Below are 72,089 nucleotides of genomic sequence, written 5' to 3'. Positions count from 1 at the left end.
TCAGGTTCTGGAAGGAGATAGCAACTACATACCCAAACTCAGAGCACTCGCTTGATGCCCTCTCTCTAAATCTTGTATCTGGCAGGGATGCAGTGGTGACTGGAAGCTGAGGAATGTGGCCAGGTCACACAAAGGCTCAGAGAATGAGTGCCATCCTTACCTAGTTCACTTCACTAAATCTCTCATGAGTTTCTCTTACCAGCTAGGGATCTTTTCTCAATGATCCCCTAGGAGCCCCTGAGGAGCCTCTTCCTCCTAGTTGGACTGTGAGTTCCCCAGGAGGGAGCTACATCTTTCTCATCTGCCACACAACAGGAGCTCTACACACATGAGTGGAGTCAGGGACTAAAGGATGATCATGCTCAGCCTTAGGAGAATGGCTAGTGTCTAGTGTGGGACCCAGTTCAGAAAAGGAAGGCTTGTCTTAGTGGTAACAGGACTTCTTAACTTACACTTTAGAGTTTAAAACTAAGCATTTCATTTTACTCTGGAGAAACAAAAGGGGTTAGGCTGCTTTTCTTCTGTAGTTTTTCTCAGGCTCACTGCACCCTTGCTGTACTCCAAAACACATGAACCCTACTTTAAGAAGCTGGACTGGGTATAACTTATTCCTCTCTGTCTCTATTTTAGCAGGGCCTTCATGTGTCTCGGGGACAAGCAGAGGGTCATCCCAGCTTTCCCTGAGCACTGCCTTACACTATTGAGGAAGGAGTTGGATCACAGGTTTAGTCACTCAAGAACATCAGTTTCCTAGGAGACAGGGGAAGAAAGATGAAGGTAGACAAGAGGTACAGCCACTAGGCCTATCACCAGTACTGGCTGCTTTCATGCCTCAATGCTTTGAGCACCCTGTGCTAATTCTACAGAAAACAGGAAGCATGGTGCATCAGACATCCCTGTGAGGACATTCTGAGCAGCTCAGTGAGCTGGTATTTGAGGATGAAACTTTGCATAACAAATAAATACGGTGTTCTATCACAGAGCCCTGGCCCAAAGATGCTTCAGCAGCCATGAATGAGTACCTCATAGGCATGCATAAATTCTTCTGGTCTCTTTGGAAACCGCTTGTGCAGATGATAAAAACAAGAGTGTTTACACTCACCTTGCTGAGCCTCTTAGGCAACAAGGAAAGCTTAGCTGCCAGAAATGGAAGCTGGTGTGGAGTTTCACCTTGCTGGAGACTGACCGACACTCATCCAAAAGGGGTTCTCTTGAAAGATGATTGGCTCTGAGCAGCCTAGGCCAGGGGAAGGCATTGATTCCTGTTTAATCACAAAGGTAAACAGTGTGGGGGTTGGGAGCACAGAGATCATGTATCTTATGGCCTAAGACCCAAGCTTTTTATCCTTGAAAAACACGCTTTATATATTGCTGCCAGAGGCAGCCAGCCCCGATCAAGCTTCCAGGCCTATTTCAGATCTTCCTCCTACTCCTGAAAAAAAATTGCAAGATAGGATTTCCAGAGACACTTCTTCCCTGTATCATGGGAGACAACCAGAGGACCACAAGGAGAGCTGGAGCTGGATTTCAGGGGCTTACTGCCTTCCAGAAAGCCAGGCCCAAGGTCCAGCCAGCTCATTCACAAGTACTGTTTGTAGTTCAGAATTCTAATAGGACTCTTGAGGCATTTAAGGTTTTTTTTTTTTCTTTCACGCCATTAACTTACTCCTCAGAGCAGCTATAGGGCAGAAAGATTTCAAGATGACATTTGGGGAGTGGCAGCCTGAGAGGGCAATCAACCAGTAATAAGTATGAAGAGCCTTTGGTATGATAATGTGAAGCGATTGTGACAAGCACCATGTCATCAGCCATTTCAGAAACATCTACAGTTCTTCACTGACTAGGTAATTAAACTTTCAGTGACCAGCCAGCCTCAGTCATTACCATGAAAAATATCCAGTAAATTTTGTAATAAATAGCAGGCCAAGGGCTGCTTAGAGCAGATCTTTGTCTTTCCAAAGAGAACCCCACCATCTGAGTGAGTGTGTCAGGGCGGTCTCTAGTGAGGTGCAACTCCATACCCAGCTTCCATTCTTTCAGCTAAGCTTTCCTTGTTGCCTAAGAGGCTCAGTAAGTTGAGCACGAGTACTCTTGTTCTTAAAGTCTACACACAAACCAAATCACCCTAAAACTGGTTTCCACAAAATAGATTTTGTTTTTTCTTTCAATCCTGAGAACAAGTTTTTCACATCTGGAGCTGCATTCCTGATCAGGGAGTGGACATTAAACACATCAGATTTGATTTGATGTTTTCCCTCAGAACCTGTGCACTTTACAGTGATCCCATATTCCAAGAGAGAGTGAAGGTAGACTTACTGTGTGCCCTGTATGCACCATGCTAAGAGTGGAGGTAGACTTACTGTGTGCTTTGTATGTACCATGCTAAGAGTGGAAGTAGACTTACTGTGTGCACTTGGTGGCCTCCTACTGCTACCTGTGACCTTGGCATGCTGGCTGCCCATAGGACCTTATACTAATCCAGAGGTTGGAAGGAGGGTCTCAGTCCCGAGTTCAGATAGTTGGAAGCATAGGAGAAACTTAGAGTAATGAGTTTTCTTTGGAATTTTGTGTGTGGTCAGTCACTTACTTTTCACAGTATCCCATGACTACCTATGAGGGTCTGCCCCATGAAGTGGTAAGAACTGTAATGAGCTTGTCTAAGAATGTTGCTTTTAAAGCACTTCCATGAACCATGGTGTCACACTTGAGAGTCTGAGACAGGAGGATCTTGAATTCTAGAACAATAGGGCTAAAAAAAGAAAAACAACAACAACAACAACAAAATCTAAAAAACCAAAAAACACAGAGACTCTCTTAAGCAACAAGGACAAGTAAAACTGAACCCTAACCTACATTTATTCATTTAGTTGTTTGTTTATTTATTTATTTTACTCTTTCTGAATTAAAACTGCTTCCTATGTTGCAGTATGGGAAATGAAGAGTGTATAATATTATAAAAACTTTGATAAATGATCACACAGGAGAAAATTATAAAGCATGTGACAGTATAAACCTGACTTAAGACAAATGTTATTAGCACCTAGATGAACACTTACCCAGCAATACTTTCTAGCCCTTGAATTTAGATGACCATCTTGGAGCTCGATTTTAAAATAAACAAGTGGAAACCCGTCCCCCCAGAGGCTTACAGGACACTTCGTGGCTGTTTCTGTTATAAAGTTCAGAGCCAAGATTTTCTATCCCCTGGCCGTAACTATAGAGAGTATCGCAGGGCTCTGCTGGATGATATGCTGAAGAGAACTGAGGAGAACTGCAACACTTAACACTTCATTTGAAAGCTTGTTCCAGGTCATGAGCTGACCCTTTAAGGAGCTGTTTGCTGCCTTTGGGTAGTGGGATTAAGGGAAAATTCTTTTACCGTTCACATGGACATATGCTTTAAAAAAAATTCACTGAAGTGTGTTGAAGCATTGATAAACATTCTTGATGGACGGTCCACTGTTACTAGTGTACAGTTGGCCTTTTGCCTTTATGTCACTCTTATACAATGATGAGCACAATGAGGCTGACACCCAATCCTGAGCTAGATGGCTGGCCCCATCCCTCCCACTCTCCCCAACCCCCTCTGACTCTCTCTGTCCCTTCCTACTATCCCTGTCCCCCTCCTGCTATCTCCATCCAGAGGAGGCAACAGCCTCTACTTTGTCCTAACCTGTCAATCACATCTTTTCTCCTCCTATATTAGTGCTGGATATTCACTGCTTTTCAAAATGAATTTGCAAGATGGCATATGCTCATAATCCCAATACTCAGGAGGCGGAGACAAGAGGGTCACAAGTTCTGGGATCAGTAGAGCTGTATCAAATAAACAAAACAAACTTTAACATGTAAAAAAAAATTAACTCATTGGTGTGATGGTCTGAATAAAAACGGTCCCCATAGTACGATAGAGAGTCGCACTATTAGGAACTGTGGGCTTGTTGAAGTATGTGTGGCTTTGTTGGAGGAAGTGTGTCACAGGAGGTGGGCTAAGTCTCATATGCTCAAGCCAAGCCCACTGTGTCAATCTCTGCTGCCATCCTATCTGGATATATAACTCTCAGCTACCTCTCCAGCACCGTGTGCTACCATGCTTCCCAAGATGATGATAATGGACTGAACCTCTGAACTGTAAGCCAGCTCCAGTTAACTGTTTCCTTATACGAGTTGCTGTGGTCACGGCATCTCTTCACAGCGATAGAACGATAAGACAGCCGGGGATGAGAAGTCTTCTTTGCATAGCGTTTGCTTAAGCCAGTGAGAGAATCTTACTTCAGTTCCTTGAACCTACATTAAAAAGCCACCTTGGAGACATCCACTTGCAATTCCAGTGCCAAGGAGGCCACTGCTTAGCCACAAAGCTACACATAGCTGCAAGTGAATCTGGGAAGTGCACAGTGACCGTTGAGCTCTACTATATCTTGCTGATGTTCTGACACCAAGCTAGGCCATGAGGTGAGTCTTAAATGGATATCTGCAAGCCTTAGGCCCTCCCATGAAATTACAAAAGCAAGCAACATTATAAAAAGCAGGGCAAAGAAACTTCCTTAACTCATAGATAAGTCCTATTTCCTGAACTCAAGGTCCTATTCCAGGTCACTTCCACCCACCCCCATTACTTAGGACCAAATTATGGGTCACTTCTTCTCAGATACCCAAGTTTCCAAAGGGAAATTCTAGCATCTGTTAAAATTTTCGTCGCCAGAGTTGTTCATTACTCCTCTATCCATATTTCTTGATGGCGTTTCTTCAGCCTGGAAAACTACAGTACTACATTTAGTGGGTTGTTCTTAGGCACAGTTGGAGGAAGTCATCTGTGTTTATTCAGATGGTTTACTCAGGTATGGTTTATTCAGAACAGACTCTGTAATCATCCCTTACCACTTAGCCCCAAACTCACCCTGGTCTGGCCACATTGACATCTTTACTCTTCCTGATTTTAAGGTGTGTCAGTTTAGTTAAGCTGAATTACACCTCCCAGAATTCCTGCTGGCTCTTGATCTCGGTTATCTTTAGAGAACAGGGTACGAAGAGTTGGAATGCAGCAATGAAACAGTTGTTAAGGGGCTGTGCAGGTTGCTGTAGGAAACCAGGCTCTGCAGCAGCTCACATGGGTTGCTGCTGATCTGCTAGTTTCTCTGTTGCTGTGGACAGCTGCTGCCAGATTGCCTTTACCCTACCTGCATCCTGAGCTCTGCAAAGATGGGCAGTTGCAGTTCTGTGTGATTGAGGGGAAGCACAGAGACTGAGTGTCTATCTAGGTTCCCACGGGCTCCAATACGACTTCACAGAGTCCCTTTTTTTTCTCTAGTTTTTAGTTCTCCTGTTGCATATTCAGCTTTACTCCCAGACTGCTGGGCCTGCTGGTCTACCAGGACTTTAGATTGTTGCTCAAAGCAGAGGCACTCTTCTATTGGTTTCCCGCTGTCGTAGGAGTTTGGGTTTCATTGCTGTAAAGAGACACCATGACTAAGGCAGCTCTTATAAAAGCAAACATTTAATTGGGTCTGCCTTACAGTTTCAGAGGCCCAGTCCACTATTGTCATGGCGGGCAGCATGACAGCTTGTAGACAGATATGGTATTGGAACAGGAATTGAGTGTTCTATACGTTGATCCAAAGGCAACCAGAAGGAGACTGTCTTAAGTAGGCATCCAGGAGGATGCTCTGGATCACACTGGTCAGACCTGAGCATATATGAGACCTCAAACTCTTACCTCCACAGTGACATACTTCCTCAAACAAGCCTACACCTCCAATAAGGCCATCCTTCCTAATAGTGTCACTTCCCACGGGGCAAGCATATTCAAGCCACTACACCCACCACGGCTTCAGATCTAATCTTCTAAATAAATGCCATATTCCATAACATTCATCTGTCACTTCCCCTGGAATGATCTCTGATGCACATGCTCTCACCTCTGTGCCTTTGCCTTGCCTTCCCCTCTGACAAGATGCTTCTCTTTTATAAATGCCTGACCAAACACCCTGGCTTTCTCTTCAAGTGTTCACCTTTCCAAAGATCCCCTAACTAAAATATTTGAACTCCATACCATTTGGTTCCAGACATTTTGGATAAGGGATGCTCAACCTGCACTGTGGGTCCTGTGCAGGCACCTGTGTGCACGGCATGGTATGCATGGGTCCTGTGCAGGCACCTGTGTGCACGGCATCGTACGCATGGGTCCTGTGCAGGCACCTGTGCACGGCATCATATGCATGGGTCCTGGGCAGGCGCCTGTGCACGGCATCATATGGAGCAGCAACCAGTTCATGACGGTTGTCATGTTCAGAAGACATTGTTTCTCTCTGGTCCTCCCTGACTTCTGCCTCTTAAAATCTTTCCACCCTTCTTCAGAGATGGTCCCTGAGCTGCGGGAGAGTGGATGCCGACGTCCCATCTGTGGCTGAGCACTGTGCTGACATTTATTCTCTGTGCTTTGATCAGTTACGAGTTTCTGCATTATCCATTGTCCACCACACAAAGAAACTTCTGTGATGAGGCCTGAGCGGTGAACTAATCCTTGGGAAGAGAGATACAAATTTCGAGAGAAGTATTGATATTATATTTAGTAAAATAAGAGTGGTAGGCTCATCCCGGGGTCTTTGAACTCCCCAACCCTGCACCTTTGAAGGCACAAATTTCCCCCTGTGGGATGGTCCATAAATCCAACCAGAAAACTGTTGCTTAGCTGTATACCACTCAGCATCATTGCACTCATGGGCATATGTCGCCATGCCCGTCATTGTAGTTCACAGGGCTCACAGCTGGGTGAGACGGTGGGTGGCATTTCTCTCACAGCAGCCTACATAATGTTGTCTGGTACGATAAAATTTTGTTAGCAGGGAGGAAGCTTTCAGATCAGCACCAACTTTGATTTCTCCATATTCTATAACCAAAGCAAGTGGTGTCCTCAGCAACAGGGTTTACCATCGCATTCTGGAGAGCAACCAAGAGCAATGGAAACAGTCTGCATTGTTTTGGGGTCTCCAGGATACCCCTGACCAACAAGTTAAGGATAGGTGTCCCATGCCTAGCACCAGGCTTTTTAATTGGCAATTTAGGGCTTCATGAAGGAGCATTAATTCCTGTGTGGGGGAACTTCAGTTCAACCCTTTATCTGAACAACCCTTACCCCCCCCTTTTCCCCCAAAGCATCCACATTGATTTCCATAGTGCCTGCAGCTGTGAACGGTCCCATCAGAAGCATACAGGGGTCCTTCTCTCTACTTCCGCACTGACATCTGTTGTCATTGATTGTCTTAACCACATCGGTTCTGATTAGAGTGAGATGTACTGTCAAAGCAGCTTAAGACTTGCATTTCAATGATGGCTAAAGGTGCCAGATATTTTTCTGAATATTTATTGGCCATTTGTATTTCTTCCTTTGAGATCTGTTTGTTCAGTTTGTTAGCTCATTTGCTTTGTGGAGCAATATTTTTTATTTTTGGAGTTTTATAAGATGTAGAAATTAATCTCGCCAGATGTTCTGTTGGTACAGATGTCTTCCTCTCTGTAAACGGTCTCATTGTTCTTCTGATTGTTTCCGGTGCCATGCAGAAGGTCTTAACTTCATACAGTCTCATTTGTTAGCTCTGGGGATTATTTCCTAGGCTGCTGCTACCCTGTAAAATGTCCTTCCCGCTGCATAGAGCCTGAATTGCTTTACCTGTGTAGTTTCAGCATTTCTAGTCTTATAATAAGATCTATGATCCATTTTAAACTGATTTCTGTGCAAGGTAGAAGATGTGGATTTAATTCCATCCAATTTCCCCAATACGATCTGTTAGAGGCTTTTCTCCAAATTATGTTTTTATATATTTTACATGTTTGTAAAATATTTAGTAGTTGTCACTTTGTGGGTTTATGTCTAGGTCCTCCATTGGATTCCATTGGTGTACATGTTTGTTTTTATGCCAGTACTATACTGGTTTGTTACTATGACTCTGCAGTATAATTTAAGATCAGGTATTGTGAAGACTACAGGATTTCTTTGTCTATTTAGCATCTTTTGTGTTTCCGTACAAAATGTGGGGTTCCCCTCATTTTTGTGAAGTGCTTCATTGAAATTTTCAGGGGAATTGCATTAAATCTGCAGATTGCATTAGATAATATAGCCATTTTCACAGGATTAATTCTGCCTAGTCATGAACATGGAAAGTCATTTCATCTTCTACTGTTTCAAGATTCTTCAGTGTCTTAACATTTTCATTGTAGAGGTGTGTTACTTCCTTGGTTAGACTTATTATTAGTTTTTTTTTTTTTAAAAGAAGCTAGTATGAATGATTTTTTTCTTGATCTATTTCCAGCAAGTTCATTGTTGGTATATAGAAAAGCCACTGTTTTTTTGTACATTGATTTTTATGTCTTGCTACTTTCTCGAAGGTGTTTAACATTTCTAAGAGTTTTCTTGTGGAGCGTTTAAGATCTTTAAAGTATAGGATTATGTTGTCTGCAAATAGAGATGACTTGATTTCTTCATTATTTATATTCCTTTTATTTCTTTCTCGAGATACTACTTCAAATACTACACTGAATAAGTATGCCTCACTCCTGCACAGAGGAAACACTTTCGGTTTCCTCCTACTTAGCATAACGTCAGCTACAGTTTTGTCTATACATGCTTATAATTTTGAGATATAATCTTCTATCCCTTCCTGGTTTGTCCAGGCTTTTCTTAAATGTAAGATCTTTCCTGAAACTACTGAGGTGATCATGTGATTTCTGTCCTGTGTATTTCTGTGCTGTACTACACTTATCAATTTACATATTCTGAACCATCTGTGCTTCTCTGGAATGAGAACTACTTGGCTGTGGCATGAGGTTCCTAATGCCTTCTTGAATTCAGTTTTTAAGAGCCTTATCAAGAATTTTTGTATCTGTGTTTATCAAGGAAATTGATCAATAGTTTTATCTGTTGTGTCCTTTCTCAGGTTTTGGTATCCAGGGACTACTGGCTTTGTAGAGTGAGTGGCTATGTCCTTCCCTTTCTACTCTGACGGTCTGTGGAGCTTATTTTAAAGGTTTAATAGCATTTGACAAGTGATCTGTCTAGCCCTGGGTAATTATTTGTTGAGTTTTTGTTCCTGTTTCAATCTTGCTGCTATTAAAGGACCCACCGAAGCTGTAACTGTTCTGATTTAATTTTGGTAGGTTATATATATCTAGACATTTATCCATTTCTTCTAAATTTTCTATGTTTTTGAAATATGTTTTCAAAATACTCCCTAGTGGTCCTCTGTATTTTATTGGAATCTTCTGAAACCTCTTTTTTTTTTCCTTATGCAATTTTATTAGTTTGGACTTTTATTTCTTTTCATTAGGGGTTTATTTCTTTTTTTCAAATGACTTTTTGATTGATTCTATGTGTTATTCTCGTTCATTAATAATTTTCTGCCCCATTTTAAATTTTGTAAAATGTTTTATTATTTTATGTGTATAGACATTTTGCCTAAATCTGTTTTCTGTGCACCAAGTGTGTGCCTGATGCCCACAGAGACTAAAAGAGGACATTGGCTCCCATGGACCAGAGTTAGACTACCATATGGCTGCTAGGACTCACACTTAGGTCCTCAGGAAGAGCAACTAGTACTCAACACTGGGCCATGTCTCCAGCCTCTCTGCTCTGAATGTTGCTGCTTGTTTTTGTTTGAGACCTTGAGGTATATCATTAGGGTACTCAAATCATCTACTACCATTGTATCAGGACCCGCATGATCTTTTATGCAGTCAATGTTTGTTTTATGAAATCAGGATCTCCAACATTTAGTGCATATATTGCATCACTAGTGTATATAATAGTATCACTGTTGTTTCATTTTCCTGACAGGTTGCTATAACACACCTGCCAAGGGTCTTTCCTGGGATTGAGACTATATGGCAAAGGTGCTCAATGTCTGTCAGAACTGTCTGTAGTAGTTGCTTCTTTTTGTGTATCAGAGTACCTTCCGGCCACACCTAGCTTTGTGGTCTGTGAGTTAAGCAGGTTATCCCTCTGAGGTGGTTTGAATAGGAATGATCCCCACAGTCTCACCTTTTTGAATGTTAGTCATCAAGGAGTGACAAGGATTAGGAGGTGTGGCCTTGTTGAGGTAGGTTTAGCTTATTGGATGAAGTATGTCATTCAGGGTGAGCTTTGAGGTTTCTTAAGCCCAAGCCAGGCCCAGTGGTTCTCTCTTCCCACTGCCTGTGGGTCGGGGTGTAGCTCTCAGCTACTTCTCCAGCACCATGTCGCCTGTATGCCACCATGGTCCCTGCTATGACAATATTAGGCCAAACCTCTGAAACTGTAAGCAAGCTGCCAATTAAATGCTTTCTTTTATCAGAGTTGCCAAGATCATGGTGTCTCCTCACAGCAATTGAGCAGTGATTAAGACACTCACTCACCCTCCTGAGATTCCCGCAGACCATACATTTGTGGCTAATGTGACATATAGAGGTTAGTGTCTTCCTAATGCCCTGTACAGGGGAGGCAACCACAGCAGCACTAGAATTTATGTAGGTGGAAGACCTGCCTCTGTAACTCCCAAAGCCTCCTGAGTGTTGAACCCCTGCTATAGAGATGCAGTTATGGCTGTGGGTGCCTCATTCCATTGAAGTCTCAGACTTCAATGCTTAGACACCATAGCAGTGAATTGATAGTCCATTTATTCCACCCACTGACCTCCAGAACTCTCTGCTGAGGAGTCTGCTCCCTTTCCCTGTGCAGTCACTGCCTAGACAGAGCTTCCTACTCCTACATTTTTTCGCTTCTCAGCACCTGTAACCCCCACCCCCAGCCCACTCTGCACAGATGTCCCATGTCTCTCAGACTAGGGCTCTGGTGTATTGAGTTCAGCTTCCCTGACTTGTGGTTGTTCCAAAGATCTGATCCCCAAGGTAGTTCACTTTTACACATTTTCATTTAAAATGGCACCTGGCTACTGTTCTTTGAGTCATGTGGAAGGGTTAATATGGGATCCTTCTTCACTCCTGGCTGAAGGAATTACAATCTCACCAAAACCTGTAACTTCTGGAGGCTTTGCTTCCTCTCTTCCTGCCAGGAAGCTGCACGGTTGGGCTGGGTTAGCTTGGCTTACTTTATTCATGGCTAGTATAGTTTTACACCTCAGCTCTTCTGTTAGTGACCTTCTGTCGAAAGCAGGGACTCTTAGTGTTACGAGCAGGCTATTGATAAGGGGTTGGAATCCCCCTCAGGGAGAGGAGCGACTGGTCCTGTTCCACTCAGGGATCGTATACTGGATTTGACTGTGAGATTTTCACATGAAAATCCTCCCTCCATGAGAGGGCGGAGAGAGTACACCAGAAAGACAGAGGTTTTGGAATTCAGTTACTTTTTAATGATGCACAGCAAGCAATCACAAACACAAATGCTAAGGCTATTGCTACAACAAGATATTGTCACATTTCCTATGCATTGCCTTTAACAATATGCTCAATAGACACAAATAATAAATTGCTAATTACCAAAGAAATAAGCACAACAATAAACACATCACTCATTCATGGATTATATGACCTGAGTCCTTTTGATGGTGTCTGGTTACAGGTCTAAGTCTGTGAAGGCAGGGTCACGCTGCAGCTTCCAGATAGTTGAGTTGCTAATTTGACCTCACAGGGTGCTTGACCATGAAGCTGGGGGGTGTTGTCTCTTGGCTTGAAGTCAGAGCTTGACCACGAAGTTGGAGGTGTAAGTCTCTCCGTTGACTGGGTGCTGAGGAGGCTTTGTCTGGAGGATCACATTGGCCAGTCATGGCTACAAGTGTGATGAAGTGCTCCTCTTTTTGTTCGATTTAGCGTTACTGGTGACGTGCACGGCAGATAACCACTCGTGTCTGGTTATCGCCGGGCTCTGATCATTTCCAGACTTGTCTTTACAAGTAGCAGACATGTCTTTACAAATTTCCTATTACAAAATGGAGTCGGTCCTGTTTACGGGCCTGCTCCTTACACCTTCAATTTCTAAAGCTCTTCCTTTCCTTCTCCCTTGGGGTACTCGATATTTTTTCTCAATCTGACTTCTTTGCTGGCTAATACCTGGCAGCTTCTAGTCCACAGCCTTACTTGGGAGTCTTGGAGTCTCTTATAATTGTTTGTGTAGTTTGGTACATTTATCTTCCATCCCACTATCTCTCTAAGCTACTTCTGATGGCTGAAGCTCATCTTGGGTCTCTTGGACCTGGGCACTTATTATCTACTAACAGTAATAGCTTAGTTTCTCCTTTTGGATAGTTTTTTTTTTTTCTTGTCCTGTTGCATTGGCTACAATCCTTAGTACAATCTTAAAACATTTTCAGTACCATGGATCTAAGAAAGCTCCAGCCCCAGTCATTAGTTGTTTTGAGATGGGTTCTCTCTCTAGCCTACTGGCTTTGGACTTCAGATGGATGGTCTCACCTCCACTTCCCACACGTTGGGATTACAAGTGTTCACCATGCCTAGCAATGCCTTTTAATGTAAATATCCTGATTTTTTCCCCCCTTGCTCACCGAGACTGTATATTGCCTTTCTCAGGTGATGGTTTTGCTTATTTTCAGAACATAGACATAAGTAAAGAGAATGTTCTTTGCCCACTAAATCTAAGCAAGTTCTTTAAAAAGTCTGTTTTAGGCAGGGCTGGGAGATGGCTTACTGGGCATGAGGATCTTGGTTCAATCCCCAATATGCATGTGAAAACTAGATGAATACAGTTGCCATGCCAGCAAGAGGGAAGCAGAGCTGGGTCTTTGAGGCTCACAGTCTGCCTAAAGAATCAGTGAACTTCAGTTTCAGTGTGGTGACTGAGGAAGACACAGGAGGCATCAACCATCTGGCCTCTAAAGACATTCACACACATGCACTTGCACACACACACACACACACACACACACACACACACACCAGCAAACACATGTGCACAGACACACAGTTCTCTCCCAATGCAATGGACTGTGTGTGCTTCCACCAAGACAGCCTTTCCCTCAGGTACTGAATCCCTGCCTTTCCTCCTGTCTCTGGCCCTGCAGTCACCTGTCCTTTCTTACCCTTATCAGCAAGCTTTTTAAGTTATAAAGGGAACCAGGTTTGTTTTTTTTTTTTTCAGCTTAAAAAAAATAAAACCCTCTATTCTAGTTCCACTTCCCTTCACAGCAAGGGATTTCAAAAGAATTTTCTCCTTTTCATCCTCTCACCTGGTATTCTGTTGTATGACTCTAATTAGGCCAGTCCTAAAATTCCATTGAAATTGTCCTTGCTAAGGATAATAACCAACACATTGTCAAACAAATGCAAAGGTTCTCATCCCTAACCCTATTAATACTGTCTCAGCAGGAGAGGACAGAATTGCCCTTTGGGCCCATGTGTAGAGGGTGTAAATGTCTGGGTAGACCTCTTCATTTATATATTTCAAAACAGTAAGGCATTTGGCTAATATGATACAAGTAAGTGTGAAGTCACCTGAGGATCTTTCTTTATTGGCAAAAAAAAAAAAAAAGCCTTCCTTGCTAATTTAAAACTTTAGTGTGTTAGAAGGTATACAGTATTGGGGCTGGGAGTGTTTTATATATAGCAATGGAAGCAGCAGCTGTTGGTTTGTAAAGGAGGCCAGTGCAGTTCCCTTCATTAGTATGAAAGAGCTCAAGGCCTAGAGGTGGGAGGGAGAGCAATATAGGGAGATCTAAACTCAATGTGGCCTTAAAGGCGTAGAGAGATGATTCATTCAGAGAATGATAAAGCGGGCTTGAGAGGGATGGAAGTGGGGTAGGGCAAGGAGCCTCTTCAAAGCCCCACCCCTGCACCCCCAGTAAGGAATCTCTGACCGATCCCCCAAAGGAAAAGTCTGACTTCTGGGGTAGCAGGAAGTTCCATATCCAGCATAGTTAGTTCAGCATAGGGTGTTTTGACAGAGAGGATGGAAGAGCCAGGTGGTCCCCTAACTGCCAGCCTTCAGCTCACTGCAGTCAGCTTCTTGACCCCGTGCAGAGAGCACATGTTGTCCTGGTCAGGATGTGGTACCTGGCCTACGTGTGCAGGCTAAACGGGGCAGGACTGAGTCCAGGTGTACTTCCGCTTTGGAAATGACGTGGCTGCTGCTCTCTCTCAAGCTTTACTGTAGATCCTATTTACAATGAGGGCACGGAAATCCTCTGCACTTGAATTTCTATTGCTATGTTAAAACTCCATGATCAAAAACAACATGGAGAGGAGAGGGTTTATAGACACATCAAAAGTAAATCCCTAAGGGAAAATACAATTAAAAAAAAAATCCCCAGCACAAAACAATTAAATCTGCGCTTTGAAAGACAAAACGAAGAAAAATACAAGCAGGTTTATTTTTAGAATCAGAACCACAATGGCACTACTACACACAGCCCCAAACAATTCCAAATTCTGACCATGCTGCCTACGAAGATGTAAAGAAACTGGAGTCTCACATACTGATGGTACATACCACTACGGCAGCTTCTCAAGTTAGTGTCACTACTGTATGCTCCTGCATAGGGTTAGGGCTAGGGTTAGTTTTCCTTCAAAATATTTATTTTTTTGAAAACCTTCACGGGTATATATGTGTCCACATGTATATGCAGTGTCCATGGACGACAGCATAGGACATTGGATGCCCTGAAACAGGAGCTAGATGGCTGACACAGACACTGGAGACTGAAGTGTTCTTAAGTGTTGAGCCACCTCTCCAGCCCTACTTTTGTGTGATGGGGAGGGTGGTGTCCTGTAACTGAGGCTGGCCTTTAACCCCAGATCCTTTTGCCTCTACTTCCCAAATGATGGACTGGCAGGAATGCATCATGCCCAGGACTTTACTATTAAAGTATGCTGCCTCGGTTTTTTTTTTTTTTTTGAGACAGGGTCACACCGTGTCCTAGTTAGAGTTTCTATTGCTGTGTTAAAATGTCATGACCAAAAACAACTTGGAGAGGAGAGGGTTATGCTTCCACATCACTGATCATCACTGAAGGAAATCAAGACAGGAACTCAAGCAGGGCAGGAGCCTGGAGGCAAGAGCTGATACAGAGGTCATGAAGAATGCTGCTTACTGTCTTGTTCAACCTGCTTTCTTATAGAACCCAGGAACACCTGCCGTGGGGTGGCACCACCCACAATGGGCTGGGTCCTCTCCCATTATTAATTAAGAAAATGCCCTACAGGCCTGCCTTCGGCCCCATATTATCTAAGCATTTTCTTAAAGGAGACTCCCTCCTTTCTGATGATCTAGCTTGTGTCAGGCTGACATAAAACTAGCCAACACATTATGTAACTAACCCTAGCTGATCCTGAAGTCACTGTGTAGACCAGGCTGGACTTGGATTCAGCAAGATCTGCTTACTTCTGCCTCCCGAGTGTGGAGTCTGAAGTTATGTGCCAGGATTAACACTTTTTGTGTCATATTGCAGGTTTTATTTCCCCTTTTGAAATAGGCTTCCATCATACGGTCCAGACTTTCTTCAAACTCACAATCCTTTTGCCTCAGCCTCTCAAGTACTGAGATTTTAAGTATGCACCTAGCATTAGGACTTGTAAATGTTTATAAACTGTCATTAGCACAAAGCTCCAAGCAGCCTATTTACCAACAAGGGAATACACATGCAAGTTGTGGGAATTCACACACACAACACTCAGAAAATTATAGTATAGGATGAACTCAAGTGAGTTCATACTGACATCCGAGAGAACACGCAGTGACAGCAGTTGCTGGAGTTGGTAATCAGAGGGATAGGGGACACTCTGAGCAGTAACCGATACTGGTTCACTTTCTAGATGTGCTGAGCTTCACCAGATGCATGTCAGTATTAAAACTGTATACCTCAGACATGTGTCATGTGCCAACTATGCCTAAACAAAACCAGCTTAAAGAATCCAACCATATTCGTTGTAATTCAACAAGCTACTGAGGCTTTGGTTCTAAATGCCATTTTTTTTTTTTTTTTTTTTTTAGTTTTTCAAGACAGGGTTTCTCTGTGTAGCCCTGGCTATCCTAGAACTCACTCTGTAGACTAGGCCTCAAACTTGTAGAGATCTGCTTGTCTCTGGCTCCTAAGCACTGGGATTAAAGGCATGTCCCACCACTACCCAGCTTTAAGTACCATTCTTATCCAATCGAAGTCAAACAAATTACAACCCAAGAGATTCATATGACCATTCTTACTATGATTGGTTTGATTCAACTATTATTTCCCACTGTGGAATCAACTCTACAAAGAAACAATTGATCTGACCAGTTTATGTTACTATAACTACCAATATACAACAGCGTAAATCTGTGGTTACAAGTGATGTATTGAAGCAGTTACCAGTCAGTGTGTCAGGTAAATATGTATTTTCTACTGCTTTAAAATAGATTTTCTTGATGATCACTTTATAATTAGAGAATAATTAGAAAGTTTAGTGTAATTCCAGACATAACGGTAAAACTACCAACGTTTGTAGACGATACACATTATATACTAGGATAATTTACATATTAAAAATTCAAGATTTGAAAAACTGCCAACTTCTATAATTATCAGTAGGTAAAAATCCATGTGTTGTTTATATATAACAGCAATGGACAATTACAACACAATTCAAAATATAATTTACTGTAACTGTGTAAACATCAAGAAAACACTCAAGGCTAAGTATAATCTTAAGTCTTTATGTAGAAAATTACAAAACTTTATTGGAAAGCATAAAATATAAATGCAGAAATATACCATGTTTTTAAATACAAAACTGTAGCATTATAAATTTGACAATTCTTCACAAATTAATTGATGTATAAACTCAATGCAATTCTTCCCAAATGAAACCTCACAAAGGGTCTTTAGGAACTTGACAAGAGGATTCTAAAATGTATATAAGAATAGTGATTTCACCATCGCAGAAAACTAAAACCCATGAGGAAGTTACATACCATTGAAATGAACAAGTTCATATGACAAAATCCAGTGAAAATACAAGCCATAGATGGGAGAGCACTGCAGCCATGTAAATGCCAAGGGGTTACTGGCAAGGTGATGCAGGGAACTGCTTATGTCCACAGGAAAAGTCTCACAGAAGAAAACTAAGCTAGGGGTTTGAAAAGAGAATGCAGGAGAAGCAGAGGAGCTAGTAACTACAGCAAAGGAAGGCCAACCTCAACAGCAATCACAATCAGGTTTTAAAACAAAGATTACACTTCAAACTCAGAGCAGTGATGAACAGCCCAGCAGCATCAAGTACAGATGAGAAATTCATTTCTGTACCAACTGTAGGGAAAGTTGTTCTAGCAATATTTTATTTCTTTTAAAACTCTGGTTTATCTAAAGCGCTTCTGTATGATTTTATACATTCATCTATTTCTGGAAATAGTATATAAAAACTTATAATTACATCCCAAACATAAAACATTATGCAATGCCACCCTTACCTTTTAGATTGAAAATCTTTATCCATGTGAACTTTTTTAGATTAGTAATGAGTCTGTTTCTAAATAGCTCTCTGCAGTCTATCTTCTGGGAAGTTAAAGCTTTTATGGCTTTTGTCCTAGAAATTGTCTCTGTAATGTTTCCTAAGAAGCAGCGGGGTCGGGGTGGGTGGCTAACAGAAGCCCTTTCGGAGTTTATGCTCATTTCAATGGACTACTACTTTTTAATTTCATTAGCCTTGCCAACATCTGCACCAACAGAAAGATAAACACACATAGACTCTTAGGATTGGTTAAGGAAAACCCAACTGTAAACACTACAAAGGGAGAAACTTAGATGCTTGAAGCTCTTCCCCCCGCTTCTCAGCCTGTGCCCTCTAGTCCCTTGGACTCCAGGCTAACAGTCTTAGAAACAGCTAACATTCATGGAGAACCTATGTGCTGAAGAAGGCATTTCACAACCTCTATACCCATTTTGCTTTTCATATAATTTTTGAAGTCAGTTTAAGAAAAAAAAGGTTTATGTGTGTTTTGCCTGCATGCATACTGTCTGTGAATGTATGTAGTACCTGTAGAAGCCAGAAGAGGACATTGGATGCCCCTTGGAGTTATAAGAGGTTATTAGTTGTCATGTGGGTCCTCTGGAGGAGCAGCCAATGCTCCTAACCCCTGAGCCCTCTCTCCAGCCAAGGTCAGTATTCATATTTCCATGTGTTCAAATACAAATGTAGGCTTCGACTTACTAGCCAGCTTGTGAGCTAGCCAAGGACAGGTTCAAATCCTAGCAGTTTAGCTCTAGGATGGGAAGGTGAGGAGGAACAAGGAAAAGAAGTAAGAAGGGAGAAAAAGATGGGGTAAGAAAAGAGAGAGCAGGAAAGGCGTACACCTGACTTGATATATCCCAGGCTAGCCTCAAACTCCCCAAGGAGGCAGGGATGACCTTAAAAAGTGGAGTGCTGAGCTTGAAGGCTTGAGCTGCTATAACTGGCTTATTTATGCAGTAGTGCAGAGGAATGAAACCAGGGCCTTGTGCATGCTAGACAAACAGTCTATCAACTGAAATACAGAAACAGGTCTGGAAGTTGTATCTTCTCAGTCAGTAATCTTTCCTGTTTGAATGACCAATGAGAAAATATTTACCAGGAAAAGAATCTAAGAGTTATATTTTTCAAACAAGAATGAAATATCTGAAGCATTTTAGTCTGTTCTATTGGTATTTAAAAACACTATTGTTAAATTCTATCTCCTGCTTTGAAAAGAGGTTCCATTGTGCAATGATTATACCTTTAGGATGAAGAGTTCATTGTAATATAACAACAGGGCATTCTTTACTTTAACTTCTTTATTGTTTGCTTATTAAACACACATTCTCAAACTGACACTTTGCCATGAAGAAAGCAACAAAAATAAGGCAATATCGTAAGATGTGCGTTACATACAAACATCATCTTGTAAGACTAGGAAGTCTGAATCCATGTACAACAAAAAAAGCCAGGAACAAAAAGCACTGTATTCTCAACATACACAAATGCATGTGTAAAGACAGTACATACACAATACAGCTTACTCAGGTTCCTTTATGAGCATAATTCCTTATCACCCTTTTATGAAGAATGAATCTTAAGAAATAAGAAATCTGTACTGCATTTATTTTCACAATATCAATGTTAAACTCAGGAGAAGCAACTTCATTGACTAAATGTTAAATGTTTCAAAAGTAAAAGGCAACCTTAATTTTTAGTAACCCTCTAAACAGGGTCTGGGAAAAAAAAGTAGGTTTTTTTTCCTCTCTTGGTATGCACAAAAGATAGCAAACAAGCATCATTGAGAACGCCTACATATAAAACACCATCTTGGGAACCATGCTCTTTGCAAGTCTAAAAAACCACCAGAAATAATGACTATACCCATGTAACACAAGTGCAAAGTGAATTCTACACATTTGTTACAATTTTCAAACTCTTGCTTCTACGACAATTTTAGTAACCTAATAAGTACAGCAGGTCATTTAGAAAAACAGAAACAAAATATATACCCAGACTTTTCAATTCAAAAAAAATTTTTAACATGAACAATATTCAAATATAAAATTGCACTAATTTTTTTCTAAATATGATTTACACAATCAAGGTTTTCTTAAACAAGCCAAGCCTTAAGAATATGATGTGTACAAACTAACAGTAGTGTATATCCCAAACACATCCTTCCTATATTATGATACGACATAACTGTTTTCTGAATGAAGGTTTATGTTAAAGTTTAAGGTGTAAACACTTTAGAAGCAACTTAGTTAAATTATTGTTCAGTTAAAAGTAACATCATCTCATAACAGGCTCCTGAATTTTCAAACTTACATGTAAAAATACATTTACATCTTAAATTTCTAGAAAAGGCACGTTTTATGTAGAAAAGCAGCAAAATTTTAAACCCACCAATTTACTGAAAAAGCCATTACTTTTTATTAGAAACAATAATGCTTCTCAAGATGTTGGCAACAAGGCATAGTATAGCACACATTTCATACAGTTTATTTCTCCCTTTAATTACATTCCAGAAGTGGGTGGGACACCTCCTTGGCTGTGGGAAGCTGACGTACTTGATGGACTATGTAAGCTGGTCTCCTTGTACACAAACCAAGCATTTCCTCCCCAAAGTATCATATTCAGAAAGCCAAAGATCTATGAAAGAGGAAAACATATAAAAATCTAGTGTTTGCTTTAAAATACATACAAAGTAGAATAAAAAAATGAAAACTACATACAGTCCACTGTACAAATTACGGATGTATAATGACTTATACACAACATGTCAAACCTCTATATCTAACATAAAACAACAAAAACGAAAACCTTTTATTTCTGCAAGCAGAACTTCTGATTACAACAGAGAAAAGTGAGACCCTCCCTTTACTACTCTGAATTTAGATTTGGTATCCAGGGAAGAGGGTCAATGGGAAGCTGAGTCTCTACCTTTTCAGTTTTCACCTTTCTTCCATTTGAAATAGTCTGAATCTCTTATTTCCTTCCCTCTTCTGACTGCTTGCTGCTATCCCAATAGCCTGAGCCAGAATTTTACTTTACATCCTGCACTGATCAACACACGAGAATTTTCTTTCCACATACTCATAGGACTAGATGAAATTTCAGAGGGGAACAAACTGAACAACCTACCTATGTTATTTAACAAAGTCCTTCCATCAATCTGTGGTGTGACTTATGGGTACTATGTAACTAAAGAGCAAATGCTTTACATGTCTTTGTGTAAGTGCACACAAACTTCTTCTGAACTTGTTCTTCTCAAAGCACTCTGTGAACACAAGCTCCAAGTACTGACTTTTCATTCCAAAGTTATAAGCACAAATCTGGGGAAACTGCTTTATAAGGCAGTACTGGTTTCAACTTATATAAAAGTATTTTCTTGAAAAAGCCTTCCAAAATAGAATATGCTCAACATTACCGACAATAAACTTCAGTTTGATGAAATAGAAAAATATTCAATGAATTACATATATTAAATTTTACAGATTTAACAAACTTTAAAACTATTAGAGTTTTATGCATTCTTAGTAACTCAGACTTAGGAGAACAGGGTCAAAGTCTGATCTGGTTCAAAAGTTGTGTCTCCTAAGAGGAATGTAATGGAGGAGGTACATACGTTTTCTCAGTTGTACAATGAAGCTAACACTTCTGCCTTTCATAGTCCTCTCTGAGTGGCTGAATAACTTAAGATACTATACCACAATGGGTAGCATGTCATTATTAGTTATCTTCTAGTCTTTATATCTTGGATATATTTCTATAAGTATGTGTGTATATATCCTAAATTAGAACCCAAATAGCTGAATAAAATAAGAATCAACTTATTCAGATTATTGAAAGTTACTGCTTTCTTAAATGTTCTAGTAAATGAAACAAACTGTGTGTCAGACACTTACCACAGACACATTGAGGGATCCCATACTCGTCACAGAGACAAAGTTACATGACAATCCTGACTTGTTACAAGGATCGAGTTCCTCAATAATCCTGGGTCCAGTAGCTATTTTAATATCTGTCAGAGCTTTAGCCCAGGCCGAGGAACTCACCAGCCACAGAAAAGCAGCCACAATAGTAACAATAAAGTCCTAGAGAAAAACAACCAGTTAGTGCACAATCAACTTCAAAGTAGCATATTTCATATCAGCAATAGAGAAATCAGGATTCTGTTTAATTCCATGGTACCAAGAAATGGTTGGTTTTCATGACTACTCTGTACAAAAGGTCACATTCAGTCTAATCACCATTGGTATTTACTGTTTCTAGCACCAAGCCAGAGAAACAATAAGACTTAGCTATTTCCTTAGAAGTCTGTAACTTAAACTTTTATCTATATTTGAGGCAGTGTTCTGTTAGTTCTGAATTCCGAGCAATCTTCTTGACTCCTTGCAAGAATGGGTGGATATTCCTTTTTCTTTACTTTTTATTTTCTATCTTTATTTTTAATTTTGGTGAATGTGCACACCTACATGTGTACCCATGGAGAACAGAGGAGTGAGTCAGTGTCTTCTTCTGTTGTTCTGAACCTTAGCTGTTTGAGATGGGGTCTCTTACTGAACCTGACATTCCTTATTTTGAATTAGGTTCTCTAGCTAGCAATCCCCCAGGATCCACCTATCTCTATAGTCCACACTGAAACAGAGGCCCACATGGCATGCGTGCTGGAGATTTAAACTCAGATCCTCTTGTTTTCACAAGTGCTCTTTATCCACTGAACCATCTCTTTTTATGGATCTCTTTCTACCATCCACTTTTTTATGGAAACTTAAAAATAAGTTGTCACCAGAATCTTGGCCATCTGCTCCTAGAGTCACACCTTATTTAACTGTCAACAAGTAAGAGCATTTCTCTTTATCTTTTTTATTTTGTTTTTTTGAGACAGTCTTACAATATAGCATTGGCTGGCCTGGAACTGAATATATAGACTAGGCTGACCTCCAACTCACAGAAATTCACCTGCCTCTGCTTCCAGGGAATTAAAGGCATGCACCACCAGACTGTGTGTTTTTTCATTCCATAATCCTTGTTGATCCTCATTATTGGAAGTTGCTGACCCTGCTAAGACCTATAAACCGACGCTACCAGTTTTTCTTTTTTAATTGTCACTCAACTTTACTTGCATAATTACTTCCTTTAATTATATTGTTACAACCCCTTGCATACACAAATCAACTCCCTCATCCTCCTATATTCAGATAAAATTCTCCGTCTTGTCAAAAATAATTCTCCAAGAAATCAATGAATGAAGTAGTTCAAACAATACAACCAAGTTTTTTAAGTTTCATGACTATGAATTTTAAAAATGTTCATTGTATTAGGAGCTAGAAAAATGTCTCAATGGTTAAAAGCAATGCCTACACTTCCAGAGGACCCAACTTCAATTCCCAGCACTCATATGGTGGCTCATAACTGTCTTTAATCTCAGTTTCTGGGCATTTGACACACTCTTCTGATCTTTGTGGACCCAGCAGGCATGTGGCGCACAGACATACACGTGGGCTAAACACCTATACATATAAAATTTTCAAAAATTATGGGGTTTTAATTAGGGAGGAAGAGGAAGCTAAATATAGAAGCAGGGTAAAAATGATAGGAGTCTGAAGTCATAAGAAGTCATATTATTATCTAACTGCCTAAAGTTATATATGTCTGTGTATACATATAGTTTAAATGAAAATTTCTCCATTTAGGCCAACAATGTTCCCCTTAAGAGCCAAGAGCTATAACAGACTTGCTAACAGAAACTCCAACACCAGGCATAAGATTTGTGATCAGGGTTGTCCAAGAGACTTCCTGAGCGTTACACTGCTGATGCCTTTGGTTGTCCCCCAGAGACACAAGGTAAGTTTCTATTGCTGAAGACTATGCATTTCTGATACAGAACCCAGAGGACCTGAGCTGGATCTGATCTGAAAACCTACTTGAGGACTAGTTTTTATGATACCAGAAGGCAGCGTATAAAATTCTAAGGGAGGGAAGCAACCAATAGTCGTATTCAGCTATAAAACCTATGAATCACAATGACTAACATGGCATGTATACCTTGGTCAAAACCAACAGTTATTGAATTGAATGCATGGTCTCTTCAAATAAGGAGGAAATCAAGCCTGACTGGAAACCCAGCCAACTACCCAGCTAGAGAAATCACGGATCTCGGAGGAAAACCTTTAACTGTCACTTTACTAAATAAACCAGCATAATCCCTAACTACATTCTAAATATCTATCTCTATATCCACAGAATAAGTGTAGTTCTCACTTCTCATCAAAGAAACCTTCTTTGAAATAGGCAGAGACCATCACAGAAAACTATGACCAATCAAAATGTAGAGAACAAGAGGAGGCAGAAAGACTGTAAGAGACAGAGAAACAGGAGGCTTGCTGTGAGAACTGTCAGAGAAACTACACCTACGAAGTCTATCAACATGGCTGCCTAGAGATCTGAACAAGGATGACACTAATACACATGCTAGTAAGGAAGGAGAAAAAGCTCAGGTGGTCTCAACCCTAGACAAAGAACTACATGCAACCAAGGAATGGTCAGAGGAGGAGAAATAGTCTTCTCGAGTGAAGAGGCCCCTGACTGGTTCTCTAATACCAGCGGCCAGTTGAAATCATCTACATACAAGCAACAATATATGAACTGAGCAGGCTCTATTTATATATTTAGGAAAAAATATACAGCAACAATGAAAGAAAAGAACGCCATGAATTTGAGAGAAAAAGGGGGGATACATGGGAAAGGTTGGAGGTAGAAAAGGGAAAAGGGGAAATAATGCAATTATAATTTCAAAAAATAAAATCACAATAAAAATTTAAAAAGAATGTTCATTATAGTAACAAAAAGATGAAATAGTTTCTTTTGAATTTCAATTGATTTCTTCTGAATTCTGTTATTTATTACATTCCCAAAAATGTAAATAACAATTTTAATATTTAATACTAGATTAGTTTGTATAGAATAACAAGATAAAGAAAGAAAAAAATTAACAAAACAACCAAATTTTCCTTATCTAATCTTTTTTGCTGGGGAACTGAAATATTGTTCACTAGACTGGCAGCAAAGACCTATTACACTTGGAGTAGAACTCTGTACTATGAAGTTGAAGCCCACCTTGTTTGGCTGTCCTATGAATGAATGGAAATGACACAGAGGTTATAGCGTTGATATTCCTCTAAGCATATGGGGCGCATCCAAGGATGAGCTCCTGTTTGTTAATAGCAAAGTTAACCAAACCAGTTAGTTCAAACCCAGAAAGGAGTTCTAGGGATTATCACCAAAGACTTTAAAAAACAAAACAAAACAAAAACAATGGAATGAAATTTTAATTATCTTGGACCAGTGAGATACCTTAACAGATAAAGGTACTTGTCACTGGGGCTGACAACCTGAGTTAGATCCCTGAACTCCTGCAAGTTGTCCTCTGACCTCCACACATACATGACTGCATGTGCGTGGATGCACATGTGCACACACACTGAAATAAATGTTAAAAAAATTAAAAGGATTTGAATTATCTTATCAGCCACCTTTTAGTTGCACAGTGAATATTTGTGCTTAGAGGACAAAACCTAATTACACAAACACGGATATTTGCATGTAGGCTTTCAGAACTCTGGTCCTTTTAAAATGCATAGCTCACAGAAAGCAAGTATCATAGCCAGCATTCTCCCGCCTGTACTCCTGTATTTTGTTCCCTTTCATTCCAAACAGACATTTTCCAAGTACCTTTTTTTTGGAAACCCAATAAAATATCAGAGTAAACAAATTTCCCCAATGCTAAATTTATAGCTTTGATCAAAGTAAGTCAAATTCCTTAATTTTTAGGTATTTACTTCTTTTTGAATTCTTGGCTAAACATTTTTTTTTCTGTTTATGCTTATTTTTGTGTATGTGTATATAAATCTTGTGTATAACCCTGTGTGTGGAGGCCGGAATCGAACGTCAGGTGTCTGCCCCAGCTGTTCTCTATTTGTTGAGACAGGGTTTCTCACTGAGGCTGGAGCTCACAGATTTGGCTAACCTGCCTGTCAGTGAGCGCTAGGGAGGCACCTGTCTGCATACCTTCTGCAGTGCTGGGGTAATAATATGCACTTTCCTGTGACCTCAGACCCCAGCAGTTGCAAAGCAAGAACTTTACCCACTGCAGCATCATCTTCCCAGCCTGCCGGCTCCACTCTTTAGCTCTAATTTGCTGGTAATTACACTAAGGCATCCACATAGTTCAAAAGTAGGAACTTTTCTGGGCCCAGCGCACAAAATAAGCCTCTGATGGATGAAATGTGAGGGATTACTAAAAATTATGTCCTCCTAGATTCTAGTCACACAGCAGCAGTCTAAGAGAACGCTTCTACCTCAAGCCCTGAGATGCAGCTACCTAGAGCTCTGGGCTCCAACCAACAAGCTAAAACATGATTTGTAAAAGATTTTAGAATTTGAAAATCCCTTTTGCCATGTTTCATTTTTGATATTCCTGATTTGGTGTACCACTACGCCATCTGCTACTTAATACAAAAAAGTCCTATATTAAAAAAGAAAACCTAGACTAAAAAATCTGAAACTAAAATACTTAAAATACCTTAGTACAGAATTGAGAATGCAAAAAAATCAACAACTTACGCTTATTAATCAATAGTACCTAAAAGTCAATGCTACATTTAAAATATACGATGATTCCTTTTTATACTTATGATTAAATTTAAATCATTCAAATTTTAATTTAACTTTAAAAGTTTACTTTATTATTTTAAATTTTGCGTGCACGTGTGTGTCTAGGGAGTGGAGGGGAACCCATTAGGGGGCATAGGATCCCCTTGGAACTGGAGTTACAGACAGTTGTGAGCCTCCTAACACGGGTGCTAGGAATTGAACTCAGGTCCTCTAGAACTATCATGTGTGCTCTTAGCTGCTGAGTCATCTCACCAGCTCCTGAATTTTACTTTTATAAATAAAAAGTACCCATTTTGCTGGGCATGGTAGTGTACACTTGCATTCCTAGCACTTAAGAGCAGAAGCAGAAAGATCAGGAGGTTCAAGGTCATCTTTAATTACTTAGCAGGCCAGCCTGTACTATATGAGGCCCTGTATCACAAAAACAAATGAAAACAAAAAATAAATACTTCTCCTATATTATATTAGCAAAAATCATTGATGAGACCAACTTTGGAATATCTCTATATGATCAATAACATCACTCTAATATAGAAAGTTACTTCTGACTCCTTGAATGATGTACAACTAGTTGTTTTGATCATATAGAAAGCTTTCTACAAACTACTTCTTAATATTAAGTATAATGTTTTTTAAATTATTAGATAAAATGTGAGAGGTTTAATTTCTTATTTAGTAAAAAAGGAATTTGTTGGTCCAGTGTCAAAACGCAAAAAATCTTTTATTAGTATAGAATTAAAAAAAAATCTGCAATCAATCTAGTCACTTTTTAAGGCAAAGCCTAAAATGTTCAAAGCTATAGATTCCTAGTTTGTAATGAATAAACATTTTTAAGAAGGTAATTAACAGCCAATAAGTATTTTATGAAACTATCTAGTTTTCTTATACTTATCCACACATAAAAATCTGCATGATTAAAAATGTTTTTCTTCTTTACTTACCATTTACATTCTTATGATCCAAGCAGCAAAAATTAAAAATAAGTTGGTAAATATAACTTATCTTAATAATTCCTTCATATTAAAACAGCCTTCTATTTAAGGTCAATTCACAACTTCTTTAAAGACTTCAATGCTTTTTTTCATAGATACAAATGCCTAGTATCACCAAACCCTCCATACCAGCATTGACCTTAAAGCCATTCCTTTATAGTGGAGGTCTAAATAAAAACCATGGTTTATCACTAGACTTGTCATTGATAATCTAGGACAGTCTACTCCCTTAATCTCAAGATTATTTTTATTTCTAGCTCAGTAGACTCTGAAGCCTTTAGGAAGGTATCAAAATCCAAAGGACTTAAAATCCAAATCCTTTGGTAACATTCAAATGCAACTTACTGATATCAGTGATAATTAATATAAGAATAATCTGCTAGTGTTTAGCATAAAAGCAGCCATACATAATGTATAACATGAAGGGTCAGGTAGAGCCACATTCTAAGAAACATTCTATTTTAAAAGTTCAAATTTGACCCTTGGGCCCCAGTTCACTGATAAAGACCATGAAGCACTCTGAGAAATGCAAGTGGCATACAGAAACTTTGGAGCAAAGGGAAAAGGGTGAGAAGCAGAAATGAGACTCACGTGTCCTGCAAGTCTTCAAATTAAAGACACTAAGTTCTTACATGCTTGCTACTTAAAACTTAATAAGTTATCAAATATTTGAGAGTTTTCTAGGCTTAAAAAAAAAATCCCTGAGGTATAAACTGACTGAAACTTGAAGTTAACTTAATAACTAAAGCTTTCCTTACGTTAAACACTTATGTCAATAATTTGTATTTCTAGTAGGAAAAACATTTGTAGTTACCTTGAACTGTAATTTACTTATATGTGTGCATACTATTTTTATATAGAGACAGAAAATGGCAACTTACAATCATGGGCAGTTTGCGACTATCCCGGTAGAGGTTTGTGTAGCCAATATAGAGCAGAAGGGCAGCAATGCAGTACAGGAACACAAAGACTGCAAATGTAACGTAGAATTGTGCAGAAGAGGAGTAATCACCTATGAGGACATGCTTTTCCCAGTTCACATCACACACATTGACATCTGGAGGTGTATGAAATGATGCCTGATTCAACCTATTAAAAAAAGACTCAAATAAATATATGAATGACTGGACTCTCCTAACACAGAAATACTTAAGTAGAATATTGACATTTCAAAATATAATCCTGAAGTACACTAACAACATTTTCTTTTTGAAAAGTAAAGATTTAAATATTTAACTAAACCAAAAATCTCATACTACATATACCCAAAAGTTTATTCAGTAATAGGTTTATGACAGATTGAACATAAATGGAATTAGACATTTTAACATTTAGATACTATCTCCCTGTAATAAAAATTTATCATGTTAGAAAGAATTAATAACTACTTTATAACTCACATTTCTATTCTGAGTGGCAGAGGTCTGTGTCACTAATCCCAGGAGACCAGTTGTGATGATCTTCTTTTTGTTTTTAGAAAGGTATTTTCAATCAATCTGGAGACTCAGTTTTAATTTTTACTTTATGTGTGTGGATATATGTATGTCTTTATGTGTGCCTGCATGTATGTCTGTATACCACCTGTGTGCCTCATGATGGCAGAGGAGTGCATCAGACTCACTGGAACTAGAATTCACACAATTGTGAGCCACATGTGGGTGCTGAGAATTGAACCTAGGTCCTCAGAGACCTAGGCTCAGAGACCTAGATGGCTCTTAACTGCTGAGCCATCTCTCAAGGCCCATGGGTCATATTTTAACCCTTGATTAACTAACTGAAAGAAAATTTACACTGGCTTCCATTTTTTTCCATTTATATATTATAAAACCAACATCATTAAAGATGGTTACTATAACAAAATGAATGGATAAGAGATGGAAAATCTTTGTAAGCTCTCATGATATACAGATCTCTAATGCAGTATTTTATTTGCCGAGAGTGCAGGAGTACAGGCCTTTAGTATAACACTCAAGAAGCAGAGGAAGGCAGATCTCTATGAATTCCTGGGTCAGCTGATCTATAGAACAAGTTCTTGACCAACTAGGGCTACATAGTGAAATCCTGAAACTATATTTAGTTCTCAAAACATTCTTAAAAATTATTATTTCCAATTTTTTGGACAGAAACTGAGTCTTTGAGAGGTCAAGTAAGGCAAGCTAAGCAAAAGATTCATATCCTAGATTCAATATTTACAATAAACTTTCCAGTAAAATACTGAAGTCACAGAGATACTTGTTACTGTTTTCCTTTAAAAGTAAAATAAACATGGTTTTACTCTTGAGAAACGTGTATTCTTTATGTATGTCTTGAAATGACCTAATAATGACTATTAGTTCGGTAACTGCACAAACATGAGAAATGTGTATCTTCATAAACTATGTTTGCGTCTTGGTAACGGACAGGCTAACCAACAGAGTAGTCTCCATTTTTCCCCATCTCTGATCTACTGGGTTATGCTAGTTTGTTTTTGGAGACAGGGTCGCTCTATATAGCCCTTGGTGTCCTGGAACTGGAACTTCTTATGTAGAATCAGGTAGTCCTCAAACTCATTGAGATCCCCCTGCTTCTGCCTCCTGAGTTCTGGGATTAAAGATATGCCATGATGGCCTATACGAAATTTCTCCCATAGATTCATGTAAAGAATGTCTGGTTCTCTAGTAACACTATTATGGCAGGTTCTGGAACTTCAGCACGGGGCTTTCCTAGAGAAAGCAGGATGTTTATGGGCATGCTTGCTTTACCGTGAGATGAAGAACCACCTTTGCCACACATTCTCACTACTATGATTTTCTGTCCAAGTGCATGAAGCCAACTTAGTATGGTACAGCCTCTGAAACTGTGGGCCAAAACAATTCTTTCTTCTTCCTTTTGTCAGATATTTGGTCTCAGCAACTAGAAAGAAATGAGTATACTCCCCTTTGTACAGTTCCTTCTGGAAACCAGGAAAAATCTGCAGACAGGCAGATTATGCCGTATGTACCACTGTCTGCATAAAGACCACAAATAAACATGCAAATCTAAAACAATCTAGCACCTTTAGGAAATAAAAGTTGGAAAACATTCCTAAGTCCATGTGTCTGAGGCAGGGTCTTGCCATACCAGATCATCTTGAAACTCTCCTACCTTAGCTTCCCAAGAGCTGAGACTGACAAGATGACAGGCTGATTAAAGATCCTAATGACCAAGTATGAAGTTAGAACAGCGGTTAAACAAGTAAAAGATAACTCACCTGAATGGATAACCAAAAGTAGCTGTAACCGTCTTATTGTCAGGATTTTTAGGACAGTTCACTTGAATTTCTGTTTTGCCCTTAAACCCACCACAGGTGGCAAAAGCAAAGATGGAAGCAAACTACATAAAATGAGAACAAAAAAAAATAGAAAAAAACAAAACGTTACTATAACCAAAACAAAGGTCATTAAAACGTATGTATGTGATCATTAAAAACAGGTTCATAAAGTATTCTAGAAATTACTAACCATACACTAAAAACTTTATAAAAATGTGCAAAAGTCAACAAATGAGATTCTATTTTCCCAAGTATAATATACTAGCCCATACAATATGAAATTCAGAGAAGATTTGTTGGGCATGGTGGCAGAGGCAGGTGGATTACTTTGAGTTCAAAGCCAGCTTGGTGTACATAGAGTCAGAGTTCCAAGTCAGCAAAAAATACAACTCAAAACAAGCAAACAAAAACAAAACAAAAACCAAAAGAAATTAAAATAAGACTCATTTTCCCTATCAAAATTTTAAATGCAAATAAATTGAAGTAAATGTCAATGGTTCTTGTTTTCAAAATACATAGAGAATCTACTTATCACTACTTCCTAATCTAAATGGCCATCATATCAACCTCTTGGCTGGACTCTGCACTAATAGCCTAATAGTAGTGTTCCTGGTTCCCTCTTTGCCACAATTTCAGTACACTACTAATAAAACAGCCTCTGCAGTTTAAACACACATACAAGGCAGAATAGGTACCCTCTTCTAAAAGCCCTCAAACAGCTCTTGGGTTCTTAAATGTCTTTTAGTTCCCTAATATCTTTAACTCACATACTACGTTACTTTTTTCCTTTACATTATAATTCCATAGATTACATGTCTGCTGGCTTGTCAGTAAACAACTCCTTCAGGGTCTCCATTGGCTATTCCTCTGCCTGGAATACACCCTCACTTCCTCACTTTCTCAGCTCACTATGCCAATGTATCTCAGCAGAGAGGGTTTTCCCTTACCACCCTTCTCTAGTATTCTATGTACACTGTTCTGTATCTCCTTCATCACGTTTAAGATTGCCTATCTACTATACTTACTGTTTGTCCTTCCCAGAATAAAAAACTAAAGAGATTTGGGGTCTCTTTGCTAAAAGTTATACAAATGAACAGTAGAAACATTTTTTATGTATAATTCCTATTAAAGCCTATAGTGTTAAATATGTGATACTATAGTTTGGATGAGCATTCCCTAGATGCCAGTACATACTGCCAGCCTATGGCATGATGAGGGGGTGGCAAACCTTTAGGAAGTGGAGCCTTACTAGAAGAAAGGTCATTCTTTTCAAAGAAATATTGGAAACCAGACCTTATCTGTCTCTTTCTTCTTCTGGGTTGTCTTGAAGCAGAGCTGCTAAACCAACCACCACTCACCACAGGTCCAACAGTGACCGAGCCTGCCAACGATGGACCAAAACCACTGAAACTGAGAATCTAAAACCTGTTCTTGTTTTAGGTAGATTATCCTCAATTATTTAGTAATAATGGAAAATACCCTCAAAATAATGAAAATCTAGATATGGTTTCTTGTGAATCATTCCAGGCTATTAAATCTTACAGGGTATTAAATATTACAATCAGTATTGAAATAATAATCAGAGGTTCCTCCAAAGAAGAAATACATAAAAAAGAATTTGGTAACACATCTAAAGAGCCTGAGGTAATTGTCTATGCACAGTTTGAGATATTCTGTTAAGATTTCATAGGTACTGATAGATATTCTCTCAAAATAAATATATATTAATATATAGAGTAGGAGAAAAGCAAGAACTGAGTCTTGGGAATAAACTCACATTTAAGGTTATTAAAAATAAAAATAATATAAACAAACTGAACCAATAGATCAAATTAAAGAGGCCAGAAACAGATTGGAATCTTGAACATTTTTACCTGACAGAGTTTGCCATTGCACATGAGCAAGGACTGTGCTGACCATAAGGTATGTTTTGATACTTTGCCATAATTCCATCAACAGGAAAAGCTTAATTTCCCTTAATTTTTACCTATACAGGGTACCAAATATAGCAGAAGAAACAAGTCTAATATTACATTATAATAAGACTGCTCTTTCTGGCCTTTGAATATAGCTCAATTGATAAGCCTACCATGCAAGAAATCCTGGGATTGATCCCAACACTGAATACAATAAACATATCTGTGATCCCTGTAGTTAGGAGGTGGAGGCAAAGTTAGGAGGTGAAAAAACTCAAGGGCACCTTTGGCTACACAGTGAGTTCTTCGCCAGCCGAGATATGTATGACTGCCTAAAACAAGCAAACACTCTCCCGCTGCCAATTTATGTCTCTTGTCTTCTCTTGAACTTTCTCATTACTTCACAAAGCTCACTGCCATGCTGGGAGGAGATTCAGACTATTCAGACGTTTGTGGTATTGGTTTTTGAGAAAGGGTCTCACTACTCTAGCCCAAGCTAGCCTGGAGCTCATAGTGATCTCTTTGAGTGCTAGAAGCACAGGCAGGAACCACTATATCCAGCATATAGATCTCCCCTGTGCCCCATGCCACATGCTAGGGACTAAACCTAAGGACTGAAGTGTGCTACGCCAAGTGCACCACCCCTATACACTCAACCCCCTCAGGCAAATTTTAGAGGCTTAAAGAGCACGAGACTGCCTATACCTATATGACTGAGTTTGAGGCTAGGTGAGTAGTACAACCCTGGCCAATAGCTGATAATAACCTCAACCCAACTCAAACTCCCAGATCCCTTCCACGTAGAACCTATGAGATAATAATGAATATCTGTTGTTTTAAGTTGCTAAGCTGGGGCAATTTATTATACAGTAATAGATAATTAGTAAGGGGCTACTCAATAAATGGTTCAAGTGAGTTGCAAACTTAAATGAGAAAGCTTTAAAAACAGAAAATCTCCGACCATGTAGAAGAATTAAGAGTCTTTTTAAAAGCACTACCATAAAAGATAGTTAATTTCAACTACAGATAAAAGAATTAAATTCAAAAGTCAATTTTTGAATATAAAGCAAGTTACAAAGTAGGTGAAATACCTGTAAGAAAAATATCACAAAGGACTCACTAGTCCAAAGGTCTGAGGAGACCCTGTCTCATTCACTGAGACTTACAGATGAATGTTCACAGCAACACTGTTTATATCAAAGAAGGAGGGAGGGAAAAGCAATAGGAAAACTGATTGTGGTGGTATATTCTTACACCTCAAAGTTATATATCAAAAAAGATACAGGTGTAGTCTAGTTACTACCCTGGCTCCCTGTCTTCTATCACTGTACTCAAACCATCTTCTAAAAAAGATGTGCATTAGTCAAAGGTTTCCTTGCATGTGCCTATGAACCACCTGAGTGCCTGGTATCCTTAGAGGGCTGAAGAGGGCAACAGAGCACCAGGAACTGAAATTATGGATGGCTGTGAGCTGCCACATGGGTGTTGGGAATAAAACCCAGGTCCTTTGCAAGAACAAGTGCTCTTAATATCTAAGCCATCTCTCCAGCCCTTCATTCTCAGAAGAGGAGGAGTAAGAGGGAAAAAGGTACAGGAACTATAGCTTGTCACATTAATATAGACGAATTGCAGAAACCTAATGCTGAGTTTAAAAAATCATGTTGCATAAGATTATACAGAATATGAAAACTTTTAAACAGGCTTTTGTTTTAAAGATAAAGGCTCACTTTGTAGATAAGGCTGGCGAGCCTTCAACTCAGATAACTGTGTAACTTGCTGTCTCCACGTCTATGTTTTGGCTTGCACCAGCATACCCAGTCTAGAACTATTTTTTAAAATCGGCTTGTATCACATGCACAACTCTTTGTTTTGGCACTTAACCAGTTTTCACTGGGAGTTGATAAACAAACTTTTCCTGTTTCTAATCTCATTCCAATCATCAAGCATCTTGCATTGTGTAGGCTCTAAAGAATCAAATCCAATAAAATAGCCATCAGCTACTGATGGCTGCTGAACAGTGAGTGTTGCCATCTAAACTGTGATATGTTGTTAGTGTAAAGTATGCCATGGATTGAAAAGATTTAAAATAAAAATACACAATCTGGGGCTGGGTGTGTAGTCAGTTGTTAAGGGAGTTGCCCAGCATGCACTAAATTCTGTGTTTATTCCCTGGTACTGCATAAACTGGAAGTAATGGCACATGCCCGTAATTCTAGCATTCTGGAGGCAAAGGGGATCAAAAGGTCAAGGTGAGCCTTAGCTACACAGGAACCTTTGTTAACACAACATTAAATTACTCTGTGACTTGTATATTTTTGTTTGCTTTTATTTTTGAACAAAGTTATTTTAGAATGATGTCACACTAACCTGAAACAGCAATCTGATCATGTAACCCTAGTTTAAAGGGACCCCTCCAATACTCTTCAGGTCTACATTTAAGAAACAAAACAAATGCTTTCCAAATATGGCATCGATGGCACAGCTAGTGCGGCTGCAACGTTTGCTTTCTAGATATGGCTGAACTATGTTCTCTGCCAGGTACTATAACTATGCACATTGTACTTCTACTGTTTCTGAAACACACCAGTGTTTATGTCTTAGTTGCATACATATTCCTCTGAGAATGGCCCCATTCCTGAATTTTTTTAAAGCTTCCACCTAATTCACTGTGGTAAAACTGATAATTCTCCTGGACTGCTACAAACATTAACCCATTCTGTATTATCTCTACCAGCCATATTTTTCTTGTGTATCTTGTCATATAAAAAACCAAAAACAAACAAAAAGGTACCTTAGTAGCTTAATGTAGGAATTAGAGAGTATTGTACTGTCTTATCAAGTGTTGCATTCACACTAGCAATTCTTGTGTTCACCTTACCCAGAAAAAAAGCACAAGGTACACATTTATAATACCCCAAAACACCCCAAGAAATTTTTAGAGAAACTATACAAACATCTCTCTAATTTTTTATTCTACAAAATGTCTGATCAAGATTAGAAGTTATATACTAGCTAGAAGTGTTGGCATCTACCTTTAATTCTAGCACTTGGGATGCAAAGGCAGGCAGCTTTCTGAGTCTGAGACCACTCTGATCTGCACATCAAGTTCCTAAGCAACTGGAGCTATGTAATGAGACTCTGCTTCAAGTAACCACAAACAAAACAAAAATCCCTATCAAAACCAGTAACGCTTATACTGCATGCCCATCAGGAAAACCTAACCTACACCTAAGATCTGTATAATTCTTTCAGTATTTATTTTTAAGATGTTAAAACCCAGGGCACTACACATAAAAGCTGGGTTTCCTGATAATGCAACATCAGAATCACATTCTCACAGAGAAGCAATCAGATGGAACAGAAGTGACATTAAAAACAGGGCAGGAACTTTGCAGATTGGTTCCCTCTCTATTGCAGGATGCATTTTAAAGCTGGTAATCATATTTTTTTCTCTCAGTTTGCTCCATTCACTCACTTTACCTGGGTAGCTCTATGAACCTGTTAATCATATTCTTAACAGTACATTAATAAATAACTGACACTAGTTAGTCCCTTGCCCTTTCTGTAATTCAGTTTTCCCAGCCCCAGCTACCCAAGAATAGTGACAGCACAGGCGTGGAATTCACTCTTCAGTGAGCATCAGCTTAAACATTTAACTTCTATTTGAACAGTTTTAGATAAATTCAAACCTTACTGCTGAGCCTGGATCATTAAGAAGGTCATATGTGGATGTAGTAAACTAGCTATTCTGAATCCCATACTTGGAAGGACAAAATAACTTCACTTTCTCACATTTCGTGTTCATATATTCCAATGTGAGTGTCCCTGTCTAGACAAGTTTATGGAATAAAATAGCTATAAGCAAACTAACCTTTACATAATGTGTTTTGAAAATGTCTGCTAAATGTATAGAGAGATAATGCATTCATGTCAAAAGAGAACTGGAGGCCACATTGTAGGATAGAAACAGATTCTACTTAATCAAATTATAAGTTGGTGGAAAGACATTTATTGCAATACCATTCAAATGCAGACTGAAAATATATAAGCTGGGTGTGTGGCACATCTGTATAATTCTAGTACGCAGGAGTTAGAAGCAAGAAGATCAGGAATTCAAGGCCAGCTTCAGCTATAAAGTAAGATTGAGGCCAGCTTGGGCTATATGAGACCTTATCTCAAAAAACGAACTAAAGAAACCAAAATATATACATGTAAATTTGTTCTAAATGTTCATTATGTCTTAAGGTACTAACATTAAAATGCACACCCAAATTATAGATGCATAGAGGAGCTTTGTGCAAAATATTTACACCGATGGAAGTTCATGCAGAAAAATAATTAAGGACACCTGGTGTTTTCAGTAAATTATCCTATAGCCAGAGTCACAGTACTATTTCCTATTTATATACCTTACTTCTCAGAATTCTACTGGAAAATACTGGAATTCATCTAATTGATGAGTACCGAGACAAAGAACTTCTAGTTGTAGGATCTTCACTAGTTGTAAGATCAGTGTCACTATTAAACCAAAGTTATCTATATAAATTTTGTTATGTTTAATATTTCATTTTGAAAGTAAGCAATTAAAATATTTAGAAATAGACCTGAAAATATACTGCATGTGAATGTTCCTATAAAAAAATACATTTATTGTTTTTTACTAAGTTAAACACTGAGAACACTGACACTTCAAGTTACTCTCATGAAATAAGCAGTGAAATCAGAATCAAAATGCTTATTTAAACTCTCTGCACTTCTACAGTACAACCACACAAACTTCTGCTAACAGTCTCTTAACCCTTCAGGATTTAGATTCCTGAGACATAGCTGAAATAGCTAGAAGTCTTTTCTGATTAAGATTGATGGCATTATGAAATCATTATGCTGAAAACGTTTACACCATCTTTACTCTTAAAACATGTCTGCTTGAATACAGAGCTATATATTCCAAAGAATATAAATATATTTACTTTAAAATCATTTTCAGGGCCAGTGGCTCAGCTGCGGGCCACTAAGCCTCGTGACCCAAATTGGATCACTCGGTTTCACATGGTAGAAGGAGAACCAACTTCAGCAAGTTATCCTCTGACCGTCACATGTGATAAACAATAATGAAAAAATTCAGACTTTTCAATTATTTTCATGATCTCTAGAGTGAATTAGCACCACTGTTGAATAAGTTATGAATAAGTTATAATATAGAATACTAGTAAAATTGTTGCCACTGATAAAATTTGTGTTTTTAAATAAAAAAATTGATTTTCTCCGTATGTTTCAGGGTATTTGATGAAGGTTCAATTTGTTTCTTTCCCGGAAGGGAGACTGGTCCAGGTCTTCCCTGTTAGGTGGCTCTACCTTTTCTTAATCGTGAGTGCACATATACACACAAGATTGCACTAATCTGTGCACACCCATAATGGAGCCAGAGGCCAATCCAATATGAGGTGTCTTCCTGTATTGCTCTCTGTCTTATTTTCTGAGGCAGGGTTTCTGACTGAACCTAAAGCTTATTATTTCTGCTTGACTGGCAGGCCAGGAGCCCCAGGGACCCACCTATCTCTATCTGACAGCACTGAGGTTACAGATGTGTACCCTCTGGGGATCCAAACTCAGGTCCTCAGGTTTCTGCAGCAAGCACTTTGCCCTCTGAGCCATTTCCCCAGACTCTCTTTTTACCTTTGGAAGTACTCATATCTAACTGAGGCATGGACCTAGAGGTTTTGTTGAAGCTTCTACTGTATTGTTTTTCACTGCCAACAATATTTTTCTTATAGTAAAACATTAATCTCACCCTGAAGACCCCTGAGAGTTCTCAAAACCTTCCCAGATACCTACAATGGTAAAAACTCTTTTTGTAAAAACACTAAGACATTATTTGAGTATATTGATACTTACACTGATTAAGCAAATGGACTGAAGTCTAAAACTGCTGGGCTTTAGTAAAAATCAGCAGTATTACCAAAGTAAATTCATTACCGCACACACTAGCAGCTTGGAAATTAAGATTCACTTAAGAATATGTTTGGCAGCTGGGCAATGGTGGCGCACACCTTTGATCCCAGCACTTGGGAGACAGGGGCAGGTGAGTCTCTGAGTTGGAGGCCAGCCTAATTTACAGAGTGAGTTCCAGGATAGCTAGTACTACACAGAGAAACCCTGTCCCAAAACACAATAAAAAAAATAGTGTTTGATGAAGCAGTAAAAATTACTTTAACAGCAGAAGTGGGAAACATAAAGGGTTTTGTTGCATATCAAATTATAATGGATGGCTCTAGACAAAGTATTTAAACAAATGAGCTGTAAACTGAAACTAGTTTTCATTTTTTCTTTGTAATACCACAAACTTTCTCTGATGGTCAACCTTCACTGAGGTCGTTACCTTACTGGACATCTACCCACTTAGCCTACATTAATAAGGTTTCTGATTTTACTGAGACTGTTCTTGCTAATGCCACCAACAGTCTCCTGAATACTAAAAACAAGGGGCATGCTTTGGCTCTTACCTTAAGTAAGTTCTCCACAGTACCTGACATTATTGAACATTCTTCACTTGAAATTCTAGCAGTGATGTCAAGATGTCTCTCTCTTCCTAACTACTCCTTTCTTCTTTGCTGGCAGGACAAATCTCTAGTCTGTTCTAGTGTTTTAAAACTGTTAGGTTCATATATACCAGGGCCTACAGGAGACCGACACTTACACTATGTGAAGGAATCACCAACAATATATGCTTAATAACAATTTAAATACTTTTCTATTTTTCTTAGTGATTTCTACCACAGACCCATCACCAACTCAAGTCAGAAATAATGACTGTCATCATAAAAGCACTATTCCTATACATAGTTTAATTTCTACTCATCTTCATCCTCACTACAATTAATTTTAGGTACAAATAATTTCTAAAGCAGCAGGTATCTCTCCAGGTTTGGCCATTTTTATACTGTCAACTAAAATTTTCTAAAAGGTAAATCCAATGATTCACTTGGAATCTGAGCTTAACTGGACACTACTCAAATACGACCTAATATTCTAATAACTTGTACACAAAGGACCAGTTTTTCAAGACTAACCTCAGAAGGAACAAGGGTTTCGCACTTGTTATAATCATTTAGAACCATACTTTTGCCCAATATGTTCATCCAACCAAATAGCTACTTATATAGCCTACGCTGCCTCAGTTTTTCCTCCCACTAACAGGATTCTTTTTGCCTAGAAAGCCAGTCCTATCTACCACTCAAGTGAGCTAGTATTCATTCTTCAAATGTTCATCCATCTATAAAGTCTTCCCCAATGATGCCTTCCTGTCTAATCTACTACACTTTACAAGTATCTTTAATACAGAATTTACCATATGGCATTTTTATATTCTCCATTACATCCTTGAATGATCATGAGAAAAAGATGGTTTTATTCACATCTGTCATTAGCACAGTGCTGGTTGGTATATGATACCTACTCAAATATTTGTTGGGCAAATAATTCACTACACCATTAACACTCTATAGTCTTACTACAAAATTACTGCCTATGTAATAAAAACTTTTCAAACTGAAAGTATTTTCTTAAGAAACGTAAAGATAATTTCAACATACAACAAAATTACTACTACATTAAAATATTCAAGAAAAGATATAAACTGCCTTTTTTTAAGTGAAAAATCTAAATTATTAAACTGAATTGTAACATTCAATGAGACTAAAATGTAAGGTTCTTTTTTTTTTGACCTTTACATTTCTTTGATTTCTCCCCTATGACTTTTAGAATTAAAATATCAACCTTCTTCTAAACTTAGGTTTGCACAGAAAGTCACGTGTCTTTTGCCAGTTGCAAGACACCAGCATTTCAGTTGTCATAAAATTGGAGGTGTACAGTGCAAATACAAAAATCAGAACAGTTATCGGAGAACTTTTAGTTCTATGTTAAAACACATGCACTAAACTAGGGAGTTCTTATTTTTCACCATCAAAATGAATTGTGAAGGAATTGAACGTTATCGGCTACGAAAACACAACCTGACTGCACACTGGGCAAATAAACGCCAAGTGCTTACATTAACTCTTAAAAACAGTACCAAACTATAGTGGGACGCTAAGTTTGAAGGAAAATCGCAGTGCTTGATAAACCAGCCGCATGTGACAAGGTCTAACTAACTAGTAAGTCCCTTTTGATGTTAATGATTGTTTGGCAGGAAAGGGCTGAAAGCTGACTTTTCAAGCAGGATGTTGCTAAAACTAACTATAAACAATCTCGACGTCCACTCTAGGCCAGGTATTAAATGCGCCGACCATTTAATGCGTCGGGGCAGGGGCTTTGCCTCCGCTTCCCTGACACACACTATTTTTAACACGAGCCTGTACCAGCCGCCAGCGAAGGACACAACCCAGGTCTAGCCTCGCCCGCGGAAGGCGCGGGCCTCCGGGCGGTCGGTATCGGTTGGACCGCAGCAGGAAGTCCTGTCTTCCTTTGCGGATGGCGGTGGAGTCTGAGAAAAAAAGCCAGCGAGCTTCCACGCCTCCATGGCTAAGGACGGCTGGGAGAAGCCGCCGCGAACCGGCGGCTCGATGCCGGCCGCCATCTCCGCCCCGCGGCCTTCGAGCGCGGGGGCTCCCTCACTACCGGGTCCCCGCCTCCCCGCAAGGCGTCCCGCGCTGGAGCGGGCGAGGTCGGCGGCGTCGCAGGCTGCACTCACCCACTCGAGGATCTTGATGAAGCCAAGCGGCTCCTTGAGCGGGTTGAGGTTGATCTGGAAGGCAGACATCCTCTGAGGGAAAGGAGGGAAAAACGAGTCAGGACGCGGGGCGGAGGAGGGGAGCCACGATACCCGAGAAACTCGGCGGCGAGAGCGGGAAGGCGGGGCCGGCGGGCCTAGGGGCGGGGCTGAGGGCGGGGCCGGCGGGGTGGGGATGAAGGGCCTCTGGGGCGGGGCGGCCTGGCCTTTGGGGCAGGGCCGGGCGGCGGTTGAGTCTGCGCTGAGGAGACGGAGAAGGCGCGCTGAGGCCTGGCCGAGACGGGGCTGGGAAGGGCTGGCTCCTCCCCCGGCCGCACCTGACTCAGCCGGCTGAACCGCTGGCGAACCATGTAGCCTTTGGAAGCCATGTGTGTGCCGCGCCCCCTTCCCCAAAGCCTATCGCTTTCTCTACAGCGCACGCGCGCTCCCTAGGTTCCAGACTCGCTTCCGGCCTTCGCGAGCGCGCGGGGGTGGGGGCGGGGGTCGGGGACACCTGCGCCTGCGCAGCGGGGACCTCCACCTTGGAGGCGTTCTGGTTGCTATGCCCTTTTGTGGCTGTTACAACCCGCCCCCACAACGCCCTTCGGTCTCCTTTTCCTTCACAGTGCTCTGAACTTTTGGACAGATTTATGAAGAATGAACGCGGTCAAAGCCTCACTTCAAAGCTCGTGTTAAGGGCCCTCAAAGTAGTAGTTATTGCAAAACGACAGGCGTCTGGCGGACCTGCCTTATGTAAGGGTATTTGAATGTATGATTCACCAAACGTTTCCGCGGACATCTCAAAGTTGTTGGAGTCAGAGTGGGAGAAAGACCACCCGTTTCATGGCTTGACAGGTCTCACAGGGCAACTCATGTCTCCACCTCTGTCGTCGTCTGGCGAGTTCTGTGTTTCAGGCAGTTGGGGGGGGGTCAAGTCAACTCATTTTTCACGATTTGTCTTAGGAAACACTCTCTCCTTCCACCAGAATGAGGGGCCAGTCTAGACATATTTTCTCTGGCTTCCTTGTTAACTTGCATTTTTTGGAGGGCTAGGATAGTGGCCTGTCTTAATGCATGGTGCGATGATCAACACCAACAGCGAAGGAAGGAGAATCTTTGCCACAGAAGATCCCAGTTCCAGCTTCCAGGTACTTAGTTGTATTTTCTAAATGTCACTGGATTATTCCATCAGAACTGGCAACTACTAGTGGGCATTTGCTACCAAGCTAACACTTCCTCCTTCCTCACTCTTATTTCTGTGTATTCCACTCAGCATTTCTCTTTAAGCTTTTTTTTTTTTAAGTTCTTTTCTGCTGAGGTCTGTTGGATAGGAACCCACAAATAGATTACTTAGCTTTTGCTTCAAGTAAAAAATATTCAAAGTAAAATATTCAAATATATATAATACATATATTCAATGTAATTTCAGAATGAGTTAGATGCTGACAGAATGGGATAATGTTCACCTTGCAACTTTATAGAGCTGAGAGGTCCAAAATAATTTGTACCCCCATGGTTCATTCCTTTAGTCCTGACACCAGTCAGCTGGCTGAGGTTTGCTTGACTATACAGTTGGATAAGAATTGTGGGTAGGCAGGGTAGGCAAGTGAGGAGCTGGTTTCTTGCAGCCTTCATTTCTGTTAGGCAGCAGTGAGTGGTGGCTGAATCCAGACAGAAGCAGCAGCAAGTGGCACCCTTTAGTGTTGCAGCCCTCATAACTTTAACCCTACAAGTGTTCTGGTTTGTAAATCTAGAACACTGGAGCTCCTGGACCCTTGGCAGCTCTTGGCCAGGATGAGACCTTTGACCCTGAAGGCTTAACAGCTCTCTGGAACTCTTGTGGTGACAGGGCCTGTCCTTGTTCTTCTCTGGCTGATTATAAGGTTTTATCCATTAGACTTGACTCTACACCTGGACTGCTAGGACTCCTCATGTCTGCCTCCTTAGACACAGGGTACCTGCTACTGCTGCGGGGGCCATTTTGCCACCACTCCTTTCCTGCCTCTGTTGCTTTCTTTTCTGTGTCACCATCTTATCCTGCACTACTAAATGTAGGCAAGGCCACTTAAGAGCAGTTGTGTGGGAGCCGAAGACTGCAATACCAGAGAAGTTAACAATACCAGAGTACCTCTTACTCAGCATACTGAGTGAGCCTGGACATCCTCTTACATAGCCTGAGGACTATGTTCAGCAACAGTGAACAAGCACAACTGTTTGTTTTAAATAAATCATACCCAACACTTTGAGCCAATCACAGATTTGTTTCTTAACACCCAACACCCGTTAAGTAGCCTCTTCACTAAACTCCCAAAGGAAGAGTTACCTATCTGGTCACTGTTGAAATGATTCCAGGACTATCGGGAGTGGGGGCTTCAAGTAGCAAAAAAACTTATATAAACTTTTTCAAACAGCACTGTGCCTTCAGGAAGCAGAGCAATCAGCTACAGTCTTTGCATAATTGTCTTAAGGTGTCCATGGGATGTTCGAGATGGCCAGTGCTGGCATGAGAATAGTCCTGTTCATTAGTAAACACATAGTTATTTAGCTCAAGGTAGCCAAATTGCTCCATTCTCAATGTCCATGCTAATTTGTAGGAAACTCATTTCACATCAGAAGGAACATTTAAAATATAAGCTTAATAATGCACTTATTAGTACAGGCAGTGCCCAGGGATAGGCAGGTTCCTAGATCTGCCTTAGTCACAGCTATTCAGGATGCTGAGGAAGAAGGCTCTTTTGAGTCCAAGAACTGAAATTCGTTCAGCCTGGGTGATATAATCTGAACCTGTTTCTTAATTTTTTTTTCTTTTGAGACAGAATCTCACTCTGTAGCCTTGGTTGGCCTTGGATTCACAGATGTCCTCCTGCCTCTGCCTCCAGAGTGCTGGGATTAAAGCTGGGCACTGTCCTCAGGATGGTGGCGGTGGAGGTGGTGGTTGTTTTCTCTGTCTCTTATTTTAGTCTCAGGAATTAAGATAGGCTGGACCCTTAACCTATGAGTTGTATGTTATATTGTGTGTCTTCTACTTTTTGTCTCTTTTCTCTTGTGCTTGTTCAAACCCACCAGTGGAACTTCCCAGGAAATCTGCTAGACTATAATCCTTGAACTTTAAAAGAGTCCCTTCATTGGCCCGAGCCATTGGTTTTTAAATCTAGAGACCACTTAGTGTGGTCTGGGCCACATCGGGTCACTTGTCAGGATTCATTTATAGGATGTGAACAGAACTACAGGAAGCATGAGCCTTCAGTCATATATGGCGTGGCACTGCTGCCTTTTACTGTCACTGTGTCCCAGAAAGAGTAGCTGCATCAATCTTCAAATTAGATAGCCAAAAAGCAACAAAGACTTAGTGTTAGAACAAAAAAACTGTTTAAGGAGAGCACACTTTGTTGTAAGAGAGAGTTGTAAGGAAGACTCTTCTAGTGATAAAGAAATATAAAACTTGAGACTGGGATTTTAGAAAGCAAAGAAAATAATTTTTTTTTTAATAACGGAACATCACACAGAGCCAAGTTATTGTAATCTTTTCCGTATGGATCTAGTTTTATTTAACCTGCTTGTATTGAAATTGTGCATAGTTCTTAGCGCCTTTCAATCTTGAATTACATTGAAGCAATTAGTACACAGTGGAAATGTTCTAATTTGAGACGTTTATCAGGAGCCTTCTAGGATCACCAGGTGGCCTTCCTGGAGGTAGCCCACCATTTTTGCATGGTCTGTGATGGGTGAGGTCTATGAGGTAACGTCCCAAAGAGACTTCATTTCAGGATTGCTTCGCGCAGCTGATACGCCTTTCCTGTCATTATTAAATTAATATAATAATCCCTGGGCATTAGCCCACTCTATTGAGCCGATCTCCTGCAGATCAACATAAAGATGAACTTTCATGAATTAATGCTGTTTAGATCAATTAATGATTTTACAGAATCCCTGATTTAATTCAAGTAATCCTAGGAAGAAAGTTTTAAGAGATGGTTTTAGTTGTTTTCTAGAAAGATGTAACAAAGTTAGAGCCAAGAATAGAATGTGCCCATTCCTCATAATAGTAGATAAAGGCTACATAATAAGAAATACAATGAGCTTTCATAATTACACTAAAAAGAGAAATAGGCTTGGGATGAATTTGTGTTCAAGGAAAAAATTCAGGTCCAAGGATGAAGCCACAGGTGTGTACTATGATAAGATAAGGCCATGAGAAACTGTTGCTTTGAACTTAGAACAAGTTTATAGAGTGAAACACTGCTTTGAACTTGTTATCGATAGCTTTCTGTTACTCCCCTTTTATGTAACATTTTATCTATGAGGTAATTCATTCTTACATAGAGAAGTTTTTGTATTAAGGATATAAAAAGCTGAAAGCAATAAAGAAAGGGGGTGCAGCCATTTTCCTCTTCACCTGGTGTGTATGTGTCTGTGTGAATAACATCTTTCCTTTCCTTTTTCTCTGTGGTTCAAAAAGAGTTAATGCACTCCATGGCCAGTGAGAAGCTTCTGGCTGACATGCCAGAAAAAAAGGAGCACGAGCAATAAATCCTCTACTGAATTCCCTGCTGCTATACAGCTTGTGCTAATTGCCAGGGAATTCTATAGCAAGTTTATAAAGTAAGTAAGAGTTAAGTTTTTCAGCACTTAATGAAGCACAGAACAGTTAGAGAATTACAAGGCCAGAGATCATCAGTCTCCTGATCCACATCTCCAGGTTGTGCCCTTCATCCCTTTCCAACCAGGCAGGCTCCCAGCAGATAGTATTACTACCATCAAAACACTAAAGTGTCTAAAGAGAAAGGGTTTACTATATAAATAACTTTTGCAGTGATATAAGTTGCCTTTTGTTGGTATTTTATACTTTTTGAAGAACTTTCAGGCATATTTCAGGTGACCTTTGAGTTTAGAAAAAGATAAAAGTTATGATCCATATCTTAATTATCTGGCAATCAAGTCTTAAAGGAAGAAGGCATATCAGGAAGGGATTCACAGGGAAGTGATGTGGCACTCAAGTCTGAACAGAGATGTGAGGGCTTCCTTAGAAGGAGGCTAGGGCAGAGCACAGGGTTGAGCATCCTACTGGACATTCTCTGGTCAGCTCTTCCATGTTTCGCAGGTGGAGGAAGGGAGCATTTGTAGAGGAGCAGCCATACCTACCTCCCTACAAGTGTGGACTGTAGGCTTGACGGAAGGCTAGTTTCCAGCAAAGCTGAGTGACATGGGGAGATCTTAGTTTGGAAGATACACTGTGGCAGGAGTATAGAACATGAGCAGGGGAGATCCCTAGCTGGTATTGCACAATAGCTGGTGTGTTCTAACCCTGTTGGTAAGGAGCTTTCAGGCCCCAGTGTGGTAACAATGACTGAGAACAGGCAGCCAAGTTAGCAACACTAGCACAGTATTGCATGCAACAGAAGCATGAGGTTGAAAAGGCGGAAACCACTGGGTCCTGACTGGATTTGTCATGTGTGCACGCTTTCCCAGAACATTACCATTTCATTTCTTGTTTACTTTGCACCAATTTTGCATATGTCAGTTAACAGTGACTGATTATTTGTGATAATAAACCAGAATTTGTGAATGAAGACAAATCATCCCCTGGGGTGGTGAGTTTAGCAGGCTACCTTCCCTGGTAAGCAGCATTAATATGAACTTTGTACAAACCAGTTTTGAACAATTTGTCTCAGAAGTCATTATTCAGAGGAGTTCCATGTTTTATTGTCTCTAGAAAGCAGAGCCCCTGGAGGCCTCTACAGGGTTTTCAACTTTAATATTATATAGAAGGCTTTCTCTTGATATTAGGTGAGAAAAGCAGCATGAACCAGTTCTATAAGAATAATTTGTGTCTCTTGTTTACTATCTCACAGAGAACTGGGTTCCTGACAGGAAGAACATGGAGTATGATAGATTTTCCAGGACAGTGACCAGGGTGGTCAAAGTGCTTTGTTTTAAATCTACCAGACAGGAAGGCCTGAGGATCTGAACTTCCTATGTCTACACAGAGGGGACTGTAGAAATCCTGATTAGCTCACCCTCCTGATCCTGATCCTGGGTTTCTAGAATCACCATGATCTTCTGAGTGGTATCACAGCATGTACTAGGAACAGACTACCAAAAGTAATCACTTTCTTTAGAGACAGACACCTATAATCTGAGCAGCAGCAGCAGCAACAACAGAATCCTCTTAGGATGTGTGAAAAGGGAAATAGAAAAATGACATAGTGGAAATAAGCTGGGAAATACAAATACCAACAACACAGACTACATTGGAAGTTTGTATATAATTGCTTTAGGCTGAAGAAAGAAAGTTAATTATAAATGCAGTTTGGTCTAATTACTAACGTGCTTTAGGAGATGGTCATTTAAAGGATCCCTCAGTAACCTGCTCTGATCGTTTGTTTTGTGTCATAGCTTTTTGTGTCTTTTACACTTTGACTTTTTGCTTTGTTTTGTGGTGTTCAGTGAATAATCCAGGGCTGTCTCCGTGGTAGGCAAGTGCTCTATACCTGCAGATCACAGTTGTGAGGCAGGGTTCCGGTGTGTTGCCTATCCTGGTCTCAAACTCACCATCCTTCTGTTTTAGTTTGCCAAGTGCTGTGATTACAGGCATTTGACACAGCATTTGGCAGTCCCCCCACCCATGTCTCTTTGAATTGATAATCATTTGTAAGTTTCTTATAAACTAAATAAGTTAGTCTTTACTCTCAAGCAGTTTTCTTGGTTTATATTATTTTCCTTGGAGGGAAAGCAAAGGTCTTCATTCTCTGTATGTAAGATACTCTGGGTTACTGTTTCTCTCCCTGTTGTTTTCAATCTCCTAACATGACCTCAATTTTATGATCAAGGCAGGTAAGAATCTTTATGATTTGACCTGGAAGAATGAAGAGAGGTTGGAGCACCCCACCCCCACCTATGAAAATCAATCAATCTATCTATCTATCATCTATCTATCTTTCAATAATCTAATTGCCATACTGTATTGTCACTTAAACCCTGAAATGCCATCATAGGTTAGTGGCTCCATGTTTTAAAATGCAAACACCCTGAAGGGTTATTATATTAAATGGTCTATTTCAGAATGACACTTTAACAGGAAATCATCTGATATTCTTTTTCTGGCAGTGAGACTAATGGAAGTTTTCATGTGAGTGTACAAAGAGATAATCTTTGAGACTGGGATATAATCCGAGGAAGGTGGGTTCCACTACACAACAAAGTTTAGGCTGCCATGGAGTGACCTGAGAGCCACAGATGCCTAAAAACATGGTAGAGAGAGTGCTAGGTACTGAGGGAAAGGAAAGCAGCAAAACCAAGGCAAACTTAGCACAGGTGGCCAAAGTGGTTGTTGACCATCTGTAAAGAGAGACTGGATACCCTATACCTTCTTTGCAACTTTAATTCATTAATTAGCTAATTAATTAATTATTAGATTTTTGAGACAAGGTCTCAGCATAGACCTGCTTTCTGATCTATAATTTAATTGCCCTTAAAAATCTGTGGTGAAACAGATGAATTAACTAGGGCTGCAGTCTTCACGACATACATGACCCAATTCTATTGACTGGGGAGATTCTCGGAATAACCCCGTGATTCTCTTAGGCCTTTGAAATTCTACAGATTCCTTATCCTCCTCCCACAACCACTGCCTGTGGGGTTTGACCTTGGGACCTTGCTTCTGTCTGCCATTCTCACCCCAGCACCTGCCTGGTGCTTCTGCTACACTTCTCCACATTTCAGTATCAAGAACTCTGGGTCAGAGGAAGAAAAGAAAGAGAAAAGGAGTGGGTTTTGGTGTAGCTAGTGACTAGGAACGAGAAGAAGAGATATGACCAGGCCTTGGCAAAAAATTAACCAGAAAACTGTTCACAAAGCTTCAGCAGCTGGTGTTCAGTAACTCAAAGGAGAACAGTCCAGAAGAGTTGTCTGAGATTTTAGCGTCCACACCTATGCTATGGAGACTCAGTCACCACTTGTCTTCAATATTCGAATTAAAAAGACAAGTAATTTGGAAGAGCGTAGAAAGGAGGTTATTTGGTGTGGGCACACTGAGAGTGAGGTCCACTGACACACATTCCTCACACACTTGATCTTCAGTGTTTTGATTAAGGTTTAGATTTAAATAAGGGCAAGAGCTATGCTAACGAAGTGGTCCTGGTCACACTGTGCTTCCTCCCAGTACTCATCCCCCTTTGATTGCTTCTATCCTGGTGGCATCTGATATGTTACCAGAACTATCTAAAATCTTTTGTGGAGAGACAAGTCTGTCCTCTGACTGTACAAGGGCTTCAGTCTACTATAAATTCCCTGGGAAATTTTTTAATTCTTTGAAATCTTGGTAGCATGAGTGTATCTCTTTAAAATCATTCTCTCTTGCCAGGATGGGTAAGGTGTGGAAACTCTGAGTACAAAACTGCAACCTATGTCCTTAAGGTGTGATTCTACTTGGTGTTAAGGATCAGTGAAATGTCTATGATAGGCTAAAAACACAATTCCAGACATTTCTTTATGAAAGCATGTAATTAACTAAACCTTACAAGAAAAAGTCAGGTAGATAACTTGCCATCTTTTTGCTTATTTTACTGGATTTTGGGTCCAATGATCAGGTATTTGTCTCCTTATACAACCCAGGATGGCCTTGAACTCAGAATCTTGTCTTCGATTCCCTTGTACTAGGAATACAGGCAAGTAACACCACACTTAGTTTGACTTTTTTTTTTTATATTACAAGGATAATTATACCAGCACTAATAGAATACTGAGGATCAATATAAAATAGGTTTTGGATTATTCTCACATACCTACTAGTGAAAATAGGACAGAAAAGAAGATAAAACTGTATTCTCCTGTCCTTTAGTAGCTCAGTTTTTATGTCTGTCCAGTGTCTCTCTGAGGGCAACATTGCCCCTTCTCCACACATCCCAGAATATTCCTACTCAACGTGATCTGGCTTAGGTCTGAGGATGTGTCTAGGCTCAGTTAATCTGCGGATTTTATCCCACTAGGAGCAGTGACTGGTTTATGGAAAACATGGGGTGGGAGTTGAACCAGCCGAAATATTTGGGTATTTCATCAGCTGTTCAGAAACGTACCCTTTTCTGTGGGTTCATAGTCTAAATTTCTAGAGGTCTGAAGCAGCTAGAAACCATCTTGCTGCTTGTAAGAGAGAGCCAGCCATCTTAGTGGGGAGTACAGAGCCTGCAGAGGCTACCTCCTGTAGCCAGGCAGAACTTCCAGTGGAGGGAAAGAGATACCAACCCACCCACAAAACCTTCAACCCAAAATTTGTCCTGTCTCCAAGAAATTCAGGGGTAAAGATGGAACAGAGACTGAGGGGATGGCCAGCCAATAACTGGCCCAACTTGAGACCCATCCCATGGCAGAGAGCCAACCCCTGACACTATTAATGGTACTCTGCTGTGCTTGCAAACAGAAGTCTAGTATAGCTGTCTTCTGAGAGGCTTCATCTAGCAGCTGATGGAAACAGATGTGGAAATCCACAGCCAAACAATGACAGAGCTCAGGGAGTCTTGTGGAAAAATGGGAGGAAGAAATGAGGGAGCCAGAGGGGTCAAGGGCACCACAACAAGACCTACAGAGTCAACTAACTTATGCCCATGGGGGCTCTCAAAGACTGAGCCACCAACCAAAGAGCATGCATGGGCTGTACCTAGACCCCTTACACATATGTAGAAGGTGAGCAGCTTGTTCTTCATGTGGGTCCCCTCACAGTTGGAGGGAGAGCTGTCCCTCACGTTGTTGTGGGCCTTTGAATCTCTTTCCCATAACTGGGCTGCCTTGTCTGGCCTTAGTAGTAGGGGGTGTATTTAGTCCTGTTGCAACTTGATGTACTAGGATGGGTGGTGGGTACCCATTGGTGGCCTCCCCTAAGGAGGAGAGGAGGGGGAAATAGGGGGACAGGGTATAAGGGTGGGACTGGGAGCAGAGGAGGAAGGGGGACCTTGATCAGGATGTAAAGTGAATAAATAAACAAATTAATGGAGGAAAAAAAAAGATCCAGTTGGAGATGAAGCCAAGTAGAGGCAAGCAATACTGGAAAGGATGGGGTAAGTGAGGATGGAAAGGATGGGGTAAGTGAGGATGGAAAGGATGGGGTAAGTGAGGAAAGGCTCCCTACAGACACTTCTACCCAAGTAAGAGAGCTTTGTGTGGATGACACCGGGTAGAAGGACAGGGTACCAGCCTTTGAAGGAGTGAATATGCCTGTTCTTCACCAAAGAATGAGTTGCCCTATCAGGAGAGGCTGAGCTTTCTCAGGATATTTGCAGTGATGGAGTGATGCTAGCAAAGACCGCCCTGGGACCCGAAGTTCAGTTCCCCGAGTAAGCCTGCTTGTGTTGTCTGAAGTTAGCTAGCCTCAGTTGACTAGTTCACCTGGAGGAAGATGCATATTTTTAAAAATTAGGGATCAGGACTGGAGAGATGGCTCAGTGGTTGAGTCTTTGTTGTTCTTGCAGAGGACCTGGGTTCAATTCCCAGCATCCACATGGTGACTCAACCATCTCTAACCCCATGTATGTGGTACATATGCATGATATGCAGGCAAAACACTGACACAGGTCCCCAGGCCTTAGCACAGCTAACACCATGTTAGAGGCACCATTCTGACCGTAAAGCCCAGGCCCCGGCACCTGCAAAAACAGGAACAGAGACCTAATCCATCAAAGACCTAGTCTCCTAAAGCTGAGCATTCATTTACATGTAACCCAAGGATGGGAGGGGTGGTCCTAAGGGAAAGTTACAGGCGTGAAAATGAAGAGGGGTAAAATAATGGCTACAGCTATACCAAGCGTGATGCAAAAACCCCAAAGACAGAGAATGCTCATGAACACATGACACATTTTTACAACTTGCAGTAAAAATAAATGAATTGCACTAATTCACAAGAGTGTGGCTGAGCGCAATTAAGCAATAAACAGTAAATGGAAAAATAAATATCCTAAATTTATACATAGATTGTATAGATTTAAGACAATGAATATAAAAATACATTATAGAAATTCATATGAATACAATTCTGTATGTTTTTTAAAGTAAAGTAATTCTGAATGGTTTTCTTGGGTGGAAAATAAGATGTAGGGCCAGATGGCTAAATGGAGGGTATGTCATGAATATAGCTTTTGTTCTTATGTTTTGTGCTCATAGGCACTCAGAAAATATTAAGAATAATTATGTAAAACCCTAGGTCCAAGCATAAACAGCCTGGATTCTGGGGAAAACTGAGGCTGGTGCTTCACTGGGACAAGGAGGGTGAGGTGGGAGGCAGAAAGCAGTGTCCAGGGCTGCTTACCTTGCAGAGAGCACAGATGAGGCGAGGCTGCTAAGTGGGCAGTGTCAGCCTGGCCAGGTGACACTTTTCAGGCCATTTGAGACAGCCCTGGAGGGTCCTTGGGAGAGGAGGGAAACTGTCAGGCTGTATCTCTAACAGGAAGGTAAAGTACAGCCATAGGAGCCACTTCTGGGTGCTTGTCAGCTGGCTCTGAGTGGCAGAGCCTGCTTTCAAGTGGGGACGTCCTGGCTTTCTCAGCAAGACTTTGTGGATTCCAGGTGGGCTTAGTTCATACTGTGGTGGCAACTGAGCTAGCACTGAGCAGAACATCCAGGCCAGAAAAGCATCAAGGACAAGACACACCATTTATGAGCAGGAGCTGGGGCAGCAGAGCCAGATTTAAATTCTTGTGTGAGCTCAGAAAATTTCCTTAATTTCTCTCAAGATTCATATAGTTTGTGGAAATAGCAGTAACTACATTGAAAAGGTTGTTTGGGGGAACTAGGAGAGAATCACATAACATAACCAGCAAATCTTTGGTACCTGCTAAGTGCTGGCAGAAAACCCTTTACTGCACTCCATCCTTCTCCCTGCCATGGTGAACACTTTGAGACACTGTTGGAGAGTGGGGTGAGCAGGGCCTCATCCCATTCTTTTCTCATCTCTTCACCCTCTTTTCTTCATCCAGTGTCCCCCAGGAAACTGACCTCATACTACAGGACAAAGGAGAGAAAGATACATTTTCTCCCTTTTTAACAGCAAGCTATTGTCTCTGCTGTTGGTATCAATGGCATTCCAAATGAAGCCAGGTACTTCAAGCTGGCAGGTGATTTACCTCTTCAAATACCTATCAAATATTTATTCTGCTGGGGTAGAGCTTGCCCTGCAGGATGGAGGTACCTTTGCCCTTATGTTAAATGTAAGGCCGTGATGGCAGGCTTCCAATTCGTTTCAAAGATGTTTGCTCCCTCAAGGCTTGCTATCGGGGTCACCAGCTCACGTGGCCATTCCTTAATGTGTCTAGAGAGCCACAGAGGGAGCCCAGATCAGCCAGATGCCTTGGTAGCTCATGGGATTTATTTTAATTCAGAATTGCTCTTCTTGGTTGGTTGGTTAGGAATCTCCATTTCAAGGACTAATGAATGGCCCCTTCAGTAAAAGATCTGAGAAAAAAGCCAGGCAAGATGATGTGTCTGTAACTCCAGCACCGCTGGGCAGGGATGAAGGATTCAGGAAGCGTACCAGATGGCCAGGCTAGCTGACATGGTAAGTCTTGAGCCTCGTCTCAAAAAGTCAGGTGGAGAGTGATAGAGGAAAGGTCACCTGATGTCAAACTCTGGCCTCCACATGTGTGCTCATGGATGAGTTCTAGGGTCAGTCTCCAATCCTAGGAAATGTATGCCTGTGTCCATTTCCCGGATTGCCTGTTTTATCTGGCTGTGTGCCATATCTTTACAATGTCAGCATTGGTTCTTAAGATTGGATACTTACCAGGGGTGGAATACTCTCACACTGCTATGGTGCTGAGACGTGTGGTAGAGTGTACTAGAGTCTCACATTTTATAGACTTTGATGAGTATTTGCAGTTTTCTTTTCTTGTTCTTACTTGGCTTTTTAATGTAGGGGTCAAGTGAAACTAGGTGCCGGCCGCTGCCAGAGCCAAGCCCTTAGAAGGGGCTCTCCTTACGTTAAATGCCTTTTTAGACACGCAGAGGTTGGAACAGCCCCAGTGCTAGCTTACCTCTCCCCCTTTGAGCTAATCCCATGGCCTTAAGATGCAGACAATTCTGGAAGGGTAGCACTCTCCTTACATTCTGTCCTCCTGCTCCTGGCTCACTTCCCATGTCCAAAGATACTGGAAGCCTTGATTATTTTCCAAGTGAGTCAGAAGTCAAAAGAGCAAGAAGTGATTCAAAGATTGTTGTACCACTGTGCAAAATTAATGCTCTTAAAATTACCTTTGCCTGTTTCCCCAAACACACACACATACACACACACAAACACACACACTCATGCACATGCACACACACACGCGCACACTCACGCATATGCACACACACACACATGCACACATGCATGCACACATGCACACCAACACACATGCAGGAACACACATACATTCTGGCTCCTTTCCTCTCTCCCTCTCCCCCATCTTCCTCCCTCCTCTCCCTCTCTCACTTTTTGTTAGGCAGATCACTCTGTGTACCCCAAGCCTCAGCCTTTAGAGTGCTAGCTCTAAATTATAGGCATGTGCCACCATGCCAAATACCTCTTGAATAAAGTCTGGAATTCTGCTATCAGAATTTCTATTATTTAGCTAAATTTTAGTTGTTCTTCAAAGATCTGTACACTGGAGAGCCATTGTGGGTTTATTTTTACATATCTGTGGATGTGAGTGTATGCATGTACATGCATGTGTGTGCATGTGGAGGCCAGAGGGCAGTGTCTGCTTTGTTTGCCTCTACCACTCTCTACCTGGTCTTTTAAGACGGCATCTCACTGAACTCACCAGATCTGTTGGACTCACCAGATCTCTTGGACCGAATGGTTGGCAGGCTCCAGGGGTCTGCCCTGGATGGCTGCAGTAGGGTTATAGACATACATGAGCAAACTGCCTGGCTTCATTTCATGAGTGCTTGGGGTCCAAACTCAGGTCCTTATGTTTGAACACTTAACAGACTGAGCCATTTCCCAGACCTGAAGAACAATGACCAGTGTTTTAAACTATCCTAAGTCATATAGGATTTCTGTCTTGGTTAGAGTTTATTAGTTATTTAAAATTTTTAGGATATGAGTGTTTTCTTCCATGTGTCCCCAGATGCAAAAGGAGGGTGTTGGATCTCCTAGAATGGGAGATGGTTGTGTGCCTCCATGTGGGTGCTGGGAATTGAACCTGGGTCCTTTGCCAGGGCACCAAGTGCTCTTCACCACTAAGCCATCTCTCTAGCCCCATCATGGATGTTTTAAATTTGTTCAGCAGCTTGAAACAGCAGTGGTTGTAAGGACAACTGAGAGATTGTGTGGGTCTCTGGCCCAGGACCCAGAGAGAGTGCTCACTAGGTAGGAGTTGAGTTATCCTGGGCCTGCCTATAAATGTTTAGTGACATTTTTGCTGTTGAATCCCACACTACTTTCTTGTAGAAGTAGTTGCTGATTTCCATCCAAATTAGCAATGTTCATTTGTGTAGGATAGGGAAGTAAGCAGAGGTCGGAGGCCAGAAAAAAAAACAAAAAAAAAAAACAGAAAAGTATCTCACAAAAGGTGGTATTTCAGTTAAGTACTAAAATCCTGAGAGCCCAGAATCAGGGCTCCCCAAGAGAAGAACATCCCTACAAAGTGTTCTGCTCTTCTTTCTTCTCCTTTTCTTCCCTGTGGCACTGGTCTACCTCCATGAAGGTCATCATTTATGAAAGTCAGTACCTTTCAAGTTAAGATGTACAGCTGCTCCAGATGTAGAACTCGGCTCCGTCTCTAGCACCATGTCTGCCTGCACACCACGATGCTTCCCACAGCGATGACAATGGACTTAAGCCTCTGAGACTGGAAGCCAGTCCCAGTTAAATGTTTTCCTTTATGAGCATTGCCGTGATCACGGTCTCTTCACAGCAATAGACACCCTAACTAAGACAAAGTCCATATATGCACATCGTGTATGTGTACATAGTACTGTTTAGGGGTTTGCCTCCATAAAAAGCAATAATAATAAGCTGGGCAGTGATGTGCATGCCTTTAATCCCAGCACGTGGGAGGCAGAGGCAGATGGATCTCTGAGTTTGAGGCCAGCTTGGTCTACAGAGTTCCAGAAGAGTCAGGGCTACACAGAGAAACCCTGTCTCGAAAAACAAACAAAAACCCCCAAGCCCCCAAGTCAACCAACCAATAATTTTTTAAAAAGCAATTTTTGGAGGTCTCTTCAGACATCGAAACAAGGGATTTCTTCAGATTAGTGATGTCAATCTCTAGCTGTTTGATGTTCTTGTCAATGGCCCTTCGAAGGTCTGAGTAGTATAAGTTCGGAGGCCAGCATCTGGATTAGAACTTCTAACAGCAGACATCACGGGTGATTCATTTTTACCTGGAAAGGAAAAAGAAGGGAATTCTCAGGGAGATTTCTCTTCCCTGGATGTAAATTGTTATTCATCGTATTTATGGTTGGGCCTGGCTTTGTGGGGGTATCTATTTATTTCATTAATCTTTTTGGTAGCCGGTTAGCTGTGCCTTCTGTGGTTTCAAACAGGCATACCAATCCTCAGCCCCATAAGGGAACTGGGTCTGGGCTATTCCCTTTAAGGGTAAGAGGATCCTTCCTCATATCTGTGGCATAGTTTTTATTGGTCTCGGTGATGCCAGAGGCAGTCAGCAGCAAATTTGCCATGAGCTTTCAGTTTTAGAGAGTTAAAGGTGAACAAGGCATGATGGAGAGTATTTCAGGGGGATTCCTTCTTGGGGGGGGTACTGTTCCCCCTCTTTTGTTTTAAAGCCAATTTTTCAGGGTTCTTGTAAAATCAGGGCAGAAGCACCAACAGTCGCTCCTTCCACACTAAGAGAGTCATGAAGACCCTATTTAAGGGTATATAAATCTATATTAATAATCTCTTTTATCAAAGGACTGTTATAGCACAGCTGACAACTAATCAGACTATATAATATCTCGATTAATAATAGCTTCTTCTACTTTTTATGAGATTACTTCTCTTTTGTCAATTAATAGTTGAGAGAAATTAGGATTTACATCTCTCTTGAGAATATTAAACAGAGACTTAAATTCTTTTGTGGAGAGCTTAAAATAAGTTCTTAGCCAGTTAGCATCTCCTAGAAACCTTTGAAGATAATATGAATTAAGTAAACTCTCTCTCTCTCTCTCTCTCTTTTTCAGACCCTTTATCTGTTTTTTTTATTGGATATTTTACATATTTAACTTTCAATGTTATCTCCTCTCCCATTTGCCCCCCAAATTCCTTATCCCATACCCACTCCTCTTATTTTTATGAGGGTGTGCTCCAAACAACCTCCCAGTCCCATCTCCCTGCTCTTGAATTCCCCAACACTAGGGAATCCAAACTTTTGGGGACCATAGCCCTCCACTTCCACTGATGCCTGACAAGGCCATCCTCAATTACCTATACAGGTGGAAACATGAGTCCCTCCCTTTGTGCTCTTAGGCTGGAGGTTTAGACTTTGGGAGCTCTGGTTCAAACTTTTGATACTCCTTCTAGAAAGGACTAAAGCACCCACACTTTGGTCTTCCTTCTTCTTTTTGCTATGCGTTGTGCCTTAGGTATTGTGAGCTTTTGGGCTAATATCTACTTATCAGTGAGTGCATACCATGTATGTTCTTTTGAGATTGGGTCACCTCACTCAAGATGATATTTTCCAGCTCCATCCATTTGCCTAAGAATTTCATGAACTCATTGTTTTTAATAGCTGAGTAGTACTCCATTGTATATATGTACCACAATTTCTGCATCCATTCTTCTGTTGAAGGACATCTGGGTTCTTTCCAACTTCTGGCTATTATAAATAAGGCTGCTATGAACATAGTGGAGCATGTGTCCCTGTTGCATGTTGAAACATCTTTTGGGTAGATGCCCAGGAGTGGTATAGCTGGGTCCTCAGGTAACACTATGTTCAATTTTCTGAGATACTGCCAGACTGCTTTCCATAGTGGTTGTATCAGTTTACAATCCCACCAACAGTGGAGAAGTGTTCCTCTTTCTCCACATCCTCGCCAACATCTGCTATCACCTGTGTTTTTGATCTTAGCTATTCTGACTGGTGTGAGGTGGAATCTCAGGGTTGTTTTCACTTGCATTTCCCTGATGACTAGGGATGCTGAACACTTCTTTAGGTGCTTCTCAACCATTCGAGCTTCCTCAGTTGAGAATTCTTTGTTCAGCTCTGTGCTCCATTTTTTAAATAGGTTCTTTGATTGTCTAGAGTCTAATTTCTTCAGTTCTTTGTACACCTTGGATATTAGCCCTTTATCAGATGTAGGGTTGGTGAAGATCTTTTCCCAATCTGTTGGTTGCCGCTTTGTCCTATTGACTGTGTCCTTTGCTTTACAGAAGCTTTGCAGTTTTATGAGGTCCCATTTGTCAATTCTTGGTCTTAGAGCACAAGCCATTGGTGTTCTGTTCAGGAACTTTCTCCTGTGCCTATGTGGTCGAGGCTTTTCCCTAATTTCTCTTCTATTAGTTTCAGTGTATCTGGTTTTATGTGGAGGTCCTTGATCCACTTGGAATTGAGTTTTGTACAAGGAGATAAGTATGAATCAATTTGCATTCTTCTATACGCTGACCTCCAGTTGGACCAGCACCATTTGTTGAAAATGCTTTTTTCCACTGGATGGTTTTAGCTCCTTTGTCGAAGACCAAGTGACCATAGGTATGGGGGTTCATTTCTGGGTCTTCTATTCTATTCCATTGATCCTCCTGCCTGTCTCTGTTCCAATACCACACAGTTTTTATCACTATTGCTTTGTAGTACAGCTTGAAGTCAGGGATGGTGATTCCTCCAGAAGTTCTTTTATTGCTGAGAGTGGTTTTCGCTATCCTGGGTTTTTTGTTATTCCAAATGAATTTTAAGATTGCTTTTTCTATCTCTGTGAAGAATTGAGTGGGAGTTTTGATGTGGATTGCATTAACTCTGTAGATTGCTTTTGGCAAGATGGCCATTTTTACTATATTAATCCTTCCAATCCATGAGCATGGGAGATCTTTCCATCTTCTGAGATCTGCTTCAATTTATTTCTTCAGGGGCTTGAAGTTCTTGTCATACAGGTCTTTTACTTGCTTGGTTACGTTCACACCCAGGTATTTTATATTATCTGTGACTATTGTGAAGGGTGTCATTTCCATAAGTTCTTTCTCAGTTTATCTTTTGAGTAGAGGAAGGCTACTGATTTGGTTGAGTTAAGATCCCTATTGGACTCGATTTACTCTATTATAATAGAAAAGGCTGTGTACAGCTCTTGACTGTGTACAGCCCTTAAAGAAGAATATTGCCTTTACATAGACAAGACAGAGAGGGTTAAAGAGAGCATGAAAAAGGTCAGAGAAGGCCCTGAGAAAAGTCAGAGAGAGAAAGAGAAAGATGACTGCTGGTACAAGAATTGGTTTTCAACCTCTCCAGGGTTGTCAACCCTACCTCCTCTCATATTGGGACCATTATTTGGGTTCTTTTTGCTTATTTCTTCTGGTCCCTGGGCCTCAAATAGGCTGACTAACTCTGTGAAACAACAGATAGATAATTTGGTAGCAAAACCTATTCAGATACATTATCATAAGTTAGCTGTGGAGGACCACGAGACTCAAGATGAGGTTGTTACTTTATCCAGGGTGTTCCCAAAACCCATCTCCACCCAACCTAAAAGAGGGCACTTCCTCCCCTAGACCAGGCAGAGAGGGGCCACTCAGAACCCCCTCTGACAGGCGACCTGAATTCTTGCTTAGGCTGCGAGGCTAAGCACTGCAAGGGAATAGCAATAAAAGTTAAAAATATCTCTCTGGGTTCCCTGAGGGACAAGCCTAACTGCATAGGGGTTGATGTCAAAAGTATCCCCTCTCCAGGAAAAAGACATCGGACGGGTATGGCCCTCATGCCTCACTGGACAACGACAGGGGGACCGGAGCCATTACAAGGTCCCCTTCAATTACTGGAGGTCAGGCCTCTATCCCACCTTCGAAAGATTAGATTCGCCACAGCCCTTCTATACTTAGAAAAGGGAGGAGATATCAGGGGCAGCCCTGCTTATACACTGAAGGCCTAAAATCAGCCATAGCCCTAAAATCAGCAATAGGCCTGTCATACATGTACACTAACACCAAGTCTTGGGTCTCTGTGGATAAACACTGAAACAGATGGCTATAAGCTATTGTAAACAGGCAGTTTTTGTGACAATTTACCAGCCTGAATAGTCATAGACCTTGTAATAGGTAGCCTTGGCAGACATTACCAAGTTAGATAAGGACAAGTGAATCATAGGCAGAGTCATAGTGACCTATCCCCTGAACCCTCACCCAGCCGATACCCTGTTATGAAAAATATCTGTATTCCCCCTGAACACCCACGCTCCAGTGTCATCCCCTTCCCCACATCCTGCCTTTTTGTGTTTATAACCCCTGTGTGAATGAGTATAAATTACAATTTGAAAAAAAATAAATTATATATATGTATATGTGTATATGCAATTTAAAAAGTCTATGAAACATAATTATAACTACAAGTCCTAGCAGGCACTGCTCTGCTAGGCTGTCCTCTTCTCTGCCCCTCCCCCTCTCAGCCCCTGTCACCCTACAACAAACACTCAGTTCCTCATGAATGACTGGGACCTGGAAGAGCCTAACTTGTTCATACTCCATGGACTCTTTCACCCAGTGGAGAGAACGGAGCAGGAGACGATGATGAGCGGGGGAGGTCCAGTAACGGGACTTCTCTGTAGCATATGAGCGATTACCATATTGAGAGTCTTCAAGGCCACAGTAAGGAGGGGCTGTTGCGCTGTCACAGGCTGAGACTCCCAGAAGCCACAGGACACTGCATCAGGCAACCCTGTCAACAGATGGAGGAGCAGGCTGCTGAGGCGGAGAGACTCCAGACTGGAAACCAGTGGCTACGGCAAGGAAATGAGATGTCAAACCAAGAGAACAGCTGTGACCAGGAAAAGCCAGCCACAGAAGGGACCCCAGGCCCAAGGCATTTTTTGTTTTAAAGAAAATATATACTTTAATTTTAAAAATCATTTTTTACCCTTTTTTTTAAAAAAAGAAAAGAAAACAAAACAAACAAACAAATAAACAAACAAAAAAACCGAAGGAGCTCTCATAAGTTGCGGCTGAGCCCTATGAAAATATCACAGGTATTTTGGAAGCTTCTGGGCAAACAACAGAATTTGGAATGACTTGACTCATTTCTCTAGAAACTCATGACACTGATTAACACAGCCTGGCTAAGGTGGACAAAGTCTGCAAAGTTAGTGTAACTTGTGTTTCTGTAAAATAATTATTGTCCACATCCCACAACCTATGACGCTACCTCCAGCACCTGTGTTCGTCTCTAGTCTTGAACGGAACACAAGGCGGCTGGTAAGTACTTTAAAGCTGCCCTCGATCCCCCACCCCGCAGGGGGAGCCAGGGTCCACCTGCAGGCCTTTGAGAGCTAGCTAAGAGGCACAACGTTATTTCCTTCCACACAGACAGTGAGCTTTTATGGAGAAGGGTATAAATTGTGGATAGGCTACTGATAAACTCTGGATGCCAGACCCTTTGTATTTGTGAGACTAGCTGGAGGTCTGTGGATTATCTTCAAAAGATAACATATCTTTTTTTTTTTTTTTAAATTTAACATGAAACCATATTGAGACTCCATCTCCACAAAACCAGTACTGCATTCCGTCTTCTTGCATGGGCCTCTAAGGTGTGGCAGAGGGCAGGGTAGGTGGTGCTGATGGAGGTAGGTAGACAGACGGAGGAGGTGCTGGCCCTAGGAGATGCTGGATGATTCCGTGGCTCCTCCACCTGCCGCACGCACCAGGGGCTGTTCTATGACTCCACTGTGAGGTCCTGGAGTGAATCCTTCTGGAACTGCTTTGACAAGGTCAACATATTCCAGCTTGCAACTGTAGGTCCTCAACCTCCTGCAGCAGGGGGTTGGTTTTCAGTGCTAGCATCAGATTTTTTTTTTTCCTTTCCTAATTTCCAGGAGGAGGAGTTGCTTCTTTAGCTCATGAACCTGCTCATTCTTCATATCGATAGCATGGTGCAAACTCTCCAGCTCTGGCTCCCAGAGGAGGCTGGGACACCAATACTCCTGTCTGTGGTTCTGATGTTGGCTAACGGATCCTTACCTTGTTCATCTTGGCTCTGATGGCATCCAGTGGTGAGGCCAGTGTTGCATAGTCACTAAGAGCATCTTTCTCCTGTGTGTACAGTCTGTCCAGGACTTGCCCATCCTCCTTGCCTTCCATCCTTCCTTGTCCAGCATCTCCATGAGTTCTGTTTGTGCCTCTTCCACCTTTGCCTGGCTCTTGCCATGGCTGGATCACCTGTGCTTGCAGCCTGTCCTGCTTCTCAGTGACTCTGAACCACCCTCAACTGCCCTGAGCTGCTGTGGTTTCAACTTGGGCAGGCAGGACTGAGGTGGAACAGGCCAGCTGGCCCCACTTACCCCACCCACTGGACACAGACAGGGCTGAAGCATGCTGGGGGCAGCACTAGGGTTCAGCACTCTGCATCTGGAAGGGGAGTGGGCCCAGGAGGTACACAGCAAGGAAGTGGAGCAGGTAAGCCTTTCTACTCAGCAGGCTCTGGGGAGTGGATGTAACCAGCCGGGCGCTCATTGATGACCTACAGTCCAACACCTCTCACCTGCCCAAAACCTGACTGTGCATAAAGCCATCCAGGGATTCCACCGGGGCCAATATTTGGGGGGAAAACCAGAGACCTGAGACTGTTGGTGTGGGACATCGGTGCTGAGCCTGGCCAGGCGCAATAGTTCACTCTAGAGCAGGGTGGTCCATTTGTGGAGGCAGCACCCCAACAGTATATTGAGCAGGGGGACCGCAGGCTTCTAGTATGAGCTGGTGAGTGGACAGAAAGGACTAGACATGCACATGCTGTCTGCCTTGCAGTGACATCGAGGTTGTCCTTGCCATTGGCACCAGTGACTTAATCATCCGAGGCTTCATCCAGAATGTCACCCATGTACCAGAGCAACAAGTGTCAGTCATCTACCTGCCAGTGAGTAGGCTCCTTTGGAAGGAGACAAGGGTCTTCCAGACAGCTCCTGAGGGCAGTGGCCACTTGGTGGGTCATGTCACAATACTGCTGGAGTGTGGTATATAGCTAGGGCATGGGGAACTGCTTTTCACTGGGCATGTGCACTTGGGGGGGCATAGCTTGAATGTGCTGCATGGTTTAGTAACTTTCAAAGGATATGTAGGGATACAGAGGAGAGGAGCATAAAACTTTGTCGAGATCAATATGGAGCGACTTACAAGGTGACATGGTACTCTTCTCCTTCAAATGTGCCAAAGTTTGTGGCCTCAGTTGCTCAAATCCTGATAGAGGCTGCAGGCTGGTGGCATGGGCCAAGCCTGGAGCTGTAACTAGGAAGGTTTGTGCTATTTCTAACCCCATTAGGTTCCAGCCAAGTATACCCTGAACCACTGGGAATGGTATAAAATGGAAATTAAGGTCTTATATTTTTGTTGTAGAAAAGAAATGTCCATAGGAAACAAAAACCAGACAAATAGTTCTCAAGTTTGCTTCGTGAAGCAGAGCGTCAGGCCATTGGGCTGACCCAGCAGTAGCCAATAATGAAGACAAGCTGGGGTCTGAGGAGCGACCAAGGGTCCTGAAACAGTTTGTTTCTGAAACAGAGATGATGTCCCCTGGTCTAGTGCTTTGAGAAGAATGAGGCCATTCAAGCAGCCCAGGGCTCCCTCTGTGGCCCACGAGGGCCAGTGTTGGGTAGGTGACAAAGTGAGTTTTCATTTCATCCTCTTCACCCACATGGACAGCCACCTCTGTGAATTGGTAGGTGAGTGCCCTTTCAGGTGAACCAAGGACTCTGCTGAGGATGCCACCAAGGTCTGCAGAGATCCACCAAATGGGAGCAGGGAGAGGGCCCTTCTTCGTAGTGGCCCTCTGCAAAGCAGCCTAAGTGCTGGGGGAGAAAGGCAGCTGCCTGACTTCCCTGAGCAGGCCCACACAGCCCTGCCTTTAGTCTGAAGCTTAGCACTTAGAACCACAGCTCTCATTTGCGTCCCAAGGCTTCTACCCAGCCCAGGCCACCAGAGAGCTCAGAGTCACAGCCACACCGGTGTGAGCTTCCCAGGTATAGTGTTTCCCTATTTGTCATGAACTATTTATGGCCTCTTTGGCTTATGTCTGTAAGTTAGGGCTTTGGGTGTGGTTTGTTTGTCCTAAAAAGGAATAATGAAACTTTTTTTCACTGCTCTATGTGTGACAGACAACGGGAGAGACAGAAAGACAGACAAAGAAAGAGAGACAGACAGACAGACACAAAAGGGAATCCTCTATAGATAGGTATGTTGATACATTGAGGCCACCGATCATGAATGATCATGAACGATCATGAACTCAAAACCTGGGAGGCAGAGGCAACAGTTGGAAGTTCAAGGCCAGCCTGTACTACAGTCTAAGACCTAGTTCCAAACTATAACAGAACAGAAGGAAACCCTTGTCCTGTCTTATCATCGTCACCTGACAAATCAGTGGTGGATTTTCTCCCTTTTATGGCTCATAATTCCTAATCCTAGGACACATTAGAATCAGGTGTGAGGGCCTTTCACGCCTACCCACTGCGGGCATGCCCTAGATTCAGTACAGGTGCTGCTTGGGCTTTTTTTTTTTTAAATCTTATTTTATGTGTATGGGTGTTTTGTCTGTGCATGTGTGTGTTGTGCTCATGGCAGTCAAAAGAGGGCGTTGGATTCTCTGGGAATGGAGTTGCAAACAGTTATGAGCTGCCTTGTGAGTTCTGGGACTCAAATCAGGTCCTGTGAAAGAGCAGCCAGTGTTTTTAAATGCTGAGCCATCTCTCCAGCCCTGGCAGTGCAACCTTTTAAAACAGCCAGGTGGCTGTCAAACATGGAGAAGATTACTACTGTAGAGTTTCAGAATCAGAAGCAAATAATTGACAGGAGAATCCGGCGAGTCTTCGCACGACTTCGTTTGGATGGGATGGCACTGTCGATGGCAACAGAGATGAGTCACACGGGAGCGAAGCAGTCTGCCAGTCAGGTGTTGGTGAATGACATCATGGGAGGGGAAGCGGCTTCCTTTTCTCTTTAGTTTCCTGTGTTCTTGTGGAAGCATATTTACAATATTGTTTTGACAGCTTAGCTTTTTATATACCCAGACAGCAAATATCTATTTCTTTACTGGCACAAAATAGATTATACTACCTGTCAAAATTATTTCCTAGTATGGAAAGGCAAAATATTTCTTTTTTGATTCTTAGCACTTTGCCAGTCTGTTCAGTGGGCCATTGTGCTTAGAAGCAGCTGAGAACTGCATTTTCTGTCTCGCATACTGAACACAACAGGTGCATGCCCAGTGAAAACACATGCGTGTGGACTCCTGTCCAGCTCGGCCTCGGCTTCCCATCAGCTGTGTGTCCAGCTTGTTTGATGTGGTAGCTAAGGCAGTCTAGACTGGTCTAACACAAAGCTAACTCCCCAAGGGGCCTGGACTAGAGAGGCTACCTGAACTGTGGCCTGCTTAAAGGTGTGTTCATGTTTCCTGATTTAACTGGGTCAGTTTGGTTTATTTTTGCCATTTGGTCTCAGGGCAGGGCCTGCTTCAGTGTGCTGGCAGTCCCCAGCTATTGCAGGATTTGAGCGACAGGGGCAGGTGTCCATGAACCCCCAGGGACTTATTATTTGATTTTGTTCCTCCCCTCCCACCCCAGCCTCATGATTTATAGATGAGCAGCACTGTGCCTGTGTTCTATTTTTAACTGAACATGCTCTGTTCTGCTGGAATCATGTTCTTTAGACACTGCATTATGCAAACTGGCTCCAAAGTTTGCCAGGAGCGCTAACCTAAACTGTGACAATTCCCAGCCATCGTCATTGAAACCCCCCAAAGTGAAGCCAATAGCATGCTTGCTTACTGCAAGATAGTTCTGACTGTGTTAAGCATGCCGCCTGGTGGTGTGTTACCAACTGTGCTGCCTGGCGAGAAAGCATGGCTGGCCATTTCAGGGGCACCTCAACATTCCACTCCCGACTAACCCCAGAATAAATCCTCTGGGCTATGAAAAGACATTTAAAAGGCTCCAGTGAAGGATATTAAACACAAAACAAGCCACACATGATGCATTGCTCAGACTGGGGGTACCCCGTGGAGGAGCTTTTCTGAATTGTAGAGCCAATCACTAACTAAAAACAAGTACTTTGCACTGGCCCTCATGGGGGTCCCGGGGTTTACCCTTGGTGTGGTCGTGGAGCAGTCACTGTCAAGAATTTCCAGAGACATGGTTTTCCTCCTGTGCCTCCTGGAGATCAGCATCTGGGTTGTTTAAGGAAATGCATGCAAGGGCTGCAGGGAGAACAAGTATCTGGCTGGTTCTCTGGTGGTAAAGAGGAAGGAGCTTTTCATAGGAGTTACGCGATTTGAAGCTGGATATGGTGGCATGTGCCTGTGATCTCAGCTCTCAGGAAGTTGAGGGTTAGGAAGTTGAGGCTACATAGTAAATCTGAAACTAGCCTGAACTATATATTATAAGGCCTTATCTGAAGAAAACAAAGTTAATCCACTTGAGTGGGAACGACAATTTAAGAGGTAAGTTTCCTGTGGGTCAGGACTACTTCCTTTACTTTGTTTCCGGCTGTTTCTCCAAACAGAGCAGTACCACAGAGATGGGAGGCACCCAAGAGTCTTAACCCATTCAGGTGCTGCAAGAAAGTCCTCTTCACCTGGCAATTTATAAACAAATGTACTCCTCGGAGTTTCGGAGGAAGGAGATCTAAGATGCAGGTGTCAGCAGATCAGTATCCTATGAGAGCCTCTTCTCGCAGACAGTGCCTTTAGTGCGTCCTCTCATGACAGAATGGGTAAACAGGTCCTCTGATGCCTTTTCTAAAGGTATCAGCCCCAACACATCCTAGCTTGTGGATCAAGTTCCTGTGGAGTAAGCTAACACAGTGGTAAGAAAATGTGGACTGACAGAGGACACAGGGCCATTCAAGAAACTGTTAGAAGCTGAGAATCACCTCAGAACAGGCCGAGAAGGAGAGAGCTGAGGAGACGAGGCCTGGGTTGTGGGAGGTTGGACCCTGACAGCAGTAGTTCCTACTGATGGAAGGAGTGCTCTCTTCTGGCTTTGATTGTCTACACTCAAGCTTCGGAATCCTAGGCATGAGAAAAAGAGAAGGAATCCATTAGGATTCCGTAAAGAACTAGGAGCAGATCTGTGGAAATGGCTGTTGTGGTTAGGAGCGGCACCTTCCATCTTCTGGGAGGTCAGTCAGTGGCTGTCAGGTTGGAGGCCCAGGGAGAACCAGTGTTCCGTCAGTCAAAACCACGATGGCATGGTTTACAGTCTCAGATACATTCTTCTTTGTTTGGAATAGGAGCATTCTCTCTCTTCTATCTCAGCTGCAATTAAATGGGTTAAGAGGACCCACATCATAGAAGTCTGTTTTACTGATTCAGATTTTTAAAATAAAATAATCGAGCTACATAGAGAAACCCTGTCTCGAAAAACCAAAATAAATAAATAAATAAATAAATAAATAAAAATAAAATAATCATCTTTAATTTACTTGTATGTGTGTATGGGTATGTGCACCAGAATGTGGGTGCCTAGAGAGTCTAGAGTTAACTGATCCCCTGGAACTGGATTTACAAGTGATTGTGAGCCACCTGGTGTGGGTGCTGGGGATCAAACTGGGGGCCTCTGGAAGAGCAGTACAAGCTCTTAACAGTTTTTAAAAAATTATTTTGTGTGTGCATGTGTGTGTTCTGCAGGTATGTATGTGTATCACAGGCCCCGCAGAAGTCATAAAAGGGGGTTGGGCCCCCTATAAGTGGAGTGGTGGATGGTTGTAGCCATCATGTGGATACCAGGAACTGAACCCAGGTCCTCTGCAAGAGCAAAAAAGATTAAGAATGTCCATAGCCATTGAGCCATCTCTTCAGGCCCTGATTAAAATGTAAATGGCATCCAAAAACAACCTAGAAAAACACCTCTTCTCTGGGGTCAAGTTGACATAGGAAGTTAATCATCCTTGGAAGAGAGAGGGAGAGTATGTGTCTCTGAGCCTGAGTCACATGCCCACCTCCTTGCTCAGTGGAGGATGGGTGCCTTGCCTACAAGTTCCCTAGACGGCGCAGTAGAGAGTGCAGAACTGTTGCACAGGTGATTCATGAAGTTATTGCCTAAAGAAGAGGGAGCTCCTCCCAAAGGAGGAGCTTTTGTGTGTGTGAATCGTCAAGACACAGCACTCTGCCTTGCTTTACCACCCAAGCCTCATTTCCTCTCTAGGAAAGCCAGTAGCCAGGGGCGAAAAGATACTTTCTGTTATTTCTTCTGTTCATCTCAGTACCTGAGATCACACTGCCACCTCCGAGCCCTTTCTCTGAGAGGCCTCTGATAATCATTCAGCATGATTCATGTATGGAGGCTCTGAAAAATTCCCCCCAACCTCCCTTCCCTCCCATCCCCTGTCCCACCACCTCTGCAGAGTACACCGCACTCACAAGACATCCCTGCCCCAGAAGAGTTTGCATTGGTTATACTGCTATCCTCTGCATCCCTCTGTGGAAATAAAAGGCACTCCTTCGAGACATTGAACCTATCAGTCATAATCTTGTTTGAACAAGACGCTGCTGTATATATACCATAAAACTGTCATAGTTCTAGTCAGGCGCTCTGACAATTTGAGTGATGCTTGTCCACTGACACCGCAGGCTTGAACTGAGAAGCAGGTAAAAGGTACACAGCCTGTGCAGTGTACGTGTGAATGGTGTGTGTATGTGTGTGTGTGTACGTGTTCATCCTGGCTTGGCTGATTTCTCACCAGTAGCTGAAACTATTGGTCATACTCAAAGCAGAATGATGAATCCAGGACTCCTCTAGAGACAAGTCTGTAAGATACCTGTAAGGAGGTGGGGCCCCTGCTTTCCTTCTGGGAGAATTCCTGGTAGACATGCACAGCTCAGACCAACCTGGGGTGGCAATGGGCATATACTGCTACACCAAGAACGCATGTGCTGTCAAGTCCTCTCCAGAAGTTTAGAAGACTGATTTCTGAGTAGAAATCACGTGTCTTCCTTAGGGTTTTATTGCTGTGAAGAGATACCATGATCAAGGCAACTCTTATAAAGGCAAACATTAATTGGTGCTGGCTTACAGTTTCAGATGTTCAGTCCGTTATCGTGGTGGGAAGCATGGCATTCTGCACTGGTGCTAGAAGAGCCAAGAGTCGTGAGTCTACATCTTGATCCAAAAGTATCCAGAAGGAGACTGTTCTACAGGTAGCTAGCAGGAGGCTCTCTTTCACACTGGGTAGAGCTTGAGTACTAGGAGACTCAAAGCCTGCCTACATGGCAAACCTCTTCCTCCAACAAAGCCACACCTATTCCAAGAAGGCCACGCCTCCTCATAGTGCGACTTCCCATGGGCCAAGCATGTTCAAACCATGACGGCATGTTAGAGATAATTCATTTCAAATTCCCAAGATCGCAAGTTTATAGACAAGATCAATAATCTAAAATGAAAACAGATGAGACATACATAGCAATTCTATCCCCACCCGTACCTCATTGACTTACATGTGTGCACCCTGGAGTAGACATGATTCACACCAGAGACCACTGGCTGATCCAGAGCCTGCTGCTCGGCTTACAGTATATGTCTAGACCAGATGCATTGATTAGCATACTTCCTCTACCCTGGAGGCATCCTCACTCGATTACAACATCTGCCACTCTGAATGTTGGCAAACTATGGCCTCCATGGGGGGCTGTCTGCTTTGGTAAATAGATTTTATTGGGATCTAGCCACACTCACTTGGTAGTACATTGTGCCTGCTTCCCCAATACACTAGCAGAGCTGAGCAACTGCCAGAGACCCTCTGATCCATAAAACCTAAATGCCTCTTATCTGGCCCCTTTGTCACAGCGCCATTCACTGCTGTGATAGAATGAATGGTATACAAAACTTAAAAGAAGAGTTGCTTGTGTTGGCTCACAGTTTTGGAAACTTCAGCCCCATAGCCTTTGGCTCTGATGTCTCTGGGCTCATGGAGAAGCATAATGCCATGCTGTTGGAAGAAATAGGCTAGCTGTTCTCCCATGGCAGTCAGGATGGATGCCAAGGAGGGGAGTACAGTCAGGGGCCAGGGCAATATGGAACCCAAGGGCATGCTATCAATGACCTGTTTCATTTAATTTACTTGGATCTACTTCTAAAGTTACTAAAATAGCACCACCCCAGCTGGGATCTGAGTCTTTTACACACGAGCTTGGAGGGAACCAACCCTCCATTTGTTTCTAGATGCTGTCTCGCTATGTAGCCCTGGCTGGCCCCGGACTCCCAGGAGATGGGACTGCCTTAGCTCAGGTGGCACTGCAGCCACAGGCTCGCTACTGCAGGGCTGCAGAGACACTGCATATCGCTAGTTGGCTTTATTTTTCCTATTGCTGGGATACAATACAGCCAATTTAAGAGAGAAATAGTTTATTTTAATTCCCAGTTTCGGGTATAGTCCCTCATGACAAGAGCTTGAAGCAGTTGGTCACAGTGCATCCACAGTCAGGAAGCAGAGAAGGATGGATACGTTCCATTTTACTTTCTCTAAATAATACAGGATCTTAGTAGGGGAATGGTGCCACCCAGAGTGGACAGTCCTGATCCTCCCTAATCAGGATACCCTCCCCCCCTCCACACACAGGCATGTAGAGGCCCATCTCCCAGGTGACTTTGGATTTTGTTAAGTGTCAAAACCTGACAGCACTAGCCACCTAACGGTTAGCCTGGTGTGCACTTGAATGTGTATTTCTCAAAAAGACTTTTAAAAAGTCAAGATATGAAGTATATCTTAGTTGATTTTCTTTTGCTATAAAAATTATGTCTGGGCTGGAGAAATGGCTCAGTAGTTAAGAGCACTGGCGGCTTTCCCAGTGGACAGAAATTCAATTCCCAGCACCCACATGGTTGCCCCCAAACCAACTTCAAACTTTGCTGCACATTTTTTCTATAGTCTGATAGACAAATGGCAATCACATTTAGAATACTTACTCTGGTGGCCTGGTTACAGCGTTAGAAGCAGGCGTGCACAACCGTATTCTTCTTTAAAGTGCATTTCCTATTCTCAACCACTCTTCATTTATACTGCCTTTAGATCTGAGAAGTCATTATATTTGTCTCAGTGTTCATCCTTATCTGTGCCTGTCATCTGTGGCACCCTACCAACAGGTGCTCCCTAAGGGCCTATGAGGACACAGGCCTGGCTGCTTTTGGTCAGCTGGAAGACTTTCCCACGGAGTAGAATCTGGGTCTAGAACTAATTACACTGACTTAGCTGCTCCAAGCAGCAGCCCTGCTTCTTCACACAAGGCAGAGTGAAGGCTGGACTCTCCTCTCCCATTCTAACCTCAAGACTCAGACTCTGCCACTCAAGGTCCGTATACATCTGACAGTCCTCCTTATGTGTGCAAAATGTTCCAGTCATCTGGAGGCACCCACACTCAGTGCACACACACCCACACACCCACACACCCACAGTGCACATGCACCAACACTCAGTGCACACGCACCCACACTCAGTGTATATGTACCCACACAGTGCACATGCACACACACTGACAGTGCACACACTCAAACTCAGTGCACACACACAGACACCCACAGTGCACATGCACCCACACTCAGTGTACATACACCCACACGCACAGTGCACACACACCCATACAGTGCACATGCACACACACAGTGCATATGTACACACAGTGTACACGTACCCACACTCACAGTGCACACACACACACACACACAGTGCACATTCACCCACTCTCACAGTGCACAGGCACCCACACTGACAGTGCACATGCACACACACTCACAATGCACACTCACACACTCACAGTGCATACACACAGTACACATGCACACTCACAGTGCACACACAGTGAACACACACACTCACAGTGCACATGCACCCACACTTACAGGTGGCAGACCTTCAGCAGCTCCTTCCTTTCACTTCCTTTCCCCTCCTCTTCCCCTTCTCTTCCCTTCCCTATGCCTTCCCCTGCCTCCCCTCCGTCTCCTTTCTCTTCCCCCTTCCTTGTCCACTA

The 72,089-nt window shown here is 41.8% G+C and overlaps 1 protein-coding gene and 1 pseudogene across 1 annotated transcript; one reads left to right on the top strand and one right to left on the bottom strand.

Annotated features, from left to right (window-relative positions):
- Positions 1-18,701: 18,701 nt before the first annotated feature.
- On the bottom strand, positions 18,702-41,109 carry Sypl1 (synaptophysin like 1). The gene is made up of 5 exons (XM_028768870.1): positions 40,969-41,109; positions 30,304-30,425; positions 27,956-28,163; positions 21,312-21,500; positions 18,702-20,055 (listed from the first exon to the last, which is right to left on the bottom strand). Exons 1-5 carry the CDS (start codon positions 41,035-41,037, stop codon positions 19,921-19,923), a joined length of 723 nt encoding a protein of 240 aa, XP_028624703.1. The 5' UTR covers positions 41,038-41,109; the 3' UTR covers positions 18,702-19,920.
- A 20,173-nt stretch (positions 41,110-61,282) lies between these two features.
- On the top strand, positions 61,283-63,260 carry LOC114622369 (annotated as a pseudogene).
- The last annotated feature ends 8,829 nt before the right edge of the window (positions 63,261-72,089 follow it).

The sequence above is a fragment of the Grammomys surdaster genome, unplaced genomic scaffold, assembly GCF_004785775.1.
Source record: "Grammomys surdaster isolate TR1022 unplaced genomic scaffold, NIH_TR_1.0 188, whole genome shotgun sequence".
Taxonomy (NCBI): Eukaryota; Metazoa; Chordata; class Mammalia; order Rodentia; family Muridae; genus Grammomys; species Grammomys surdaster.
The sequence above is the reverse complement of the archived record's forward strand: the minus strand, read 5'-3'. Positions and strand labels throughout refer to the sequence as shown.

What these genes read in the sequence shown, in the direction of transcription:
- Sypl1 (XM_028768870.1), bottom strand. Translation starts at nt 41,037, where the DNA reads ATGTCTGCCTTCCAGATCAACCTCAACCCGCTCAAGGAGCCGCTTGGC. An exon ending in TCATCAAGATCCTCGAGTGG is followed by an intron (nt 30,426 to 40,968) that starts GTGAGTGCAGCC and finishes CATTTTATGTAG; the next exon opens with TTTGCTTCCATCTTTGCTTT. An exon ending in GATCCCTCAATGTGTCTGTG is followed by an intron (nt 20,056 to 21,311) that starts GTAAGTGTCTGA and finishes CCTCTTTCATAG; the next exon opens with ATCTTTGGCTTTCTGAATAT.